We start from the raw sequence: 70,760 nt of genomic DNA, 5'->3' as shown, positions 1-70,760 counted from the left end.
TCGGCATGTCTGTGGGACGTCCTACCGTGGGCTTAGCCCGTAAAAAGGCGGCCCAACTCAAATCCTACCAAGCTCTTCACCGAGTGTCGAGTGGGCCGGTACGTTTATTTTGAACAAATTAGAGTGCTTAAAGCAGGCTCATTCGCCTGAATATTGTGTGCATGGAATAATGGAATAGGACCTCGGTTCTATTTTGTTGGTTTTCGGAATTCCGAGGTAATGATTAATAGGGACAACTGGGGGCATTCGTATTGCGACGTTAGAGGTGAAATTCTTGGATCGTCGCAAGACGGACAGAAGCGAAAGCATTTGCCAAATGTGTTTTCATCAAAGTTAGAGGTTCGAAGGCGATCAGATACCGCCCTAGTTCTAACCATAAACGATGCCAGCTAGCGATCCGCCGAAGTCCCTCCGATGACTCGGCGGGCAGCTTCCGGGAAACCAAAGCTTTTGGGTTCCGGCAGAAGTATGGTTGCAAAGCTGAAACTTAAAAGAATTGACGGAAGGGCACTACAAGAAGTGGAGCCTGCGGCTTAATTTGACTCAACACGGGAAACCTCACCAGGTCCAGACACCGGAAGGATTGACAGATTGAGAGCTCTTTCTTGATTCGGTGGGTGGTGGTGCATGGCCGTTCTTAGTTGGTAGAGTGATTTGTCTGGTTAATTCTGATAACGAACGAGACTCTAGTCTGCTAAATAGACGTACTTTCTGGTATCGCAAAGACCCTCCGCTTCGGCTTCGGTCGTTGTTGGTTGTGGTTCTCACTACCGACGTACAAATATATCTTCTTAGAGGGACAGGCGGCATTTAGTCGCACGAAATTGAGCAATAACAGGTCTGTGATGCCCTTAGATGTTCTGGGCCGCACGCGCGCTACACTGAAGAGATCAGCAGGTTTTCCTTGGCCAAAAGGTCCGGGTAATCCGTTGAAGCCTCTTCGTGCTAGGGATTGGGGTTTGCAATTCTTCCCCATGAACGAGGAATTCCTAGTAAGCGCGAGTCATAAGCTTGCGTTGATTATGTCCCTGCACTTTGTACACACCGCCCGTCGCTACTACCGATTGAATTATTTAGTGAGGTCTTCGGACCGGTGCGCGGCAGCGTTTCGACATTGCCGATGTTGCTGGGAAGATAACCAAACTTGATTATTTAGAGGAAGTAAAAGTCGTAACAAGGTTTCCGTAGGTGAACCTGCGGAAGGATCATTAACGTACATTTACTATTAAGTGAATGAAACGTGTGCTATATGTCGCAATATAATGTTGCAGACTACATGCTGTGCGCTCCCATAGTATAATATACTGTGGGCAAAAGCCTCTGGCAATGATCATTCGTTTCATTAATGTTTGACCGGAGCTAGTCGCAAAATATTGCGCAGTGTGCAAAAGCAGCGTGACGCGGTTTACAACCGCTTAGCGCTCTTATGCATTGTGTGAGAGCACTGCCATGTATATCTGCTCGGTATCGCCAGATGCCTGAGCGAATAACGAAGTTCGTTGTGAAAACGGCGTTCTTTTTGAATATTATACTTTAAACGCATAGCTCAATCAATTCTTTGGGCGCTAGATGAACGTCTGGTGTTTTATAATTGATTGTAGTAAATGCTTGCGTTAGTATTCTATATACTCTGCACATTTTACTCAAATTGTGCGAATTTGAACATTCGCTTCATTGCGTTGTTTTAAGAAAATGAAAGATCAGCGAAAGCAGATTTTTCAATTTCACACACAGTGAAATATTCATATTTCAATTTTGACACGAGATTTTGTATCTCGGACCGAAAAGCGAAAGCTTTACGGTGTACTAATTGTAACCATAATAATCATACTAGTTTCAGAATCGCCCGAGTTATCCTAAACGATTTCGAGGGAATCACGATCGAAACATATATAAATATATATAAAATCACCCTGAACGGTGGATCACTTGGCTCGTGGGTTGATGAAGAACGCAGCTAATTGCGCGTCGATATGTGAACTGCAGGATACATGAACATTGACATTTCGAACGCACATTGCGGTTCTCGGATACTGTTCCCGGACCACATCTGGCTGAGAGTCGTATAACATTACCAGACTGCCGCTTGCTTTAAACGGCTTGCCGGCGAATGATGGAGTTTCGCGTATATGCGTGCTCTTAAATAATTCACTAAACGTGTGAGCCAGTCCACTTTGCAACATCGGACATTTCCGTTCGTTGACGTTTTGTGGGATTACGGCGGGTTGTGTGTCCTAGAGATTTTATATTCTTGCGACCCTCCCGATAACCGGAAACCCGAACTCTTCGAAATGCGGTTTTGTTCCGGCAAATTTGGACGATTCAAAGGTTCCTCGTCGATTTTGTGTGCGCTTGCTTACTAACGTTTGCAAGCACATCATAATCATAATACGACCTCAGAGCAAATGAGATTACCCGCTGAATTTGAGCATATTACTAAGCGGTGGAAAAGAAACTAACTAGGATTCCCTTAGTAGCGGCAAGCGAACAGGGAAGAGCCCAGCACTAAATCCCGCGGTCGGAGACGGACGCTGGGAAATGTAGTGTTAGGGAGGATCCGATTATCTCGATGCGTTGCGGCGAGTTCAAGTCCATCTTGAATGGGGCCATTTACCCATAGAGGGTGCCAGGCCCGTAGCGACCGTTGCGCGTATCGAGAGGATTCTCCTCAGAGTCGAGTTGCTTGAGAGTGCAGCTCTAAGTAGGTGGTAAACTCCACCTAAGGCTAAATATGACCACAAGACCGATAGCGAACAAGTACCGCGAGGGAAAGTTGAAAAGAACTTTGAAGAGAGAGTTCAAGAGTACGTGAAACCGTTCAGGGGTAAACCTGAGAAACCCGAAAGATCGAAAGGAGAGATTCAATGTTATCGTTGTCTTCCATTTATTGGCGTGCGATTGACCGGGATTCGTCCCGCGATACGCCGTTGGTTTATGCGTTAGGCGGCGTTGGCATGCACTTCTCTCTCAGTAGGACGTCGCGACCCGTTTGGTGTCGATCTACGACCGCGGCGGTAGCCTGTCACGAATTTATTCGCGCCAGACCCCGCGTGCTCCGGCCTACTGCCAGACGGTATAAATGATATGGTATAGGGTCGCTTTTAAGCGTTCGGCCGGTTGCAAGCACGGACGGTTATTGGCCGTCGGACCTAGTCCGGCATCGATGCCGCCTCGAGCTGTTAGCTACCGTGTTCTTGAACGGACTCTATTACCGGTCAGCGATGCTATTGCTTTGGGTACTTTCAGGACCCGTCTTGAAACACGGACCAAGGAGTCTAGCATGTGCGCGAGTCATTGGGAAATACAAAACCTAAAGGCGCAATGAACGTAAAGGTTTGCTTAAGTAAACTGAGGGATGACAGACCGCATCTACGGATGCGTGCTTGCAATCCCGAGGCGTCTCACTCTCATTGCGAGAAGAGACGCACTCAGAGCGTACACGCTAGGACCCGAAAGCTGGTGAACTATGCCCGGTCAGGTCGAAGTCAGGGGAAACCCTGATGGAGGACCGTAGCGATTCTGACGTGCAAATCGATCGTCGGAACTGGGTATAGGGGCAAAAGACTAATCGAACCATCTAGTAGGTGGTTCCCTTCGAAGTTTCCCTCAGGATAGCCGGCATTCGATGAGCGAGTCTTATCCGGTAAAGCGAATGATTAGAGGCCTTGGGGCCGAAACGACCTCAACCTATTCTCAAACTTTAAATGGGTGAGATCTCTGGCTTGCTTGAATAGTGAAGCCAGAGATTTGGATCAGAGTGCCTAGTGGGCCATTTTTGGTAAGCAGAACTAGCGCTGTGGGATAAACCAAACGCCGAGTTAGGGCGCCTAAACGACGCTAATGGGATATCATGAAAGGCGTTGGTTGCTTAAGACAGCAGGACGGTGGCCATGGAAGTTGGAATCCGCTAAGGAGTGTGTAACAACTCACCTGCCGAAGCAACTAGCCCTGAAAATGGATGGCGCTGAAGCGTCGTGCCTATACTCGGTCGCCAGGGCATGAGAAACGTTCATAATAGTTCGTTTTGACGCCCTGGTGAGTAGGATGGTCGCGGTGGTGTGCGCAGAAGGGTTTGGGCGTAAGCCTGCCTGGAGCCGCCATCGGTGCAGATCTTGGTGGTAGTAGCAAATACTCCAGCGAGGCCCTGGAGGACTGACGTGGAGAAGGGTTTCGTGTGAACAGCCGTTGCACACGAGTCAGTCGATCCTAAGCCCCAGGAGAAATCCTATGTTGATGTTGGTGTATTTTATTTTGAATAAAATTTCACACCCATCGGGCGAAAGGGAATCCGGTTCCTATTCCGGAACCCGCGCAGCGGAACCGTTTACAAGTCGGGCCCTCGCAAGAGAGTTCGTCGGGGTAACCCAAAATGACCTGGAGATGCCGTCGGGAAATACGGGAAGAGTTTTCTTTTCTGTATGAGCGTTCGAGTTCTCTGGAATCCTCTAGAAGGGAGATAGGGTTTGGAACGCGAAGAGCACCGCTTTTGCGGCGGTGTCCGTATCTTCCCCTCGGACCTTGAAAATCCAGGATAGGGCTACGGTAGGTTTCGCGCCGGTTCGTACCCATATCCGCAGCAGGTATCCAAGGTGATGAGCCTCTAGTCGATAGATAAATGTAGGTAAGAGAAGTCGGCAAATTGGATCCGTAACTTCGGGATAAGGATTGGCTCTGAGGATCGGGGCGTGCCGGACTTGGTTGGGAAGCGGGCGTAGGCCGATGTGCCGGGCCTGGGCGAGGTGAAATTGTCCTTGTGACTTAGATCCGAGCTCGGTCCCGTGTCTAGGCCCCCCGCGGATCTTTCTTGCTGCGAGGTTTCTGTGCCGGCTTCGGTCGGTCAGTCGTACTCTTCGGCCGCCATTCAACGGTCAGCTCAGAACTGGCGCGGACTAGGGGAATCCAACTGTCTAATTAAAACAAAGCATTGCGATGGCCCTAGCGGGTGTTGACGCAATGTGATTTCTGCCCAGTGCTCTGAATGTCAAAGTGAAGAAATTCAAGCAAGCGCGGGTAAACGGCGGGAGTAACTATGACTCTCTTAATTCTCTATGACTATGACTCTCTTAATTCTATGCCATGCAGAAGCCGGACTACGAGAGGTCGCCGAGAAGATAGGTTTTGTAGAGCAGGATGCAACGCTCTAGAGACTCTAGATCACATATTACAAACGTGCCATCGAAGTCATAGACAAAGAATTGAGAGACATAATGCAGTCACCAAATACGTCAAAAGAGCTCTCGAGAAGAGACACTCTCGTGTCGAATGGGAGCCATTGTTCCAAACACCAGAGGGAACACGTAAACCTGATCTTATAGCGACGCAAGGTGATTCTGCTATTGTGATTGACACACAAATCGTTGGGAGCAACGTAGATATGGATCTGGCTCATAAACGTAAAATAGAACATTATAAGAGTTTGGACGCACAATAAAAGAAAGGTACAACGTATCTGATGTAATATTTAGTACTGTCACCTTAAATAACAGAGGAGTATGGCATATGGACTCTGCAAACTTTCTACTGTCAGGGAAAGATATCAAGAAAGACGAATTAAAGATAATTTCCACAAGAGTTTTGATCGGAGGACTCACCGGTTTCCGCGCTTGGACCAAAACAACGTCCATGAGACGCCAGGGGATAGGGTAGAGTGAAACCTGGAATACAGCGTGCTGCCTGCGCATAACATCCCGTCAGGCATAAAACTAGGAGTTAGGTTTAGTGGGTATTGCCCACATTGGCATTGTAAGGAGACTTGAAAGGTGTAGCATAAGTGGGAGATAGTAATATCGTCGGTGAAATACCACTACTTTCATCGTTTTTTTACTTACTCGATTGGGCGGAAAGCGTGCGTCGAAAACTTGCGTTCCGACTGTCACGGTTTTCTAGAGCCAAGCGCATAAGAGTGGTGTGAGGCATTGCGCCGATCGCCAACAATACTCTAGCGTGATCCGATTCGAGGAAACTGCTAGGCGGGGAGTTTGACTGGGGCGGTACATCTGTCAAATAATAACGCAGGTGTCCTAAGGCCAGCTCAGCGAGGACAGAAACCTCGCGTAGAGCAAAAGGGCAAATGCTGGCTTGATCCCGTTGTTCAGTGTGCACAGGGACTGCGAAAGCATGGCCTATCGATCCTTTTGGCTTGAAGAGTTTTCAGCAAGAGGTGTCAGAAAAGTTACCACAGGAATAACTGGCTTGTGGCAGCCAAGCGTTCATAGCGACGTTGCTTTTTGATCTTTCGATGTCAGCTCTTCCTATCATTGCGAAGCAGAATTCGCCAAGCGTTGGATTGTTGGATTAAAATAGGGAAGGTAAGCTGGGTTTAGACCGTCGTGAGACAGGTTAGTTTTACCCTACTGATGAATCGTCGTTGCGATAGTAATCCTGCTCAGTACGAGAAGAACCGCAGGTTCGGACATTGGTTCACGCACTCGGTCGAGCGGCCGGTGGTGCGAAGCTACCATCCGTGGGATTATGCCTGAACGCCTCTAAGGCCGTATCCTTTCTAGACAAAGTAAGCAACGATATCTCTAAGAGTCTCGTGAGTCGAAAGTCACACCTGGCGGGGTGTTGTACTCGGCGGAGCAGTTACCACGCTGCGATCCGTTGAGACTCAGCCCTTGGCTTGGGGATTCGTCATGTTGGCTTAACGTCACCCCACGCTATTAGAGCATAAGCCATAAGCCGTCGCATTGCAGCATGCCACAATCAGTAGGCTTGACAGTCGAAAACTTGTACATGCTGTACATGTGACACTTCTTCGATATCTACCTAGCTATTTTGTACAACGTGCGTGAGTCAGCACGTAAATCAAAACTTATCGACAAATTCCAATACTCGAAATATTCATTATTTCTTTCAATAACCATAATGTCAAGAGAATAGTTATAAATATTTTGTAAGTTTACGAAATATATGTTTTTAAGAGAAACTTTTCATAATTCTTTAATATAAATATATGATATAATTAATTAAATTCTAAATAGGGAGAATGTTTTTTGCTAAATTTCTTGGAAATGCAAAGTACGTATAAGTTATCTATAATGCAAAATGCGTGCAAGTTGTCAATGTGTAAAATACGTGCAAGTTGTCAATTTGCAGAATGCGTGCAAGTTGTCAATTTGCAGAATACGTGTAAGTTGTCAATGTGCAAAATACGTGCAAGTTGCTATTTTTATTTTATTTTTGTAATATATTCTAAATAATTAGTAACTTCCAACCTATAAATATTTCGATTCTTTTATAATAAAATATTCAGTATATTTATTTCTTTTTTAACAAAATATTCAGTATTTATATATAATTTCAAAACTACATCAAGTAAACTTTTAGGGGACATTAGCGAGTAAGCCTAACCTAGAATCTTGCATCAAAACAGGTTAAAAACATTTTCCGGCTTTTTGAAATCAGTAACTTACGGGTACCTCAGACTACATCAAGTAAACTTTTAGGGGACATTAGCTAGTAAGCCTAACCTAGAATCTTGCATCAAAACAGGTTAAAAACATTTTCCGGCTTTTTAAAATCAGTAACTTACGGGTACCTCAGACTACATCAAGTAAACTTTTAGGGGACATTAGCGAGTAAGCCTAACCTAGAATCTTGCATCGAAACAGGTTAAAAACATTTTCCGGCTTTTTGAAATTAGTAACTTACGTGTACCTCAGACTACATCAAGTAAACTTTTAGGGGACATTAGCGAGTAAGCCTAACCTAGAATCTTGCATCGAAACAGGTTAAAAACATTTTCCGGCTTTTTGAAATCAGTAACTTACGGGTACCTCAGACTACATCAAGTAAACTTTTAGGGGACATTAGCGAGTAAGCCTAACCTAGAATCTTGCATCGAAACAGGTTAAAAACATTTTCCGGCTTTTTGAAATCAGTAACTTACGGGTACCTCAGACTACATCAAGTAAACTTTTAGGGGACATTAGCGAGTAAGCCTAACCTAGAATCTTGCATCGAAACAGGTCAAACTACTTTTGTAGAAAAATATAGTTTTTGGGTTTTTAGGAATGACATATATTTATTCTATTATTTATTTACATGACATGGTTTAAATACAACATTTTTATTTCTTTAAGTTATATTTTTATTTAAAATAAAATTTCTTACATTTAGCTAATACAATTTAAATAAATTATTATCTGAAATCTTGCTTGCTTTCCAGTCGAGGATGCTTTTCACGAGATAATAGTGTCGCTGTCATAACACCTTCACGATTTTGCTCTAATACGCGTTTTGATACATTCGCCAGTAATTGAACATGTCTCTCAGTTCCCTGAATGTGGACCGGAATTTTAGGGTCACTCCATGGACACTCATTGCTTTGTAGATATTGTACTAGATGTTCATGAGGAATATTTAGCGTAAAGGCTGGTTCGGATATATTTGAATAATCATCCATATCTATCATATTAGTATAGTCGGTGCATTCGAAATTTATTTCGGGTGTTTTGTAATCTCTCAATTGCATCAGATCTTCCACATTATTACGGTAATATAAGATTTTTCTTATAGCTGAATCTCGTATTTCCCTTTTATTATCAAACAACATTGCTAATAAAATATTTTCCGAGTGAGCATAGTATGCGTTTTCTTTAGCAACAATGTTCACAATTTGTCTTAAATTCGAGTCTAAATATTGCGTCCAGCTAATAAATTTATAAAATAATATACTACCATACACCACAGAGTTGTAATATTTAATGTTAAAGTACATTGGAATATATACTTTCATTACGTAGTTTGCCAGAATTTTCAAATTTTTGAATGGCTTATTAGTAGTTATATATAACCGAAGTAACCTACTAGCCTTCGTGAGCCAACGGGAATGTGCTATTGGCCCTGGTTTCATGTTAGCTAAGTCTGTCGATACTTCTCCAGAAGCAACTGCTTTAGCTATTTTTATTAAATAACTTGAGTCAGTTGTCTATTCAGCAGGACTTATATCAGCCAAATTTTCAAGTGGGATTGTTTCGAAATCTTTTACCGGCTGGAAGTAAATAGGAAAAAATAAATTATATTGAATTTGAACATAGGGTATTAAAAATAGTAAATATATTATAACTCACCGGTATATTTTCGCATGTTTCAATTTGTTTGCTTAATATTCCAGTTTTTGTTCGTGGTCCAGTGGTCAATGATTTTTCCAAATAGTTAAATAAATGGCGAAGTGGAAGTTTGTTAAAGTGGAGAAGACACACAAACCAATGCAGTGGCCTGTTTAACTGAATTTCAAATCGACGTAAAATCCCATTTTTTACGCCTGTATTTGCTGGTTCACCATCGCAACATATGCCTATCAAAGAATCGAGAGCTATTCCTTTATCGGCGAAAAACTCGTTCAATTTGATTACTTTACTTTCCGAATCTTCATTTTCCAATTTTGTGTAACCCAACAATTGGCAATTTGGTTCCTTTAAAATAACTAAATGCGCTTCTTTAATCATTCGTGGGTGAAACTTCTTATCGATTCTTTTCGGCCGTCGAATGAAAATACTATTAATTCAGAAGAATCATATCGTTTGTGTAGAGCTTGCCTATTTTTCTGCCTCTCACGAACGCTTTTATTTTTATCCATAATGCCAGGATTGCCCCAATCATCCGTTACGCCCAGGTCACGCAGGATTGCCGTCACCACGCCAGAACCAACTCTATCAGAAATTGCAAATCTGTCGCACATTAAGGCATAGCTTGGAGCCTTATATCTTCGACTATATGGACCACGTTTTATATGAGAAGTATTTTGTGAACTTTCCGAACTGCTTTTAAAATCAAAATCAACATCTGGAGTATATGCCTCACCTGGAGTAATATTGCTAGTTATTGTAGATTCTGATACTTCATCTTCAATTTTTATAATATATTCTGGTATCGTAGATTTCCTCTCATTATGTTGATCCATCATAAACGCTTTTAAATGTTCTGGAATCAGTCCGCAGGAACACAGTATTCTTCGCAAATCGCATTTGCATTTTTCAATATAAAATAATTCTTTCGTGGATTCTACAAATTCCTGAAATGACGCTTGGGTAGACTTGCTTTTATTTGTACTTTTATATTTATCAATCAATCGGTTCAATTTTCTAGCGATACTTCATTTCCCCATAATTGGAATATCAATTTTTTCCCACGTCTGAATCAATTTCGTTACCACATTTGGAGCAAATGTTTTATATGAAAACATTTTATTTTGTTTTTTTTTTATTTTTCCGCCAAATAAAAATTATACCTGATAACTTCCATAATTGTCGGAAGATTCACTCCTGTAAATTCTTCTGCTGGTCCAAATGTAATTTGATCATGCGAGTGCATATGATTCAAATTACTGGCACTTGCGCCTGAATTTAAATAAGAACTCGCCATTGATACTTGACGCCCTAGTGACGAACTGAATGAACATTTATGCGGAATTGTCACATTAATATATTATTTCCGAAATTTCTAGAATTATAATAAAAAAATACTAGCGCACTCTGATGGAAATAAATAACAACAAACTAACCCGATTTAAAAACCCCAGTACAAACTCTTAATAAAAATAAAACTCACAATTTGAATTATTCACATGCCTAAATTAATACATTTACTTATTAAAAACAGTATTTTATTGAAAATTTCGCTGGCTAAAAAGTTATTTGCGATATATGGTTTTGCAGTCAAAATTCATTTAAATAACACATATATTTCATATAAAAAGGTGCCCATATCGCTTAATTTTACTTCTATAATGATTTGGCCCTCCCTAATATATATATATATATATATATATATATATATATATATATTAGGGTGGTCCTTAAAATGGTCATTTTCGAATTTCCTTGCTCCCAGGGGCTCAAATGGTTCCAAATTGATAAAAAACAATTCTCTGAAAATTTTAGCTCTTAATATTAACGTTTAGATAGAGCGCAATTCAATCAAAGTTTGTATGGAAAGAGCATGGAATTTTTTTTGAAAATTAAAAAAAAATGTTTTAGGTATAACTTAGCGACAAATGAATGAGTTTTATTCATTCATTTGTTCGCTAAATTACATTTAAAAACATTTTTTAAATTTTTGAAAATTTTTCCATGCTATTTCCATACAAAACTTTGATTGAATTGCGCTCTATCTAAACGTTAATATTAAGAGCTAAAATTTTCAGAGAATTGTTTTTTATCAATTTGGAACCATTTGAGCCCCTGGGAGCAAGGAAATTCGAAAATGACCATTTTAAGGACCACCCTAATATATATATATATATACATATATATATTTATTTAAAATATACGTTTAAATATACGTTGACACGGATTGTGTGTCATCATTCAGCAATTCTTTGTTAACAGTATCTAAAAAAAAATTTTTTTTACAAAGATTTAAAAAAAAAATATTTAATTTTATATTTAAAATAATTAAAAAATATACATACCACACATGAAAAAAAAACACACAACAAATACATTGTTTTATAAAATAATTACATATCATATTAAAAATAAAATAAATATATAAACTAACAATATTAACTGAAACATGTTTTTCTTTTGATTTTCAAAACTGAATTACATGTAATGTAGTTTTGTACGCAACGACTGCAACGCCAAACGCAAAACCCCATGAAACACAGAAGGAAAGAAAATTAATTTTCAGGGAATGTTAAACTGTGAGGACAAAAATTTGGATGGAAGATAGTTGATTTACAGAGAATGTTAAACCGTGAGGACAAAAATTTTGAAAAAAACCTATCGAATAAACAATGAAACAAAATAGTCATCAATTTGGGAAATTATTTATTTTTTGTAAAAAATGATAATATTATAATAAGATCCATGTACTAAAAAAGCAGAATTTTGTTTATTAACGCAAAGGGGGTTTAAAAAAATAAATACAGATTCAGCAAATTTTCTGAGGTCACCATTCTTTTCGTCATGTAAAATAAAAGGGTTTTTGGTATTGAAAGTATGGTTTAAACTAATCACATGTTCAGAAAACATTGTCTTAAACTGATTCTCATTTCTTGAGTTGCAAATGTGTTGGTTCATTCTCTTGTAAATATATTGCAAACTTTCACCAATGTAACAACAATTACAATCATTGCAATCCACTTTGCAAACAACATCAGTAACACGCTCAACTGGAGTTTTAGACTTTAAGGGAGTGAAAAGTGAATTTAAAGTATTTTCAAAAGAAAAAACCAACAAAAAAACTACTTAAATATGGCAATGAAAAAATACCTTTGTATTTATTTGTGAAATACGGATCTGAATTAGTCAAAAAAGAACTTTTTGAACTTTGTATTTATTTGTGAAATACGGATCTGAATTAGTCAAAAAAGAACTTTTTGAAAAATCATAAAAATAGTATTATCAGACTGTAAAATGAAAAAATTATTTTTTAGAAAATTTTACCTGTCATTTATCGCATTATTTATTAAATGTAAAGGGTAAGAATTATCACAAAGAACTGAACAAATTAAATTTAATTTTTTTCCCAAAAGATTTTATTGCTGAGTAAAATAGCTTTGTCAATTAAGAAAATAATAGTGGTAATTTTTTATTGAATGAACAGAAAAATAATTTATATATCTACCAGACCAGGTTGGTTTTTAATACCAATCAGTGAGTAAGCGGTTGTCTGAATTACTTTTGATGATTTTTAAATCTAAAAATCCAATTGAGCTATCACATTCAAGTTCAAAAGTAAACTGCAAAGAGCTATTGAAAGAATTGAAATAATTTAATGTTTAAAAAATGTGATCTATTTTTAAACATAAGAGAATATTATCAACATATCTGTAGTAAAAAAAACAGGTTGAACAGGTAATTTGGATAAGACCGATTTTTTTTTAAAGTTGTTAAGTTAAATCAGCTAATGGAGGACTGTTACTGGACCCCATTTGTAAACCAAAAATCTGAGAAAAGATCATCTTCGAAACAAAATAAAGTATTATTTAAAATAAAATTTAGAATGTATTTAAACCAATTCAAATCAATACTCATTTCACTCCAACCATCACAAACAGCATCAAGAGCTAAGTCCCACGGAACATTTGTAAAAAGCGAAACGACGTCAAAACTAACTAAAGAATAATCAGATGGAATAACCAAATTTTTTAAATTTTTAACTAAATTAAAAGAGTTAGAAACATTAAATTTGGACAAAATGGTGACCTTAGAAAGTATGTTTCTGATATATTTGGAAAGTTTGATGAATTTAAGTCTGAAACGATAGGTCTAAGAGGTAAATCCGGTTTATGAACTTTTTGGAGACAATAAAGTTTGGGAAAATTTGAATGGAAAACTTTCAAAGAAAAACCTAGTGATTTGGAAATCTGATTCTTTTTGACCAAATCGTCAATAAGTTATAAAGTTTTTCTATTTAAATGAACTGTAGGATCATTCACTAACTGTTTATAAAAAAATTTATCATTTAACAAATCTAAAGTTTTTGAGGAATAATCATCATTGTTTAAAATAACAGTAATATTACATTTATCACCTTTAGTGATAATAATATTTTGATTATCTCTCAAAAAATTTTTACATAAAATAATATCTCTTAAAATATTTGAAAGAAAAGGTGAAGAAGTATAATTAACCGATTTTTTAATGAAAGATAAAAACTTATTGCAACAAATTGTGTTCGCGCCAGAGTCTTCTTAGATGTCGCCAGTTAATATTGGTAATAATCAGACAACACCTTTTCTCTGGCAATCCGCAAAGATTTGGATGTAATAGTTGATCTGACGTGTGAACAAGGAAGCTCTCGCTGTCTGGCTTGTCCGTAGGCCATTTTCATTTGCGTTCCGTATGAGTTTTGTTAAATTTTCCGAGTGTTCGATGTAGTTTGTGTGAATAAATACGTTAATAATTTCATCCAGTGTTTCTTATTGTGCTTCTGTAGTCAAATCCTACCTCAGTATCAATTCCTTATAGCGATCTGAGAATTCCAGACTTGAAGCCACCATTCGACTGGACCGCCGAACAAGCAGAACACAACGAGTGAATTTTCCTTAATATATTCAATTATATCAAATCCTCGGAATAGCTATTAAATCAAATTCAATTAGCTATTCCGAAGGGGTCTAACTAACCCCCATCCGTAACAAATTGATCTAATTTTTGTATCCTTGTCAGAATCTTTAAATTAATTAATAACCATTTCTAAACCGCCAAGAATCTTTATAAAGTTAAAATTTGATTTATGAGGTGGGAGAGAAAATTTTGGACCCAGAGCAAAAATTTATTTTAAATTATGAGGGCTAAGAGTGTCAAATTTTTTTTAACCATTTATATATTAATTTATCATCAATCAACGGAACAGAATTTTTGTTGTGATTTTCTAAAAGTTTATTAAACTTCCTGACATGTGAATTTTTAAATTTAGAAAAGGTTTTTTCAAATTTTTGTTTTTCTAATTCAAAAAAATTATTGACTATAAAAGGTTCTACATTAAATAATAAGAAATTGGTTAAATAATCAATTTTTTCTTTGAGTGAAGATATAGAAGAGAAAATGTTTTTTTTTTCTACAGACATTGCTACACAACTTTTTATCTAAAGAATGAGAATTTAAATGTTTGAACCTATTTAAAAAATTATTTGTATCAAAAAATGTATTTAAAAATTTATTTGTATCAAATTTACGACTTTTAAATTTAAAGAAGAGTAAGAACTAAATTTTACTCTGGTATGGTATCCATAATGCAATTCTATAATGTTGAGAAAAGACATTGTAAAAAATCTTGAAAAGGTTGAAGTCCAACATAAGCCAACTGATCTTCAAAATTTTTAGGGATGAAATGACTATAAAAACTTGATCCTTTAGACTTTTAAATTCACACTTAAATTCAAACTTTCAAAATATATCAGCAACCTACTCTCTAAGGTCACCATTTTGTCTAAATTTAATGTTTCTAAATCTTTTAATTTAGTTAAAAATGTTATAACATTAGTTATTTCGTCTGATTATTTTTGACGAAACTTTAGATAGTTTTGACGTCGTTTCGCTTTTTACAAATGTTCCGTGGGACTTAGCTCTTGATGCTGTTTGTGATCGTTGGAGTGAAATCCAGCCTCATACTTCTATTGATTTGAATTGGTTTAAACATATTCTAAATTTTATTTTAAATAATACTTCTTTTTGTTTCAAAGATGGTTTCGTTTCTCAGATTTTTGGTTTACCAATGGGGTCCAGTATCGGTCCTCTATTAGCAGATTTAACTTTAAAACTTTTAGAAAAATCGGTCTTATCCAAATTATCTGTTCAACCTGTTTTTTACTACAGATATGTTGATGATATTCTCTTATGTTTAAAAAAAGATCACATTTTTGAAACATTAAATCATTTCAATTCTTTCAATAACTCTACTAAAAGTAATTCAGACAACCGCTTACTCACTGATTGGTATCAAAAACCAACCTGGTCTGGTAGATACATGAATTATTTTTCTTTTTATTCAATAAAAAATTGCCACTATTATTTCCTTAATTGACAGAGCTATTTTACTCAGCGATAAAATCTTTTGGAAAAAAAATTTAAATTTAACTCGATCAGTTCTTTGTGATAATTCTTACCCTTTACATTTAATAAATAATGTGATATATAATAGGTTAAATTTTCTAAAAAATAAATTTTTCACTTTACAGTCTGATAATTATATTTATGATGATTTTTCAAAAAGTTCTTTTTTGACTAATTCAGATCCGTCTTTCACAAATAAATACAAAGGTATTTTTTCATTGCCATATTTAGGTAGTTTTTAATATTTTCTAAAAAAATGTTTTTAAATTAAGGTTTCCTGTTAGTTTTTTCTTTTGAAAATACTTTAAATTCACTTTTCACTCCCTTAAAGTCTTAAACTCCAGTTGAGCGTGTTACTGATGTTGTTTACAAAGTGGATTGCAATGATTGTAATTGTTGTTATATTGGTGAAAGTTAGCAATATATTTACAAGAGAATGAACCAACACATTTGCAACTCAAGATTATTTCTTGAATCAGTTTAAGACAACGTTTTCTGAACATGTGATTAGTTTAAACCATACTTTCAATACCAAAAACCCTTTTATTTTTCTTAAAGAAAAGAATGTTGACCTCAGAAAATTTGCTGAATCTATATTTGTTTTTTTTAAACCCCCTTTGCGTTAATAAACAAAATTCTGTTTTTTTAGTACATGACTCTTATCATAATATTATCATTTTTTTCAAAAAATAAATAATTTCCCAAATTGTTGACTATTTTGTTTCATTGTTTATTTGATAAGTTTTTTTCAAAATTTTTGTCCTCACGGTTTAACATTCTCTGTAAATCAACTATCTTCTATCTTCCATCCAAATTTTTGTCTTCACAGTTTAACATTACTTGAAAGTTAACTTTCTTTCCTTCTGTATGTCACGTGGTTTCTCGTTTGGCGTTGTAGCCGTTGCGTACATCAAAAGAGATGGTATCAAAAGAGAAACATGTTTTTGTTATTATTGTTAGTTTATATATTTATTTTATTTTTAATGCATATATAATTATTTTATAAAACAATGTATTTTTTGTGTGTGTTTTTTTTTTGGTGTGGTATGTATATTTTTTAACTATCTTAAATATAAAATTATTTTTTTTTAAATCTTTGTAATCCGTGTCAAAACGTATATTTTAAATAAATATTTTGTATTTATTTGTTTCCTTTATTTCCACGACTGGCTGAAAATCATATCAAGACATGTCTCAACGTCGAACAAATAAACCTAATCATCTATATGTATATATATATATATATATATATATATATATATATATATATATGATAATAATAATGGGTGTACTGCCCTAGGGCAGGTCCGTGAGCTGAGTTAAAACTCCAACTCGATTAAGGGAAGAATAGTGTGAGAGATTTCCCATTGCCGTTTCACACCGCAGTGCCCGAGATGGGCTTATTTTCAATTGGAAACATATTTTGATATATATTTTCAATTGAAAATGGACATCGCCGCTTTCCGATGTCAGATTGCCAGAGCGGGGAATCGAACGCGCGACCCTGTCCATACAAAGTCAACGCGTTAACGACCTTCGCCACGACGATCCCATATATATATATATATATATATATATATATATATATATATATATTGTTGGACACTGCTGTCACCAAATAATGTTGGGCACCCCGTTGATAAACAGAAAGGGCTGTTGGCGCCGCTATATGCAAATCGGTGTTGATACTCTGGACCTTCCGGAGTTCCTGAAATCTTTCACTTGCTGAAAATACTCGAGATTGATAAATGAAAAGACTATTTCAAAAACTTTACTTTATTACACTTTAAGTACAAGGAACTCGGAGGTATTGGAAGCGAAATGTTTGCCCGGCGACCGACAGAATAAGACTAATTTATTTCATAATTATTAAAACTAAAATCCTTTGAAACGTAGTGGGGATTTGTCTCAAATATTCTATGCAAAGGAAAGGACAAAGTAATGAATTTAGCTGATTAAAAAAAATGTTATTCATACGAGCTTGGTGAGATTTGTTAACTAGGCGGAATGTCGATAATATGAGCTTGGTGAGATTTGTCGACGTAGATTCCCGACTTCGTGAGAGAATGTTAATGTCAGCTACTACGCAATAGTCTGAGAAAAGTTAATATGAACCGTTAATATCAGCTAAAACTCAGTGATTCTAAGATTTCAGTCTGGACTTGTTAGAAATCTAATATTATGACAGTGGTTAGCAACTTGTAATATCAGGGGTGTACAACACCTCCCTCGCCAATGTAGCGACTCCCGGCGCTACCGTAAAAAAACTGACAACAAAAGACAAAAAAAAACATTATTCAATTCAAGAAAAAGAAATAACAAAAATCGTAACAAATCATTAGATTTGATTAAAAAGTATTAAATATTTCTTATAAAAATCACGAAAAAAAAATAAAAATTTTTCAATCCCCAATACGTTTGAATCAATATATACAGTAATCTTGAATATTCTTAAATTAGCTTTTAGATTTAAATTGAAAATAAATGATATGAAAATTCACTTTTTCTTTAACTAATATTTCTATAAAATTCTAAATTTATATAAGATATTTTTTAAATTTACCTAAAACTTGAAATAATTACTCATTAAACATTAACTGAATCATTAACTTTTGCAATAAAATCTAAATTAGTACTTGAATTTGTTTAGGTAAATTTAAAATTACAATTATTATTTAATTCAAGGAATCATTATAAAAATTGTTTACTAAAAAAATCAATAAAATCAATTGATAATCAATAATCAATAATCAATAATTAATATTCAATAATCAATAGTCAATTAATAATTAATAATCAATATTCAATCAATTAATAATCGGTAACTAATGATCAATATGTCAACAATGAATTTTTTTTTAGAAATCAATAATTAATGATTGATTATCAATAATCTATTATGCTATATTTGATAATCATAAATCAACTATTTAAAATTAATAAGAATGTAATAAATTCAAAATTGTCCCTTAAAAATTGATAATAATTTGATAATTACGAAAGATTGTAAAATTTAACTTATAATTAATTTATGCTTGTAGTAGAAAATTAAAATTTTAATATCCATTTCATATATTATACAACTAAGATAAAACTATAAGATATATTTTTTCTAATTTATTGCAGGATTTGGACTTTCTCTTCTCAATTCTATATCATTGCTTACATTTCCTTCGATATTAGATTGGTTTCATTGATAGTTCTTTTAAAAATATTTTGTATGGTCGATTTGAATTTAAATATGATAAAAGCTAAAATTATTGATAAAATCCAATAAAATAATATGGTTTGATCTTAGTTGTACTTTCTCTAAATCAATATTTGAATTTTGTTTAAAATCTTCTATGTTTTTACTTAATTTATATAATTCTGGTATTGCGTCTTTATGTTCTAAATTCTTTATATACTTTGGTATTTGTAGTACAGTATTATTTTGTATTTCCATATTTATAATATTACTCATATCTACTTTTGAAATATAGTTAAGTTGGGTTGTAACTGAGCTTTTAAAATTTTCTTTTGTATGCAATTTTGTAAATCTATTCTGTGCATTACTACCTGGTTTTAATTTCAATTTTTCGATTTGTGACAAAAGTATTGATTTTCTTGTATTATTGCAAGTTATGTCAATAATGTCTTCACTTGGAAAAATATAGATCCATGAATTTGGTAAAGATAATTGCAAAAATAATGGATGAGTAATATTAAAAATTCTCTTATTGCATGTTGAAGGTACATTCAAATTTGGAAGAAATAATTCTATTTCACATTCACTATTGTGACCATTATAAATAGATATAGGTTTATTTTGTTCACAAATTAATTTTTCATCTAATTTTATACAACAATTTAAATATAATTCGTTACAAAAAAATACTCGTGTATATCTTAATCTATCACTATTATATGCTCTTTTGGAATTAAAACAGAATAAATATTTTGTGTATTAACTTTGGAATTTCTGAAATTTTATAAACATTGTAATTTTTTGGTGTAATAATCGTAATTATTAATAGAAAATTTAATTTATTATTAAAAAAATATATATGAGTTTCAATGGATTTATATAACTTTTGAATATTTAGTGATTGTACATCAAAAGGTAATCTAAGAGCTATAGGTAAATTTAAATTTATGTGCTCAGTGGCGGATTAAGCTTTTTGCCGCCCTAGGCCCTATCCGTTCAGGCGCCCTTTTTAATAGACAAAATTTTACTTTTTTAATCAAATAATTTATTTTAAATTATTTAGATATAATTTTTAACTTTGCGTTGGGTAAGTTATAGTAATTGCAAAAGAATCTAGAATGTTTTTTTACGTTTCAAGGCCCTCTGAACATTTTGGTATACTACAAAATATGTATGTGTGTATGTATGTATGTATGTATATTTGATTTCGATTGATACGAAGACGATCTAATTAAGTTTTCGCTAAGGCTGGTTTAGCCGTTTCGAAGATACGAAGCAAAAAGTGCAAATAGAAATCAGAACCTTACACCCTGAATCTTTTCCTTATGTCGTATTTTTGTAGAACGTAAGCCGACTGTTGATCCATCTATATTTCACTATTTCATTATTAGAAATTATCTAATCTACCAGGGCTGACTTATAACAAACTTTCCGAAGGAGCAGTTTGTTCGAAAATTTAGAATTTTTTTTGCAAAGCAATGTTAACAAAATTTGTGCTTATTCTTATAAAGTATCTGATAATTCGATGTGCGTATGTCCAATTATCATTTTTTACCACCAAGTGTTAGTTTCATAACTTTTTTCTGGATCCTTACAACCGTTGAACCTGCCTTCCCAAAAATTGGCTAATCGTTGATCGATTGCTCTCGAAATCGTAGACAAAAATTAGTATTCGTCCTAATTGCATACATACATAATACACACGCGCATCCAAAATTTAATCCAAACAAACGCACACACATCAATTTTTCTAATGCATACATGTTTAGGAACCTTTAAGACGTAAAAATATGCAAAACAGTACTTTAGTTTTTTTGCGACTACTTTAACTTACCCCGCAAGAAGTTTTTTTTTTATTTTATTTTCATTCTGCAATCTATAAAAATAATTATATTTAGTAGAGAATGCTGACAAGTGTTTACAATTGATTGTTTACAAATTAGTAGATACGCCCAGTGGTGTATCTACTATAGTTAATATATAAAAAAGAAAAAACTAAAGACAAATAAAGAGGAAAAAATATATATATATGTAAAAATAAACTATATTAAATCTCGAGGTATTTTCCTTTTGAGCCTGGTCGGCTGGCCTTCCTGGTATAAGTTGAATGCTAGTTGGTTTGGATGTGCGTCAATTCTATTCTTATAATTACAGGCAAACATTGATATATGTTCTTGAATTGTAGGTATACCCGTGTCTTTGTGGAGAATCCATGTTGGCGTGCAGTGAGGAGCGTTTAATATTTGCCGCAGGATTTTTTTTTGTGCTCGTTGTATTATGTTTAAATTGCTCTTTTTAGCAGTACCCCAAAGTTGTAATCCGTAGGTCCACACGGGTTTGATTACAGCCTTATATATAAGAAATTTGTTGTAAGTTGATAATTCTGATTTTCTGTTTAGGAGCCAATAATAATTTTTGAAGATTAGATCTATTTGTTGTTTTTTGTTCTTTATGTGTACTTTCCAGTTAAGTTTCCTATCTAAGTGAATGCCGAGATACTTTATTGATTCTTTGGACGGAATAATTTTATTGTTGAGTACAACTGCGGGGCAAGTTTGGGTGCGAAGCGTGAAAGTTATATGAACTGATTTTGTGCTATTTACTTCTATCCTCCACAACGAAAACCATTTCTCAGCTAAGCTGAGATGGTGCTGAAGACTGTTGGAAGCTGCAGTCGGATCTTTGTTTGTGGCGATGATGCACGTATCATCAGCAAATGTGGCTAAACTCGTGTAAGTTGAAGTTGGAAAATCTGCTGTAAAAATTAAAAATAGTGTTGGGGCGAGGATACACCCTTGAGGCACTCCAGAATTAATTTCGGTAATATTTGAATCCTTATCGGCGATGCTGACGAAAAATTTTCTATTTTGTAAATAGGATTTTATTAATAGGAATAAAGAATCTGGTAAACATCTTTTAACTTTATACATTAATCCGGTATGCCATACTTTGTCAAATGCCTGCTTGAGATCCAAAAAAGCCGCAGAACAGTACTCTTTATTATGTAGTGCATTGTTAATTACGTTTATTATTCTGTGAACTTGCTCAATTGTTGAATGTTTGTCTTGAAACCCAAATTGATGGTTCGGAATAAAACTAGGAAGGATTAGCTTTTCAAATATTTTCGATATGCAAGACAATAAACTTATCGACCGGTAGGAAGATAATAGATAAGGGTCTTTACCTGGTTTGACTATAAGGATTATTTTAGCTCTTTTCCAAGACTGCGGAAAAGTTTTCATTCTCAGTATAGAGTTGTATATTATTGTGAGCATTCTAATAGCTTTTCTTGGAAGTTCTTTGAGCATTTTAATAGAAATCCGGTCTGGTCCAGGTGATTTTCTAGAATTTGCTTTTGCAATTTCTTGAGTTACTTCAGCCGCAATAAAACGATCAACATCATGAGTTACTAACGACGGTGAATCCTGAAGAAAATCATAAATGAATTGTTCATCATTAGAGTTGCATTTACGTGAAAATGGCTGAAATGTGAGGCGCAGGTTTTCGGCAAATGCATTAGTTTTTTCTTCTTGACTTCTGCCCATGAACCGTCCGTTTTCTTAAAGGAGGAATTGGTACAATTGCTCTTTTTAATTTTTTGGTTGCTTTCCAAAGAAAATAATTTGTTTTACTACTTGCAGAAAGATTATGTAAGTAGTTTTCAAAAGAATCATTTTTATAATTTATTATTAATTTTTTTAGGTCTCTGCATGCACTGTTAAATTTTCTTTTATCTTCCGGTGATCTAGTTATTTGCCAAATTCTTCTTAATTTCCTTTCCTGTGCAATGATTTTTTTAATATCTATGGGCACAGAGTGACTGTGAATGTGATTTAAAATAGGAGTCGATATTTTAGCTGCTGCATTAATGTATTTGTGAAGTTGATACCGATATTCAAATCATTCTCACTTTTAAATGGAATATTACAGTTAATGGTGTCTTCGATATATTCTTGGAAAAGATGCCAATTGGTAAATTTGTTTGTAAGCGAACTCATGACTTTGGTTGGAGTATTAGTGGAGTATTTAAGAATTACTGGTGAATGATCAGAACTGAGATCTAGACTTGAATTTATTTCAACACTCTCGTTTTTAATATTTTTGGCTACAAAGAAATCGAGGAGGTCTGGAATTTTGTTCAAATCAGTTGGCCAGTATGTGGCCGTAGAAAATGTCCGAAGATTATTATTATTTATTGTATTATACAATTGACGGCCTCTAGGTGTTATTAGTCTAGATCCCCAAAATGTGTGCTTTGCGTTATAATCACCTCCCGCAATAAACAAATTTCCAAGGCTGGCAAAAAAAGTTGTAAACTGATTTTCAGTAATAATGTGCCTTGGCGGACAATAGATTGCCGATACTGTAACTTTGTGAGTCATTAGGTCAATTGAAACGTTTGTCGATTGAATGTAGTCAGTATAAAAAGGTTCTGTCTCGTAATGTCTTATGTTTGACTTGATGATAATGGCAGTGCCACCGTGAGGTCTGTCGTCCGGGTGATTTGTGGTATATGTGTGATAATTAGGAAAACGAATATTGTGATTTGTCTCAGTAAAATGCGTCTCGGAAATTAGCATAATGTCTACGTCATTGGTAGTTAAAAATTGTTTGAGCTCATGGACATGATTGCTCAAGCCGTTCGAGTTTCATATGCAAATTGTTAGTTGCATAGACATAATTATTTTTTATTAGATAAAATTGTTGTTAATAAACTAAGCATTATGCCCATTTGTTCTGTCAATAGTTTAATCATGTTTTTAAGTTCTGTTAAGTCATTAGATTTATTGATAGTATTGTTTTCAGAGTTACTATTGTTTATTGAGTTCGTTGAGTCAGTAGGTAAAGTTGTGTTGTTTCTAGTAATATTGGAGTAAGTTACACCCGGTCTTAAAGTAACATTTGGTTTTAAATTTTGCACATTACTTGTTTTCTGACGTAATGAGGTGTTTTTTTTTTCAATATATTCTTTATATACGTGACAGCCTTTATAGTTAGCAGGGTGATTTTCATTACAAAGGACACACTTCACTTGCTCGACCTTTTTTTCCCACTTCCATTTTTCTGTCAAGTGATTTTGAGCGCATTTAACGCATCTGGGGGTGCGGTGGCAATAATTTCTGGTATGACCATACCTTTGGCAGCGAGTGCACTGAACAATTTCTCTAGAAACCCCCTTTGCCTCTATTTCCACTTTAGTTTTATATAAAAAATCAATTTTATAAAAAAATTTCTTATTAGGTTGTTGTTCAAGCTCAATTAAAAACATGTTCAGAGGGAATTTTGAGATTCTGCTTTTTATGTTGTCAATACGAACGACTTTGTGACCTAACTGTTGGATTTCATTTTTGAGCATATTTGTATCCGTACTGAAATGTAGGTTTTTAACCACTACTTTAAACGTTCTTTTACATTTCTCCTGGGAAGAATGCATTTGAGTACCCCTCTCTTTTAGAAGTTTAAGAATTTTGTTGTAAAGTTTAGCATTATCAAGATTAACTCTAACTTTAGTTTCGTCAATAACTTTTATATGATAAAGATTTTTTGCTTCACATTCTAAAAGTTGAGCTAATGGTTTGATATCACGTACCTCATGTATAAAAATTGGCGGTGGTCTATTAACTGGGCTGCATTTATCACTTGAATCTTCGGTGTTAGGATTAGCTAAAACTTCATATATATTGCTGGTGGGAGTTGGGTTTAGCCAGTAATTCGAATTTGAAGATGTTTTCTTGCATGTTGATTCCTCATTTAAATTCCTTTTGAATTTTTTGTTTCTTACTTCAATCCATTCTGAATCCTTACTGGTGGTTGCTTCTTGATTAAATTCATTATGAGAAATTGAGTCATTTTCCTGATGTAAACAATCTTCTTCAACAATATCTGCATTAGACCTCTTATACTTGTTAGCACTCGTATAGACCTTTTTCGTTTTGACTGGGGAGCATTATAAATCCATCTGATCGGTATCCGTATTTAAAATTTTTGACATTTTCAAGTAAAGGTTATTAATTCCCCCGTAGGGGAATATTTCTCTATTACGTACTCACACAGGAATGTTTCTATTCGAATTTTTAGACAAAAATCATAAAATTTCTTGAAGTTATTTGCAAATTCAATAAATTTGAACTACGATAAAAAAAATAAATCAAAAATTGACAAGATGGCGGCGTTTTTAAAAAAAAGTCGAATTTTACCCAAAATTTTGGTCGTTTTTCGACTGCCAACCCGATCAAAAAATCGATAGTTCATTTTACGGAAAACTATATTACAGAACATGTAAAAAAATTTTGATAGTGATCGGATCATTCGTTTTTGAGTAATCACTGCAGCAAATTCGGAAAATGCTGTTTCGAGAAAAACGCGTTTAAAGATAAAATGATCGTTGTACTATATACTATATGTATACTATTTAAATGGCTGTAACTCAAAAACTATTTGAGATATCGATTTGAAATTTTAATATGTTATTTTTAAAGATGTAATCTACCGAATTAAGAAAAAAAAACAAAAATCGATTTTTTCAAAATTTCACACTAGTTGTGCCCCTAAAATGCTTATTTTAAATATGTATATATATATATATTTATATATATATATATATATATATATATATATATATATATATAATATTTGAAGATTTATTTAGGTAATAGGAAGTAACAGGTTATTAAATACATTTAATTTCGTTGAATTCTTTCAAATAAAAGAAATTGGATAATAAAATACGAGAAATATGATATCATACATTTTAAAATTACCTATAATCCAAGCACAATTGAAAAACATTGCAAAAATTTGTCATTCAATAGTAAATTAATAAATTAGTTTTATTACTCGCCGGATACTGTAGTTGATAAAATTACCTGTTGCCAGGTACGTAAATTAGACAAAGTAATTGCATTCTCCAATCATGTATAAAGTACCTATATCACTTATAATCATACTTTATTCAATCTAGAGTTTTACGTTGAAAATTCGATTGTTTTTAATATTGTACGAAATTAATTTTTATGGTGTATAAATTAGTGACAAACTTAATAGTTAATTACATAAATAATAATATGGTTTTATAAGCTACGTTCGATTGTTTGTAAAAATGTAATAGCTTATTTTTAACATTGTATTTGAAAATTAAATTATATGAATTATCGAAACGCAATAAATACAAAGATAATAGCAAAATATATAAATGATAATATAGTATTAAAAGAAATAATTTGATTACCAAAAATGCTGACGTAAAACATATCGTCTTTAATAAAATACCATATATTTATGTAATATATAAGTATTTACGCATCGAAAATAATTTTAAAGAATAAATTATAATTTTATTATAGTTTTATAATAAATATAAAACTACCGTTGCAACCGCTCATAGTAAGAAATTTCGTTCGCTCTTCGCATCTAGCGTGTCCGACCGAGTACCCGAAAATACCCGCACCCGCAGTTGAATGACAATCCTAAAATTGAGTACCAGTACCTGGCCCGCCGAAAGTGTGTTAATATTCTTATAAAGTATCTGATAATTTGATGTGCGTATGTCCAATGATCATTTTTTACCACTAAGTGTTATTTTCACAACTTTTTTCTGGATCCTTACAACCGTTGAACCTGCCTTTCCATAAATTGGCTAATCGTTGATCGATTGCTCTCGAAATCGTAGACAAAAATTAGTATTCGTCCTAATTACATACATACATATTACACACGCGCATCCAAAATTTAATCCAAACAAACGCACACACATCAATTTTTCTAAGGCATACATGTTTAGGAACCTTTTAGACGTAAAGATATGCAAGAAAGTACTTTAGTTTTTTTGCGACTACTTTAACTTACCCCACGAGAAGTTAACAATGAAAACAAAATTTGTAAATTTAATTTTGGTAATTTGATTTGCAAATCTACATTGATCATTTTTGACTGCCATCGCAAGAATTTAGTCAATTCTTTATTTCGTCGCACAAGTAAAATGTTTTGAATTTTTCAATCAGATAGAGAATGGGCCTCTAAAAAATGGAATAGTTATTTTTTATTATTTTGCCCCCTATTCCTAAATGGGCAAAACTGTATTTACCAAAAACTAATCAGCACATTTTCCCGACAATTTAATCATTCAATCGGTTGATTTGTCTCAAAAACGTCAACAAAAAAATATAACCGGAAATACATAATCACAATCATACATAATTTAATTTACGTTTCGTTTTTTACTATGACTCACCCGTAAAGGGAATGCCAATTGGTGGTCAAAAATGATCAATGAACATAAGCACACGAAATTGGCAGATATTTTAGTTTAGGTTCATTTTTATCTTATAGATGTCATTTTAATGAAAAAAATATACGAACAACGAGATAATTAAATGATCATAAAATAACAATTAAAATATTATTTTAATTTCCGAACTAAAATAAGAAACCATTTTAAAGCGTTTTGTATGTAAGATTCACCTTAACAAAGTTGCAAGAAATGAACAGAGCTTCAATAGTTCTCCCAAAAAACTTATAAATTTGATATTTAATTTTAAAAATTATCTAATTATTTATTTCTCTCAAAAATTTTATTTTATTTTATTTTATTTCTCCCAAAAAAGCTTATCAATTTGATAATTTTTATTTTAAACATGATACATCAATAAAAATATTAATGAGGCGCCATTTAATAAGTTTGATTAGAAAACGAATAACATTCTATTTCATAGAAAATTTTCTAGATCAGAATCAATCCTAAAAATAAAATGCAAATTGTGCCGCCCTAGGCCCGGGCCTCACGGGCCTATGGGGTAATCCAGCACTGTTGTGCTGTAATTCTTTATAAAAAATTTCATTTGAAAAAACATATGGATGTAATTTGCCTTCCATAGAGCTTATAATAATTTCAACGATTTTTGATTGTGTTAATTGGTATTCATTTATAATATTTGTGAACAATATAAAGACATTATTCAGAGTTGTTATGATATTATTGGTTTTAACATCTTTTTCCAATTCATAAAATTCATTAGTGTTTTCTGTTAATTGTTTTGAAACATAATGAATATTTTCTGTACTGTTTTTAAAATAAGCTAATTGAGACTCAAAAATAGATGATTGTTGCTTTGCAAGTTCTAGAATATGATTTTGATTATTTATATAATTTGATTACCTATTTTGTAAAGTTTTAATTTGAGCATCGTAATAATAGCATCATCTTCATTTAAAGTACCAAAAAGTGTTTTAGATATAGAACCAATAATATTCACTAAAGCTCTTTTTGATATTCTGTTATCTATTCCTAGCATTTTTTGAATCAATTTATTTTGAAGTTGAATGTTGTTACAATCTACTTCCATCTGTTTCATTATTGTATTGCATTCTAAAATTTTGGAGACATTGCAAAGTTCTTTTGTTTGATCGTAAATATTAATGATGTATTTAAATTGTGTTCTAAGTTCTGATAAATCTACACACGTTAATAGTTTCCATTTAGAATTATATAAATTAATTGTTGTAACATGTTCGTAATAAAATCCCGAGTAGTATGTCATTTGTTCTATTTCGTAGTCAGGTTCGAGTTGTCCATAGGCCAAAAATATCATACTGAGGATAATTATAATATTTATTCCTAAAATATATAGAGATAGTTTAAAATTGGTTGTTTTTGTGAAATTAATTCACACGGGGTGGAAAAAAAAGTATAGTAAAACAATAAAATGAAATATAGTTGTTCTATCCATGTGTAAGAGGGTTCGCATATTAAACAATATACTGGTTTCATGGAATTAGAACGTCGGCACTCCAAAACTATCTTAGAGTGACGACACCAATCGATTTGGTCAATAAGGGTTTCTGAAGTTCAATATAAAATATATAATTATGTATATATATAATTATGTATCATAATAACGTTTGAATTCTTTAATTCATAATATAAATATGACTTTAGGTATTTCAATAATTTTTAAAGTACCATATCATTAATAACACCATTAATATTGAATAATATGAAGCTTGAAAAATTGATATTATTCATAATATAATAATATTAAGAGGATAACTTTGATTAATTAAAAAATGATATTGGTTTGGTGTGAAGATTTTCAATTTATTATTATGTACTTGTACAGGTTTGTTATTAATAAGTATGGTACTACTATTTATATCATCTGTTTTTAATATTTTATACGGACCTTTAAATAGTGGCATTAAATTTTTGCATTTTCTGGGGTACGGTGTTTCATCTCTAAGTAATACTAGGTCTTCTATTTTGAATAATTTTGAATCCGAATTTCAATCATAATATTCTTTAGATTTTTCTTTATTTTTTATAAGATTTTCACGTGCCTTTAAATTCGCTTGTTGTAATCTAGATTTCAGTTCGTTTGTATATATGTCATAACTGTACAGTATGTCATTTTTCTTATTAATAAATAAAGGTAATTCAATTTTTCGTCCATATAGTAGTTCAAAGGGTGTGTAGTTTGTTGATTTGTGAATAGTTGTATCATGAATGAAAATTGCATATTTAACATATTTATCCCAATGGTTTGCGTACTATTGATATATGATCTAATATTTTGTATGTGATCCCTATGCATGCGTTTACAAGCGCCGTTAGATTCTGGTCTGTATGGTGATGTAGTAATTTTTTTGATTTTTAAAAGTTTACAAACGTCTTTAAATAGATTACTAGTAAAAGTTGTTCCTAAATCTGACAAAACTTCTTTGGGAATACCAAATTTAAAAATAATTTCTGATACAAAAGCTTCTGCAACTGTAGCGCTTTCTTGATTTGGAATAGTCAAATCACAAATAAAAGTAAAAGGTATTTATTTTGATTATCTGAAATGGGACATGGTCCGCACAAATCTATACAAACTTTTTCGAATGGTTCCTTAGCAGTAGTTGTGATTATCATGGATTCTTTAATTTTCCGGGATACTTTATTTTTTTGACATTCTACACATGTGCTTATGAAATTTTTGATCTGTCTTCTCATTTTTGGCCACTTGTAAAAATTTCTAATTTTGTTATAAGTTTTTCTAGTGCCTAAATGACCACCATTAATTTGAGAAATATGTAAATCATGCAAAACCTTTTCTATTTCATCTTTTGTTAAATTTTCAATTATTTTATCTAAATAAATTTCGATTTTAATATTTGTATCTTTAAAAACATATCATAGCATCATTCTAAAATCTTCGTAAGAAAGGTGACAAAAATTTGGAAACTGAATTGGATTAGGAATTGCCAAATAATTTATGTTTTTTTCTAGCAAATATTTCTTTAAATTACATAAACAAGAAAAAAATCAGCTAGTTTTGGCTGTGAAATTTTGTCATTAACAATAGAATATATTATGTGGTTAGTTGAAGATTGAATGTCTATAAAGTTTTGTTTATCTGGATTATTAATTTTTTCTAAAATGTTTTTATGTTCGAAAAGATCAAATAGACTTTGTACTTTTTCAGATACTTTTGAAGTCTTTGATACAAATATTAAAATATTTTGATTTTTAGTTATTGAAATAATGAAATTGTTATTATTCTCTATTATGTTCATATTAAAAATATTTTTTTTATTTATATTTGTTTTTCCCGCTTTATAAATAATTTCAACTTCAAATTCTCCTAGGGTTAGTCGCCAACGCATTTGTCTAGAATTCGGATTTTTACAATTATACAAATATATCAAAGGCATGTGATCGGTATATAATTTGAAAGGTTTTCCGTATAAGTAAGGCCTGAAATGATTAACGCTCCAAACTATTACTAATAATTCTTTATCTATTGTGGAATAATTTAATTCGTTTTTATTCAATGTTCTAGATGCGTATGAAATTGGAAGATCAGAACCGTTTATAATCTGAGATAAAACTGCTCCTATAGCTACGCCACTTGCGTCTGTTGTTTAGAAAAGTCTCTATTAAAATTTGTGTATTGTAAAATTGGAGGATTTATTAATTTTTCTTGTAATGTATTAAATGAAATTTCACATTGTTCGGACCAAATAAATTTTGAATTTTTCTTTAATAATTTTGTTAATGGGTTTGCTATTTTTGAATAATCTTTTATAAATTTCCTATAATAACCTGATAATCCTAAAAATGTTTTAATCTCTTTGGGGTTTGATGGCGTTTTAAATTCACTGACGGCTCTAATTTTTTCAGGGTCTGGTAATACACCGTTTGCGCTTATAACATGACCTAAACATGAAATTTCGTGCATTAAAAACTGACATTTATCTGGCTGCAATTTTAAATTATGTTCTCTTAATTTTTTAAATACTTCTACTAGATTAGCATTGTGTTCTATTAATGTTTTACCGTAAACGATTATGTCATCCATATAAACTAGTGTTCTTATACCTTGTAGACCCGATAAAACCGAATTTGTTAATCTTTGTAAAGTCGCTGGACCACCTTTTAAACCGAATGGTAATCGTTTGTATTCCAAATGACCTAAATCTGTTAAAAATGCAGTTTTTTCTCTATCTTCTTTATTTAAAAGTACTTGATGAAAACCCTGTGCTAAATCTAATGTTGTGAAAAATCTTGAATTACCTAATTGATCAATTATATCTGTAATATTTGGTAAAGGAAATGCGTCTGACTTTGTTACTGAGTATAATTTTCGAAAATCTACACAAATTCTCTATTTTTTATTACCTTGACTATCTGGTTTCTTAAAAACTACAATAAAAGGAAAATTCCAAGGACTTTGTGATTTTTGAATAATATCATTTTCTAACATTGTACTAATTTGATTTTTAATTTCTTGTTTGTGAACGTGAGGTAATCTATATGGTTTCATATAAATTGGTTTGACATCTTTCTCTACGGGTATGCTATGTGTTAAAGTTTCGGTATGTGTTAACTTATCATTTTCCAAAAAAATTAATCATTAAAGTTTCGACAAATACTTAAAATTTGTTTTTTTTCTAAATGAGTCATGTGTTCAGTTCTAATAAAATTTAAAACATTTTGAATTCTTTCGTTCTTATTTACAATTGGTTGAGAATTATTTGTATTATTAGAAGATTGTGTAAATAAACATGTTAAATCAATATCTAAATTAATATCGGGATCTTGTGTTTTTCTTTCTACAATTTCATAATTATCTAAATTTTCAAAGATTATGTCACTTTCACTTAAAATGTGTTCTGATTGTGTTGGATTAATAACATTTATATGTACAAAATTTTGATTCGGTTCGACTATGCCATTTCCAATAATTAAACCTGAACTTAAATGTTTTGATAAACATACTTTTGGTTCGCTAAAATTAGTTTTTACTTGTAAAATTTTTTCAACTCTGGGTGGTATGACATAATCTTTTGAATTAAATAATTTTGCACAAATACTTTCATTTTCAAAATTTAACATGACTGTTTTGGATTCTATATCGATATTCGCATTAAATTTTTTTAAAAAATCTTTTCCTATAATGCCTATTTCCCTAGTTGGTAGGTCTCTTACAACTTGGAATTGAAATTCGGTTTCTTGTCCATTAAAATTTAGTCCTAAAAATACCGCTCCTAAAGTTTTAATTATGTGGTTTGTTATACCGCCAATTTCTATACTCAATTTCGTGTAAATGGTCGAATCCAAATCTAATTGTTTTAAATCTAACAATGAAATATCGCTACCTGTGTCAACTAAAAATTTTGAAAAAGTATCATTCGTGTTAGTAGTGGATAATTGAATAATATCAAAAGTTTTTGAATTATTTAAAAGAAAACTATTTGTAACTTGAGTTTTTGTTTCGTTTTTTGAAGTTGTTGTCTGGGGTTGTAGTTCTTGGTTGTTTGGTTCTTGAATTTGTTCATTTGTGCTGACAGTAATATGCCTGTCTGTTTTTGTTTGTAGGAATAAAAGATTTTGGTGGATTATAACTATTATGTTTTGGATAAAAACTTTTTCGGCTTAGATTTCTACATTCTTGAATTAAATGTCCCGGTTTTTTACAGTAGCTACAAAATTTATCATTATTATTAGTACCATTATTTGTGTTCGTTGAATATTTACTATTATTTTGATTTAAATAGCATTGTGGAGCTATATGACCGCGTTTTTTTACAAATAAAGCAAATAACATTATTGGTATTAGAATTTCTGAAACAAAATTGATTGTTAGTAAATTTGGTCGCGTTTCTAATGTTTTCTTCTTCTACGGCGAAATTAATTGCATCAGAGATACTAGTGAATCTACAACATTTTACTAGAGTTCTTATGGGTTCTCTAAGGCCGTTTTCAAAAGCTTTTACGCCTACTTCAGTGTATGTTGTTTGCGTTCTGTAAGCTGAGTCTTGTCATAGTAATTTTAAGTTTGAGTAATAAATTTGTCATAATAATTCTTCTATTTTGTCTCCAAAACTTTTTACAGATTCATTATATGTTTGTTTTAAAATACTCATTTCAGATAATAAACTTGCAATAGGTCTTTTTACCGAATATTTTTTTGTTAAATAAGCTTTTAAGTTTTTCCATGATTCTATTTTCATAAATTGAATTTTTGCTAAAATTTTTGAATCTAATTTTAGTTTTATTATAGTGAGTAATTTTTCCGCTTCTGTAGGTGTTAAATCAGTATTTAATGAATCACATGCTATAACAAATGCAGGAAGCATTGAAGGTTCTCCGTTAAAAGTCAGAATTAGAGAAATTGCCGTTTGGAAACAAAATCTTGCATCAGAAATTGATTCAATTGTGCTATTCATCATTATTTATTTGATTGAAAAAGAACAAGGAAGAGAAAAAAAATTAAAAAAAATACAGTAAAACAGAAGCGCAAAAATTTACAATATACAAAATATTTAAATTTAGTTTACTAACTTGGAATCCTTTTGAATATTTCCTTTTGGCCTGGTACTTGTAGTAGTTCAAGGTGGGATTTGCAATTTTGCACTAACACTCGAATATGCTCTGAAATTTTCTAACACTTTTATTTTTTTGATTTTATAACTTTTCACTTTTCTTGATTTTTTAACAATTTTTCTTGATTTTTGAATCTTGATTTCTGCTATATACTAGAGTTTTCTTGATTTGTATTTTTGTTTCTTGATTTTTTTTTATTATTTTACTTCGGGTCTTGATTTATTTTTTACTTCGGGTCTTGATTTATTTTATTACTTCGGGTCTTGATTTATACCTTACTTCGGGTCTTGATTTATTTTATTACTTTGGGTCTTGATTTATATTTTACTTCGGGTCTTGATTTATTTTATTACTTCGGGTCTTGATTTTATTCAATATTTTGAGTCTTCGGTTTTCTTCTCATCAACGATGTCCACTTTTGGCAAGTCTATCCTTGGAGGCAAAGTTTTCCACGATGTACTGCCTATTTTAAAGTAGCACCCTTATTTTTTTTGTCACTCTTGGCAATTATTTTTCAAACGCCGTTCTTTCAAGCTCATAAAAAATTTTTGAATGTTACTTCAACAGTCAAACACCGCTGTCACCAAATACTGTTGGACACCGCTGTCAACAATTAATGTCGGGCACCCCCCGTTGATAAACATTTATTTAATTATAAAATTGTGAACTGTATATCTAATACATCTAAACAGAAAGGGCTGTTGGCGCCGCTATATGCAAATCGGTGTTGATGCTCTGGACCTTCCGGAGTTCCTGAAATCTTTCACTTGCTGAAAATACTTGAGATTGATAAATGAAAAGACTATTTCAAAAATTTCACTTTATTACACTTTAAGTACAAAGAACTCGGAGGTATTGGAAGAGAAATGTTTGCCCGGCGACCGACAGATTAAGACTGATTTACTTCATAATGATTAAAACTAATATCCTTTGAAACGTAGTGGGGATTTGTCTCGAATATTCTATGCAACGAAAAGGACAAAGTAATGAATTTAGCTGATTAAACAAAATGTTATTCATACGAGCTTGGTGAGAATTGTTAACTAGGCGGAATGTCGACAATATGAGCTTGGTGAAATTTTTTGACGTAGATTCCCGACTTCGTGAGAGAATGTTAATGTCAGCTACTACGCAATAGTCTGAAAAGGAGAACCCGCGCGTTGCTCGTCTCGGATTTTGATGAAACTTGGCACAATGGTAGATTTGATGCCCAAACTGACTGTGGTAAAATATTAGAGGCCTATGAAAAGCGGTTTAATTATAAAAATTAATTAAAGTTTGCATTGTAGCAGCGCGCGGCATGCATAGCTTGCGATGTTTTTTCTTATCAACAGCAGATTGGCCGAGTGGCTATCGTCGTGGAATTCTAATTTTTGCTCCGGGGTTCAATTCCCGATTCAAATATATTTTTTTTTATTTTTTTTTATTTGATATTTATAATTTCACGTGTAAATAATATCAAAATTTATTTGATTTTTCAATTAATTTTATATTTTTCGCTAAATATTCTATAATAAAGTCCTCCGTAATACCGGTAAATTTTTATTTTCATATAAATGTTAAGTGATTTCTGAAACATTATAATTTTGTATTAATATCAGCAATAATACGGAAAAAAAGATATAATTTATTTCCATGAAAATAATTATACATTGGATATTATAGTGCTCAAAATAATCTGTAAAATGTAATAAAGTACGAGATTATAAAAATTATGGACAACATTATTGAATCAATTATTTTGAGTGAAAAAATCCAAGGTGATAATGTATCTTTCCGCGGATACTATATATTAGAGATGTTTTAAAAAATCTTTACCTTATTTATATGTTTTACTTGATGTTATGCCCTCCAAGAAAATAATCATACATTTCAACATCAAATTCAAACACTTTCAACATATATATATTTATATATATATATATATATATATATATATATATAAATTTGGTATATTACCAATGAAATGCGTATGTTAATTTATAATAATAGTTTATTAACAGTTTATGTACAGAGATATCTTATTGCCGGGACCAACTCTCTGTTCTGCCATCCGTACGCACCATCCGGCACGACCCTTAACATAGCGACGTTGCCATACGCCTACAGTACTCCCCCTCTAGTGACGAAGATCACGAAAATCCGGCCTTCCAAAAATCCGGAAGTTCTCCTCTTGTTGAAGAGTTTGGTTGTGCAATTGGCTCAGGCTCTGTCGGGCTCAACGGCTGAGATCTGCTATTGTTATCAGATTCCTGGATTATTTGCGGAATCTCATTAGACTGCGACGGAACGGATTCAGCATTTTCTTCTGGCGCTAGTGTGTATGCTGGTTTCAAACGGTCGATAGATATGGTGACATTTTTGCCACGCATACATACCACAAAAGTCTTTGCAGATCTGGATTTCGCCTCAAAAAGAACCCTCATATGGATTCTGCAGAGGTCTCTTTGAGCCATCGTTTCGAACGAAAACGCTCTCTGCAGTCGCTAAATCTTTAAAGACAAACGTTCTCTTCTGGCCATGTCGCGTTCCATTGATGGGGCATATCTTTTGCATGTGGTCTCGCAGGTCATTCACAAAGTTTCTTCCGCCGTAATCACTCATCGGTGTTACGTGTAGCATTGGTCCAGGCAATCGTGAGTCTTCGCCATATACCATTTCCGCAACAGTAGCTTGCAGATCATCTTTCGATGCTGCACGAATTCCTAACATAACCGTCGGTAATATTTCTGTCCATCTTTCACTGCTATGGCATCTAATAGCTGCTTTGAGCTGGCGGTGGAATCTTTCAACCAACCCATTTGCTTCGGGATGGTACGCCGTAGTCTTGTAATGACTTGTTCCAAGCAGCTGATTTAGTTGACTGAATATTCGTGACTCGAACTGCCTTCCCTGGTCCGACGTTAACGGCAGCGGTATAACAAATCTTGCAATCCAATTAGAATAGAAGGCTCGCGCTACGGTGGATGCTTCTTGGTCTCTAATTGGAATTGCTTCCGGCCATCTAGAAAACCTGTCGACGCATGTCAGGCAATACCGATATCCATCTGACAATGGCATTATCACTATATCGATATGTACGTGCTGAAACCTACCCGATGGAAGTTCAAATTGTCCCGTTGGCGCCTGCACGTGCCTACTGACTTTTGCCCGCTGACATGCGACGCAACATCGTACCCACTCGCGGCAATCCCGTTTGATGTACGGCCACACATATCTCTGTGTAACTAGCTTGATCGTAGCATTCATACCAGGGTGTGACAATCCGTGTAAGCTATCAAATACCGACCGCCGTAACTTTGTTGAAACATACGGTCTAGCTGTTCTTGTAGAGATGTCGCACAAGACTGATACGTCTTGGTCCTCAAATCGAATAAGTTTCAGTTTGAGTGACGTGTTGTTTTCAGTGCGCAACTTAGCTATTTCTTCATCTATCCTCTGCTCTGCTGTTAATAACATCATATCTATTCCGGCACTTCTTAGAGACTCCACCCGCGATAATGCGTCGGCGACAACATTTTCTCTCCTGGCATATGACGTATATCGGTCGAAAATTGGGCGATAAAGTCCAAATATTGGAATTGACGAGGCGAGCACTGACTATCCTTCTTAACAAACGCGAACACTATTGGTTTATGGCCAATAAAAATTGTAAAAGTTCTTGCCTCAACCATGTGACGAAAGTATTTCACCGCTTCATACACTGCAAGTAGTTCACGATCGTAAGTTGCGTATTTTCGTTCCGTTGTGCTCAGTTTTCGCGAAAAGAATGCCAAGGGTTGCCAGCTGTTAGCGACCTGCTGCTGTAATGAGGCTCCAATAGAATGTTCTGAAGCGTCGCAGAAAATAGCTAAATGAGCATTAGCTTGTGGGTGGGTTAGTAGTGCTGCTTGAGCCAAACTCTCCTTACACGCTTCAAAAGCGGCTGACGTATGCGCTGTCCACTCTACCGGGGTTTTGCTCTTCGGATCTCCACTCAGAAACTCATTTAACGGTGCTTGAATTTGAGCGGCATTTGGTATGAACCTTCTATAAAAGTTTAGCATGCCCAAAAACCGCCTCAGATCGTGCGTTTTCCCTGGCTTTGTGAATGTCCTAATAGCTTCAACCTTGTCTGGCAAGGGGCGAGTACCCTCAGCCGATACCTCATACCCCAAAAACTTTACACTTGTTTGGCCGAACACACATTTAGCTGGGTTTATTACAACTCCAAATTCCAGAAGTTTACCAAACAGTGTTTCTAGGTGCGCCATATGTTGTTCCTCGGACGACGAAGCTACAAGAATATCGTCAATGTAGGCGTAATAAAAATCTAACCCTTGCAACACCTCATCGATAAATTTCTGGAATGTTTGCGCGGCGTTGCGCAATCCAAACGTCATGTACGGAAATTCATATAGTCCAAACGGCGTTGTAATAGCGGTTTTCGCAATATCTTTTTCCGCCACCAGAATTTGGTTGAACGCTTTCACCAAGTCTATAGTCGAGAATATAGTTTTCCCGTCCAAGGTTTGGGCGAAATCATGAATATGACGTACCGGATATTTGTCGGCCTTCGTTCGCGCATTCAAACCTCTATAATCGCCACATGGATGCCACTCATCACACCCTTTTGGAACCATATGTAGCGGGGCTGCCCAACAACTTTTCGATGGTCAAGCCGTTCCTAATTTCAGCGTAGATTCAAACTCCTTTCTAGCAGCAAGTAATCTGTCCGGAGCTAATATCCGCGGTTTTTGAACCACCGGCGGTCCAGGACTAGTTTCTATATGGTGCTGCGTCGCGTGCTTGCGTGACCTAACAGCGCCGTCTGGTCGTGTTAAACCAGGAAACTTTTCAAGCAACTTATGGTACGCCGTTGAACCCGTTAACACCTTTATAGTAGCTATTGATTCCGCTGCAATATCCGCCTGCGCCATTAATCATGTCATAGCATCCGTTATTTGACGATTTTTCACATCCACAATCAAACCGTAGTATGCGAGAAAATCTACACCAATTATTGGTTGTGTAACGTCTGCTATAATGAAGTTCCGTGACAGGTCGCGACGTAGCCCAAGATCAACCACCATTGCCACCGTACCATAGGTTGCAATCGTCGTATTATTTGCGGCGGCTAGCTGGTATGCAATCCTCTTCCTATTTGGATTGCATAATAATGAGCGCGGAAACGCTGAAACGTCCGACCCCGTATCAATCAGGTACGACACCTGACTCTTTCTGTCACTTAGGCAAACACGGCGGCTTATCTGTCTCTCTGGGCGTAAATCGTTTGCCGCTAATAACGATGGCCCACGGAGTTTTCCGAACGCATCTCGCACGGCAATCGGCATCTCGTTGCGTTTCGACCAAACCGTCGATGATCTTCGCACAGCGTTCGTACGCGCTCTTCCGAACCTGACCGAGCGCTCGCTGGCGTACGCGATCTGCGCGTACGACAAAGGGATAAACCGTCCCGTCGGCGCTCTATCTGCTTTCTCAGGTCAGAAATCTCGTTTCGCATGTTCCGCAATTCTGACGCGATGTTGCTGTAACAATGTGCTTGCAATCGCCATTGTTGTTGCACCCGATGCTGTCTCCAATTCCATAATTCTGTCGGCGGCTTTCGCATTCAAATCTATGTCACTGTTTTTTCGTACAGATATTAATGCTTGCACATGCGTAGGAAAGCGCGACGACCACATTAAGTTTAGCATTTCTTTTGAAACAGCTGAACCTGGTAATGAGCGTAGGTGCTGTAAAAACTGTGATGGGATTCTATCACCCATTTCCTGACCTACCAACAACTAGCGTAGCTTTGTTTCATCGGAAATGCCATACCGTTTCAACTGTTCCTTTTTCAACACACTATATGGATTATCTTTAGGGGGTTTCAGAATTATATCGCGAACTTCCGCATACCGCGGGTCCAACTTACTAATGACCGTATGAAATTTTGAACTTTCATCCTTCACATTAGGGTCTACAAACACACTTTCCGCTAAAGCAAACCACAATTCTGGGTCCTGTTCGTAAAAATGCGGCAAATTTACGTTATCGCGGGGCATTACTACTGGCGTACTCATGTTTTCCACTGCACTTAACTTTGTCGCGCGTGAATTCATTTAAAATTAACACACACACACTAAATCACGTCGGGGTCACCACTTTGGTATATTACCAATGAACTGCGTATGTTAATTTATAATAATAGTTTATTAACAGTTTATGTACAGAGATATCTTATTGCGACAACCCGATAAACGTTGTCCTGTAATCACATCTACGTTTTTTCAATATTCTATACTAATATTTACCGTTCAGTTAAAAATAATAATTATTGTTTTTGAATTACTATTTACACCAATATATGAGTGATGTTAAATAAAGACTACTTCAAATAAAATGATTCTCAATTCCCACAGTTAATACTTTAATTATCCCTTTAACAGATATTAAAATATGTTCAACAAAGCTGTATATAAAAAATTAAACACTGCAATATATAGAACAGATTTATTTCCAATCGCTCAATTTATTTTAATGCCAAAGGTTATACAAATTTTTAGTGATATCTGTAGATGTGGATGTATAAATTGAATGATTTTTTGTTTATTCACGACTAAAACATTAATTTTCCAAATTTATCACACAAAAAATCATCGTCAGCCTTTGTGATTTATGGTCATAGCATAAGATACACGTGTTGAAAATTGAAGTCATTTAAAAGGTAACAAATTTAGAAAAAATTAATATATAGCATTCGCGGTAAACGTGCAATAACACCTTGGACTTTTCTACGAAAAATAATTGCTTCAATAATGTTACCTATTATTTTTATAATTTTGTACCATTTTTTAACTGTCTTTCAGTAATTTTAATATCTAAATTACATTTTGCTCACAAATAATTCAATATACATTATCATTTATGTTCATATTTGAAATGAATTAATTTGTCAAATCCTGTTCACATGTGCTCTTTTCAACCTACGATCAACAAAATTATTGCAGTAAATGGAGAGGAAAAAAACTTGTGGCGGAAATAGGCTAATCTTTATCTTAAGTTCATAAACTCACAGGTAAACTATTTGACTTAAATGAAAAAAACATTGCAAGCGTATTTTATCTGCATGATGACTCACTCATTTTACACGCAGAAGTACTCATTTTAAAGCTTATTTTGAGCACTATAAAACCTCATTTTTATATCTAGCCTAATATTGTTCCTAATACACTTTATAAAACACCGATTTATTAAGATTTTAATAGATATGATTTCGTTTATTACATGATTTTCGTTAAAATGAATATTTTTAGAAATATTCGCAAAAAAACAATAAAAAACGCTAAAAAAAACAATTTTTTTGTAGCCAGTAACTTGAAAAGTTGTTTCTTTTTTGAAAAACATTATTAAATATTTTTCTGTTCTAATTAGTTCTTCTATCAATATCCGATATTATTTTGAAAAAAATACAATTGCACCACTGAAAAGGGATGTCATCCGCTCGGGAAGTGGCAAAGGAGTTTAAATTATTTTCACTTTTAATTATGAGAGTAAGATGAACCTAATTCCAAAATTTTATGCAAATTGGAGCACATTAAAAATATTCAGACTCAAAACGCTCTATTGACTTGACTAAATATTTCGTATCCAATGCCAAACATATGAATTTTTGACACAATGAAACTAAGCTAAGTTTGATGTGAAATCGCTGACAGACGCATGCGCAGACTGCATCACCTGTTAGACGCATGTTGACATACATCTTGTATTATTTTAATTTTTGGCACACCTCAGCTGCTTTTCGGCGATAATAGACATTACATTTTTCTCATTCATAATCATAAATATATTATATTTTAATATTGCCTTAGCCTATAAGTGAATAGAAATGTTTGGTAAATGACAGTCTTCACTTCTTTTTAATGTCAAACAATGCTTCAAATATTTTCAAGGTCAAACAATGATAAGCGTTTTTTGTGATTTTTTTCATTTATTTCTAAAATCTAACTATATTTCTATGAAACTAAAAATTTTAGACAATTTCCCGAACAAACTTCAGGAAGATTCATGAAAATCCGAATTATAGTTTAGGAGGATTAACCATTCATACATAGTTACAGAAGAATTTTATATATAAGATATACAAATGCATCTATTTCTTCTAATGTATGCAAAAAAATATTCAGAAACCTCTGAAACGTGAAAATATGCTAAAATTTTCATTTTCGTTTTTTTGCGATTGCTATAACTTACCCCACAGAAAAGAAACTAACTGGCATCGTGCCTCAAGACAAATTGCTGCAATTAATCGTACCTAACTGAAATACTCGACGAATTATAAATGTTTCTGAATAGATTCTTACAAAAACTATATCGTGCATTATTTGTATTTTTCAGATAAAATATAAGAGATAACTAGTGGGTCGTATGACATCGTGCCTTAAGGCAAATTGCTGGAAATTCCCGTACCGTTATTAAATATTCGAGGAATGAAAATAATCAATAATTGTAAATAGAATATTTATCATAAATACATACTCTAAATTTATGAGCGCTTTTTAAAGTGGGCGATGAGCGTATTTTATAAACAACTTATGTGTACGTTTACAAGAGTCCATTTTTTTGTTTAAATTTGATTTTTTTTTTAAATTCAGAAATTTTTTGATAATTTAGATTTTTTTTCAAAATTTTGAAATTTTTTGGAATTGAAGTTTAAAATTTTTTGGAATTAAAAAAAAACGTTTTTTTAATATTTTGAGAATATGGAAATTTTTGAAAATATTCGTTTTTTTTTAATTTTCGAAATATTCTCAAATTTTTGTAAGATTTTTTTTTAATTGTTCATAATTTAGTATTTTTTATTGAAAATGATGAAAAATTTCAAAAATTTGATTTGTTTTTGAGGATTTTTTTTTTAATATTCAAAATTACTAAATTTTCTCCTTTACGCTTCATACCTCCAAAACAGAAAAACGACTTGCGATCGAGTACCAACCGAATGATTTTTTAATCATACAAATTAAACGGCAGACAAACGGCGGTCAAAAATGATAATCAGACGTATGCACATCAAATTAATAGATATTTTATAGAGATTTTAATAATGTGTATGAATTTTATTTACATTTCCTTTTACTTTGAGTTCCGTACTAACGTTTATCCATTAGACTTCGACGCGGAACTTACGCGCTTCGATATTTCGTCTCTATGCAGTTAAAGCAGTACGATTGTTTTGGAAAAAGTTCAAAATTTCTAAAATATTTCAAAAAAAAGAAAACATTTTTTTTTCAAAAATAGTCTCTCAAAAATCTAATTTTTTCAAAGTAATTTTTTTCATAAATGTTAATCTTTTTAATAAAAAATAATTTTTGGTACGGGTAGTTCCAGCAATTTGCCTTAAGGCACGATGCCATGCGCCCCACTAATGACCTCTTCAGTCATCATGCCTCCTAAAAAACAACAAACTCCAAAAAAAGTGTTGAATTATGAAAAATTGATTATTGCTGTGGGGAAATCAAGCAGGCTAGTCAAGATGATTGTAAAAAAAAACAATTGGACTTGTCATTTTATATTTTTCATATCAGTAATATTTTATAATGAATAAAATTTATATATTTTTTATACGTTGGGAGTTTATTCTTTAATATTAATTACAACTCCCACATTGGTGACTCACGACGATGAAGATGAAGATAAAGGAGTTTTATTTTTCGAAAATTTAAGAAAATTTATTTTGACATAATCACTGGTCTTCAGAGACGACTTATAAGGTACGTCCAGTCCACGATCCATCATAGTTAACGCACTTACTATCTGGATCGGACTTCCGTGGTTACTCATTTGGTATACCCAGACCTCAGTGTTTTTTGCTGACAAAAAAATAATATAATTTGGAGCCTAAGCTTTTCATTTGAATGCAATGCAACCTCTCCTTGTCTGTTAACTCAACAAATCGTCTTTTGATGCTACCTCCCATTATCGGTGACAGCGACGAGTCAAAACAAAATTTGACATAAATTATTTATTGGATTCCACAATTCTGGACTCTTATGTTAAAGAAACCAATGATCCTGATTTGAATAAAGAGCCAACTTCTTTCTCTGATCAGAACCCATCAGATACAAATGCAACGCCTGCAGAAATGGAAACTGTATCCATAAATTATGCATTCCAAACATTAATCAGAACCTTATACAGAATATGGAGTTGATGAAAGGTCGAATTACCACATACGATAGATCTGCTGACAAAACATGGAAATTTGTAATTGACCAGTATCACAACACTGCTATAATCTGCTTTCCCACCACATTTTTATAACGTGTTTTCCCTGTATTTTCGTTTTAAACTGTGAGGTCAACACTGGGCAGGGAGTGTGTGGGGAAATCAAGCAGGCTAGTCAAGATGATTGTAAAATAAACAATTGGACTTGTCATTTTATATTTTTCATATCAGTAATATTTTATAATGAATAAAATTTATATATTTTTTATACGTTGGGAGTTTATTCTTTAATATTAATTACAACTCCCACATTGCTATGAAAAATCCCCTAAAAACAGAGAAGTCGCGGCAGAAGCAGCCAATACTTCACAATCAGCTGTGGCAAAAAATCAATTGATTCGATTTTTGCATTAAAACATCGAATTTTGGAATGATTTCCAAAAAAATGATGCTGACAAAGCTGACAAGAAAAAACTCCATCGAGTGCGAAAACTGCGACAGACCCTTCCATTTGAAATGTGTCGATATGACCAACTGCACCGACTTGACGTGCATTAATTACGCCTATAATCTGTACTTAAACGTTGCAAATGTTTTTTTGTCAACAGTTTTATCTTTCCAACTTTATTACTCCTTCTTTTCAGACATTAAATAAACATTTTTACTGAAGTCACTGTCTTTTCGATTTCTACCCTTCATTTCGTGTCAGCGATTTTGAATTTTGTAAATTTGACAACGGATTCTTAATCAGCGTATTTGAAAAACACCTAGGTAAGGATTTGAAGCATATAGCAGTATTTTTTTAGATAAAAATTTGGGTGGCCCACTTCTCCCTACATTTTCGGAAATCACGATAACAATACACTTTTTGCCATTCAACAATTGAAATACTTCCAAACATAATTTCAACCATCTGCTATGATAAAATATTTAATTTTGGAATACCCTTGCAACTGAAAAAAAATTAAGAATATATTTTCAGTTTTAACGATTTTACAACCGCAAATAAAAAACGTGACTCACTTCTGTTCAACGCATCCTACATAATCGAGCTTTAAAATTTTAACGAGTATTGATAAAAGATGGGTTTTATAGTGCTCAAAATACTATAGTACTGTTAAGGGTCTGTTTTTTTTTCATTTCAATCAAATTGTTTTATAAGTTACAAAAGTACAATTATTCCAAAATATAACGCAAAGTACGAACTCTCTTACAGGAGCACAGTAAGAGAGTTCACAGGTTACACCCTTTTTCCTCTCCATTTACTGCACTAATTTTGTTGATAGTAGATTGAATAGAGCACAGATGAACAGAATTTGATAAATTAATTCACCCGAAATATGAATTTAAGTAATAATTTATATCGAATTATTATTATGAAAAATGTAATTTAAATATTAATATTACTGAAAACAATTAATATTTAGTACAAAATTATAAAAATTATAGGCAACATTATTGAAGCAATTATTTCGGTCTTCCATATCATATTATATCTTAAGCGCGGATACTATATATTAATTCATTCTGAATTTGTTATACTGTTTAAGACTGCAATTTCCAATATGTATATCTTATGCAATAAATACAAAGGCAGACAAAGAATTTTTGTATTATAAATTTGGAAGATCGATGTTTTAGTCGATTTAGTCGAAAAAAAGCATTTATTCCTACATCTGCATCTACAGGTTTGACTTCAAATATTGCATAACCCTTGGCATTAATGGAAATAAAGTTCAATAAATTGTAGTGAATATTTCTAATATACTATTTTATTGAACAGTATTTCAATATTTGTTTGTTTGATAGTCCTACGTGGCTGATTTGAATTTCACAGTGTAATTAAAGAGTTAAATGTGGGTTCTGAGGCTCATCATTTTATTTAAAGCAGTTTTACATTCAAGATTACCCAAATAAATGTATATACATTTCGGTATAGACTGTAGTGTAAAAAATATAATAATAAAAGTAACTAATTGGTTAATAGAAATTGTAGACATGCGTACTTAATATGGACAAATTGCGCACTATTTAAAAGTTAATATTAAGAACTAAAACTTCCAGAGAATTGTTTTATATCAATTTGGAAGCATTTGAACCCTTGGAAGCAAGGAAATTCGAAAATAACCATATTAAAGACCACTCTAATATGTATATATATATATATATATATATATATATATATATATATATATATACAACACCTCATTTAATCCATAACAAAAAATAGAATCCTATATCTCCAAAATCGTCACAATAATTCAATTGAAAATCCAAACTATGAAAACTACGTCGAAACTATAAGTTTACCTTTCATTAAAGAATTACATTACCCTTGGAGAAAACAGTAAATAAAATATTAGACTTGTTTGTACTTCCAAAAACACTCTTTCAACTCTTAGTAATCTAGTTTATAAGCGTAATTGTCTAGATTGTAATTGCGTTTACATAGGTGAAACCAGTCAAAACTTACACAAAAAAACATCACAACATAAAAACAACTCTAAAAATAAAAACCAGTATAAAACACAACTAATAGATCACATTAATGAGCTGAAACATGACATAGATTTTTCCAATCCCACGATCCTATATTTCAAAAATAATTTGTTTAAAAGAAGATTTAGGGAAGGATGCCTAATATCTTTACACAATGAGGCGGCCATAAATAAGAGAACGGACAACAATTCGCTTTGCAATAACTATAAAATAATCCATGATCATTTTTCGAAACATCACCATATCCGAATGAACCGTGTATTTTATTATTTTATTATTTTACTAAAAACATATGTTTGCCAGTCTTTTTACACTTTCGCAAAATTTGTAAACACAATTCATTCAGTATTTAGACGTTAGTTAATTTGTACACACTAGAATGTAACCAAAAATTGTCAAAAATAATTAGTTTAAATGTTCCAGTTATTAATAGCTTGGTTTATTACAGTATAATAGTGTAGTGTATTTTTATATAATTAATTTTCTGTGAGTATTTGTATATAAGTTCTATAACTTTATATTATTTTCCTCCTACATTATATAAAATCTTTTAGGTTTTACACTGAATGACGGTCTCAACGAAGACCGAAACGTATGGAGAAATAAAGTATTTCAAAACTACTTTAGTTTTTTTTACTTGGTGTTACTGCCCGAATCTAAATAACTCATATATATTTATATATATATATATATATATATATATATATATATATATACAGTGCTGGATTTACAGTAGGGGCAATCGGGGCTACTGCCCAGGGCGGCAAATTTTGGGGGGCGGCAAAATTTGGATAGTGAGAAAAAATGTTTATACAATATAATCAACTTTTTTTAACAATTTTTATTTCAAAAAATATAATTAACAAAACATAATACGAGGCATAGAAATTTGGGTTGAAATAAACGATAACTAAAATTTATTTTTTTGCCTTGCCTCCCTCTCCTAATGTAAATTATCAAAATGGTTAATAAGTTATCAAATTTGGCAATTTGGCTAATATAAAGATTCATAAACAAGCTGAAAGTTTAAGAAAAATATGTTCTTCAGTTCTCGAGCTTTCTTAAACTGACATATTTGTGCACTTCCAAGCTTATAGCGTCGAAAAAAAATTTAAACTCATGGCAGTGCCTTAAGACAAATTACTAAAACATCCCGTACTGAAAATTACATTTTATAAAGGGCTTCAAATTTTATTGAAAAATGAAAAAAAGACTTCTGAAACGCATTTTATATCTTTTGAAAATTTTCGAAAATTATGAACTTTTTGCAAAGAAGAGAAAAAATATCGAAAATCAATTACCATTTTTCGTAATTGCCTGTACCAAAAGGTAATCAGCACGTCTCCCCATCAATACATAAATCTAATATTTTTTAATTATTCAAGTCGATTTCGAGAACACGGATCAACCGATTTAAATGATTCAATTCCTATTGATAAGGAGACGTGCTGATTAGTTATGGGCTAAGGCAGGTCCAATTGTTTTGAAGATACGGGCCAAAATGCCAAAAATGATAATCCAGTTTTTGAGAAAAAAAGCGTCCAATATCATTCAAAAAAATTTACAGAATAAGTAACTCCTTAAATTTGTGGGGGGAGGTTTAGCGGTTTCGATGATCCAAAAAAAAAAATTTGAAAAAGAAACATTTGGCGGACAAAAGTGATCATAAGATATGTGCACATTAAATTATCAGATATTTTAAAGATATTATAATAAAAAGTATAAATTTTGTTTACATTTATATAAGTTCTGTAACATTGTTTATCCGATAGACTGCGACGCGGCGCTTACGCGCTTCTATATTTTGTCCCTCGCAGCTAAAGCAGCGCGATTGCTTTAAAAAAAAGTTCGAAAATTTGTAAAATTTCAGGGATGGGGCGGCATTTTTGTCAGTGCCCCGGGGCGCCAAATTTCTAAATCCGGCCCTGTATATATATATACAACTTATATATATATATATATATATATATATATATATATATATATATGTAGCGACCTGTCAACACACGTCGCATTTCAACTTGACAGATGTACATTATTTGGAGCTCATCATAGTGTCAGCGAAAACAAAAAGTTCATATGTCAGTTCGGATCTCTCGATTGTTTCTCTCAATGTTCGAAATGCCAAAATTATAATTCCTAACTTTTTTCCTTTTTCATTATAAATACTCAAATAATATCTACGTTTTGTAAATGATAAATATAATCACACATAGTGTTGTTACTATTGTCATAATAAACAATATACGTAATATAAAGAACACGAGTTTCTTTAGTGGTGACCGCGAACGTGAATTAATAGCACGCATATAGCAAGAAAAAAGGTAAGAAAATTAAGACACATTTAGAAGTAACAAAAAATAAATTGAAGTTTCATGAATTATTAAGAAAAGAATTAAAAAAAAAATATAAATAATTAATATAAATGGCTCACAGCCGCCATAACTCGAAGAACATTCTAATCCTACATCTGAGACTCCGACCACGCACATCGAGAGCAACAACAACACGTGCTCAATAAATCACTCATTATCCTGGAAAATGAGTCGATTATAAGCACCACGGCAGAGGACAGGAAGCACCAGCGAAGGGCCACATACACTCAACCGCTAACTCACCAGCGAAGGGCCACATACACTCAACCGCTAACTCACCAGCGAAGGGCCACATACATTCAACCGCTAACTCACCAGCGAAGGGCCACATACACTCAACCGCTAACTCACCAGCGAAGGGCCACATACACTCAACCGCTCACTCACCAGCGAAGGTATACTCAGGCGCTAACTCGCCAGCGAAGAGCCACATCTACTCAACCGCTAACTCGCCAGCGAAGGGCCACGTAAGCAATCAACCAACTCACCAAGCTAACACGGCATTCAAAACGGCCACGGCCACAAACAAATAAAAATTAATCACACAATCTCAACCAAAAAAAATTACAAGAAAGTTCAAGATGGCAGTCAGAAATGCGAAACAATCTTTTCATTGGGGCGGAGTGATCTGTAGCAACCTGTCAACACACGTCGCATTTCAACTTGACAGATGTACATTATTTGGAGCTCATCATAGTGTCAGCGAAAACAAAAAGTTCATATGTCAGTTCGGAGCTCTCGATTGTTTCTCTCAATGTTCGAAATGCCAAAATTATAATTCTTAACTTTTTTCCTTTTTCATTATAAATACTCAAATAATATCTACGTTTTGTAAATGATAAATATAATCACACATAGTGTTGTTACTATTGTCATAATAAACATATTGTTTATTTACGTAATATAAAGAATACGAGTTTCTTTATATATATATATATATATATATATATATATATATATATACCTATATATATACCTATATATATATATACCTATATATATATATATATATATATGTCCAAAATTTCATACGAATTGGAGCACAGTATAAAAAATCAGATCCAAAACGCTCCATTGATTTTAGTAAATATTCCGTATTCACTGCCAAATACATGAATGTTTGACACAATGAAACTTCTTAATAGTTTTTTAATAAGTAAATTTGTTTTTGTATTTTGATTTATTAAAGTAAGGCAAAACTCGACTGCATTAGTTAAAATCTGTCAAACTAAATACGTTTGATCCGCAATCACTTACAGTCCACAACCGTCAGACGCATGCGCAGATTGTTAGCTACCGAACCATAATTTCTATTTTATATTATTTTATAAAATTTATTTTATCTTCGACATATCTCGGCTGCTTTTCGGCAATAATAATGTAGACGTTTTCTTATTCATAATCATAAATATAGTCTAGAATAATATACGCCGTATATGTTCGGATGTCGGTTTACGTCCGGGTTCTCGACCTTATTTATAAGTGTTCAACCATACTGTACAGCATATCCGCGGGCATGTGTCGTTGACGCAAAGACTCTTATGCGGAAAATAAAATATACAAATGCAATCAACTCAATACTCTCCGAGCGAGAATAAAAGTTAGTTATAACGATGAATTCTTATAATGAATTCGCCCCGACGTTTTCAATCTAACGAAGGGTAAAGAGACTGTTTGAAATTAACTGGGTCTGCGGACCGCAAATTTCATGTACGGACCGCCGTTTCGACGGTTGTTAAAGGTCTAGCCTCTGTGTAAGCGCAGAATATATAAAATATCAAGTCGCGATGTAAACTGTTCGTTATGTTCAGGGAATATCGTACGACTCAGATATATATATGTAAGAAAATTTGTTGTTTAGAAATATTCATCGAACTTTTCTATACAAAATGTGGTATCTCGGGTGACGCCGAGGGACATTTACGCACTATGCTATTATATATATATATATAGCACCCTGGTTGATCCTGCCAGTAGTATATGCTTGTCTCAAAGATTAAGCCATGCATGTCTCAGTGCAAGCCACATTAAGGTGAAACCGCGAATGGCTCATTACCTCAGTTATGGTTCCTTAGATCGTACCCACATTACTTGGATAACTGTGGTAATTCTAGAGCTAATACATGCAAATAGAGTTCCGACCAGAGATGGAAGGAATGCTTTTATTAGATCAAAACCAATCGGTGGCGGGCTTGCCTTGCTCACCGTTTGACTTGGTGACTCTGAATAACTTTGTGCCGATCGCACGGTCTAGTACCGGCGACGCATCTTTCAAATGTCTGCCTTATCAACTGTCGATGGTAGTTTCTGCGACTACCATGGTTGTTACGGGTAACGGGGAATCAGGGTTCGATTCCGGAGAGAAAGCCTGAGAAACGGCTACCACATCCAAGGAAGGCAGCAGGCGCGCAAATTACCCACTCCCGGCACGGGGAGGTAGTGACGAAAAATACCGATACGGGGCTCATCCGAGGCCCCGTAATCGGAATGAGTACACTTTAAATCCTTTAACGAGAATCTATTAGAGGGCCAGTCTGGTGCTAGCAGCCGCGGTAATTCCAGCTCTAATAGCGTATATTAAAGTTGTTGCGGTTAAAAAGCTCGTAGTTGAATCTGTGTCCCACAATGTCGGTTCACCGCTCGCGGTGTTCAACAGGCATGTCTGTGGGACGTCCTACCGGTGGGCTTAGCCCGTAAAAAGGCGGCCCAACTTAAAATCCTACCAAGGTGCTCTTCACCGAGTGTCGAGGTGGGCCGGTACGTTTACTTTGAACAAATTAGAGTGCTTAAAGCAGGCTCATTCGCATGAATATTGTGTGCATGAAATAATGGAATAGGACCTTGGTTCTATTTTGTTGGTTTTCGGAATTCCGAGGTAATGATTAATAGGGACAACTGGGGGCATTCGTATTGCGACGTTAGAGGTGAAATTCTTGGATCGTCGCAAGACGGACAGAAGCGAAAGCATTTGCCAAATGTGTTTTCATCAATCAAGAACGAAAGTTAGAGGTTCGAAGGCGATCAGATACCGCCCTAGTTCTAACCATAAACGATGCCAGCTAGCGATCCGCCGAAGTTCCTCCGATGACTCGGCGGGCAGCTTCCGGGAAACCAAAGCTTTTGGGTTCCGGGGGAAGTATGGTTGCAAAGCTGAAACTTAAAGAAATTGACGGAAGGGCACTACAAGGAGTGGAGCCTGCGGCTTAATTTGACTCAACACGGGAAACCTCACCAGGTCCAGACACCGGAAGGATTGACAGATTGAGATTTGATTCGGTGGGTGGTGGTGCATGGCCGTTCTTAGTTAGTGGAGTGATTTGTCTGGTTAATTATGATAACGAACGAGACTCGATCCTGCTAAATAGACGTACTTTCTGGTATCGCAAAGACCCTCCGCTTCGGCTTCGGTCGTTGTTGGTTGTGGTTCTCACTACCGGCGTACAAATATATCTTCTTAGAGGGACAGGCGGCATTTAGTCGCACGAAGTTGAGCAATAACAGGTCTGTGATGCCCTTAGATTTCTGGGCCGCACGCGCGCTACACTGAAGAGATCAGCAGGTTTTCCTTGGCCGAAAGGTCCGGGTAATCCGTTGAAGCCTCTTCGTGCTAGGGATTGGGGCTTGCAATTCTTCCCCATGAACGAGGAATTCCTAGTAAGCGCGAGTCATAAGCTTGCGTTGATTATGTCCCTGCCCTTTGTACACACCGCCCGTCGCTACTACCGATTGAATTATTTAGTGAGGTCTTCGGACCGGTGCGCGGCAGCGTTTCGACATTGCCAATGTTGCTGGGAAGATAACCAAACTTGACTATTTAGAGGAAGTAAAAGTCGTAACAAGGTTTCCGTAGGTGAACCTGCGGAAGAATCATTAACGTACATTTACTATTAAGTGAATGAAACGTGTGCTATATGTCGCAATATAATGTTGCAGACTAAATGTTGTGCGCTCCCATAGTATAATATACTGTGGGCAAAAGCCTCTGGCAATGATCATTCGTTTCATTAATGTTTGACCGGAGCTAGTCGCAAAATATTGCGCAGTGTGCAAAAGCAGCGTGACGCGGTTTACAACCGCTTAGCGCTCTTATGCATTGTGTGAGAGCACTGCCATGTATATCTGCTCGGTATCGCCAGATGCCTGAGCGAATGACGCAGTTCGTTGTGAAAACGGCGTTCTTTTGGAATATTATACTTTAAACGCATAGCTCAATCAATTCTTTGGGCGCTAGATAAAAGTCTAGTGTTTTAAAGTCGATTGTAGTAAACGCTTGCGTTAGTATTCTATATACTCTGCACATTTTATTCAAATTGTGCGAATTTGAAAATTCGCTTCATTGCGTTGTTTTAAGAAAATGAAAAATCAGCGAAAGCAGATTTTTCAATCTCACACACAGTGAAATATTCATATTTCAATTTTGAAACGAGATTTTGTATCTCGGACCGAAAAGCGAAAGCTTTACGGTGTACTAATTGTAACCATAATAATCATACTAGTTTCAGAATCGCCCGAGTTAGCTTAAACGATTTCAAGGGAATCACGATCGAAACATGTATAAATATATATAAAATCACCCTGAACGGTGGATCACTTGGCTCGTCGGTCGATGAAGAACGCAGCTAATTGCGCGTCGACATGTGAACTGCAGGATACATAAACATTGACATTTCGAACGCACATTGCGGTCCTCGGATACTGTTCCCGGACCACCTCTGGCTGAGAGTCGTATAACATTACCAGACTGCCGCTTGCTTTAAACGGCTTGCCGGCGAATGATGGAGTTTCGCGTATATGCGTGCTCTTAAATAATTCACTCAACGTGTGAGCCAGTCTACTTTGCAACATCGGACATTTCCGTTCGTTGACGTTCTGTGGGATTACGGCGGGTTGTGTGTCCTAGAGATTTTATATTCTTGCGACCCTCCCGATAACCGGAAACCCGAACTCTTCGAAATGCGGTTTCGTTCCGGCAAATTTGGACGATTCAAAGGTTCCTCGTCGATTTTGTGTGCGCTTGCTTACTAACGTTTGCAAGCACATCATAATCATAATACGACCTCAGAGCAGATGAGATTACCCGCTGAATTTAAGCATATTACTAAGCGGTGGAAAAGAAACTAACTAGGATTCCCTTAGTAGCGGCGAGCGAACAGGGAAGAGCTCAGCACTAAATCCCGCGGCCGGAGACGGACGCTGGTAAATGTAGTGTTAGGGAGGATCCGATTATCTCGGTGCGTTGCGGCGAGTTCAAGTCCATCTTGAATGGGGCCATTTACCCATAGAGGGTGCCAGGCCCGTAGCGACCGTTGCGCGTATCGAGAGGATCTCTGCTCAGAGTCGAGTTGCTTGAGAGTGCAGCTCTAAGTGGGTGGTAAACTCCATCTAAGGCTAAATATGACCACGAGACCGATAGCGAACAAGTACCGTGAGGGAAAGTTAAAAAGAACTTTGAAGAGAGAGTTCAAGAGTACGTGAAACCGTTCAGGGGTAAACTTGAGAAACCCGAAAGATCGAAAGGAGAGATTCAATGTTATCGTTGTTTTCCATTTATTGGCGTGCGATTGACCGGGATTCGTCCTGCGATACGCCGTCGGTTTATGCGTTAGGCGGCAATGGCATGCTCTTCTCTCTCAGTAGGACGTCGCGACCCGTTTGGTGTCGATCTACGACCGCGGCGGTAGCCTGTCACGAATTTATTCGCGTCAGACCCCGCGTGCTCCGGTCGACTGCCAGACGGTATAAACGATATGGTATAGGGTCGCTTTTAAGCGTTCGGCCGGTTGCAAGCACGGACGGTTATTGGCCGTCGGACCTGGTCCGGCATCGATGCCGCCTCGAGATGTTAGCTGCCGTGTCCTCGGACGGACTCTATTACCGGTCAGCGATGCTATTGCTTTGGGTACTTTCAGGACCCGTCTTGAAACACGGACCAAAGAGTCTAGCATGTGCGCGAGTCATTGGGAAATACAAAACCTAAAGGCGCAATGAAAGTAAAGGTTCGCTTAAGTGAACTGAGGGATGACGGACCGCATCTACGGATGCGTGCTCGCAATCCCGGGGCGTCTCACTCTTATTGCGAGGAGAGGCGCAACCAGAGCGTACACGCTGGGACCCGAAAGATGGTGAACTATGCCCGGTCAGGTCGAAGTCAGGGGAAACCCTGATGGAGGACCGTAGCGATTCTGACGTGCAAATCGATCGTCGGAACTGGGTATAGGGGCGAAAGACTAATCGAACAATCTAGTATCTGGTTCCCTCCGATGTTTCCCTCAGGATAGCTGGCATTCGATGAGCGAGTCTCATCCGGTAAAGCGAATGATTAGAGGCCTTGGGGCCGAAACGACCTCAACCTATTCTCAAACTTTAAATGGGTGAGATCTCTGGCTTGCTTGAATAGTGAAGCCAGAGATTTGGATCTGAGTGCCTAGTGGGCCATTTTTGGTAAGCAGAACTGGCGCTGTGGGATGAACCAAACGCCAAGTTAAGGCGCCTAAACGACGCTAATGGGATACCATGAAAGGCGTTGGTTGCTTAAGACAGCAGGACGGTGGCCATGGAAGTTGGAATCCGCTAAGGAGTGTGTAACAACTCACCTGCCGAAGCAACTAGCCCTGAAAATGGATGGCGCTAAAGCTTCGTGCCTATACTCGGCCGCCAGGGCATGAGAAACGTTCATAATAGTTTGTTTTGACGCCCTGGTGAGTAGGAGGGTCGCGGTGGTGTGCGCAGAGGGGTTTGGGCGTAAGCCTGCCTGGAGCCGCCATCGATGCAGATCTTGGTGGTAGTAGCAAATACTCCAGCGAGGCCCTGGAGGACTGACGTGGAGAAGGGTTTCGCGTGAACAGCCGTTGCACACGAGTCAGTCGATCCTAAGCCCCAGGAGAAATCCTATGTTGATGTTGGTGTATTTTATTTTGAATAAAATTTCACACCCATCGGGCGACAGGGAATCCGGTTCCTATTCCGGAACCCGGCAGCGGAACCGTTTACAAGTCGGGCCCTCGCAAGAGAGTTCGTCGGGGTAACCCAAAATGACCTGGAGACGCCGTCGGGAAATACGGGAAGAGTTTTCTTTTCTGTATGAGCGTTCGAGTTCCCTGGAATCCTCTAGAAGGGAGAAAGGGTTTAGAACGCGAAGAGCACCGCTGTTGCGGCGGTGTCTGTATCTTCCCCTCGGACCTTGAAAATCCAGGAGAGGGCCACGGTAGGTGTAGCGCCGGTTCGTACCCATATCCGCAGATATGGATAAGGATTCGGGATAAGGATTGGCTCTGAGGATCGGGGCGTGCCGGGCTTGGTTGGGAAGCGGGCGTAGGCCGATGTGCCGGGCCTGGGCGAGGTAAAATTGTCCTTGTGACTTAGATCCGAGCTCGGTCCCGTGTCTAGGCCCCCCGCGGATCTTTCTTGCTGCGAGGTTTCTGTGCCGGCTTCGGTCGGTCAGTCGTACTCTTCGGCCGCCATTCAACGGTCAGCTCAGAACTGGCACGGACTAGGGGAATCCGACTGTCTAATTAAAACAAAGCATTGCGATGGCTCTAGCGGGTGTTGACGCAATGTGATTTCTGCCCAGTGCTCTGAATGTCAACGTGAAGAAATTCAAGCAAGCGCGGGTAAACGGCGGGAGTAACTATGACTCTGTTTTTGGTGGGAGTGGTTGGGGTTCTTCGGGACCTCAGCTAGCAAGTGGCCTTCCTCCTCGTGGGTCCCACCGTGAGTACCCCTTCGGGGGGAAACTAAGCCACTTTTGTGCCTATGGACCTGTGGGCTGCCAACCCACTCGTTCCACTCTGTTATATCTGCCACTCAGTTAGCGCAATAACGCTTAGCGATCTAAAAGTAAGAGTTACTGACTATCTTAAGTCAATCTTTCCTCAGAAGAACAAATCACCACCAAATCACATCAAAAGCACAAAAAGAGGAAAGCACCCCAAAAGACAAAATAAGAGACAACTTAGGAGGCACCAATACAAAATTACTCAACTACATTGGGCGAGAAACCCAACGAAGTGTGTCCAATTTATTCTAGATAACAAAGTTGTCTCTAACAAACCTTCAGCAGACACAATGACACAATTCTGGACCAACGTTATGACCGGAGACTCTACGCTATCGCCCGGGTCGGAAAAAGCGAGAACCCAAGATCTCTCGCACATATGGAAGCCTATAGTCCCAAATGAAATAATTAAGAGCTACCCGGCCAAAAATTCAGCGCCAGGACCGGACGGGATATCAGCAAGCCTATTAAGATCGATGCCAACAAATACCTTGGTAAACCTGTATAACATATTCTTGTTCATGGGAAACATCCCCGAACAACTACTGGAATCATACACTACGTTGATTCCCAAAAATGATAATGCTGAGAATCCCGGCGACTTCAGACCGATTACGGTCTCATCAGTGATTACTAGGCATTTCCATAAGATACTAGCTAAACGAATGACAGAGTCGATTAAAATTGATAATAGACAAACAGCTTTCCAGCCGATCGATGGATGTGCACATAACATATTTGCACTTGATTATTTACTAAAGTATCACAGGCAAAAATTTAAACCTGTATTTATTGCTTCAATCGACGTCGCAAAAGCGTTTGATTCGGTATCACATAAGGCACTAATTGATACCTTAAAATTTTACAACCTACCTGATAGATGTGTGGATTATATTAATAATATCTATACGAACAGCTGGACAAGACTCCGGTATGAAAACTGGTACTCGGATCCCATTAGTTCGAGGAGCGGTGTGAAACAAGGAGACCCTTTGTCACCAGTCTTGTTCAATCTTATTATTAACAGACTTATTGAAAGTGCCCCACCTGAGATCGGGGTTATGATGGAGGGAATGACGCTAAATATCTTAGCCTTTGCGGTCGATATTGTCCTTGTGGCATCGTCTCAAAAAGGTCTTCAAGTACTGCTTGACCACGCTGACGACTTTCTATCAAAGTGTGGCCTTATAGTTAACAACGCCAAGTCATTCTCTATTACCATCAGAAATGTGCCACACGCAAAGAAATCGATTATTGATAAGAGTATTAAGTTCAGGTGTGGTGGTCGTGATTTACCTGCTCTCTCCAGGGTAGAAATATGGACCTATCTAGGTGTATCTTTTACTCCGGAAGGTGCCGTATTGTGCGACCTGAAAGAAAAGTTACAGGGCATTATTGAAAAGCTATCCAAAGCACCAATAAAACCCCAGCAACGGCTGTTCGCTTTAAGAACAGTCGGGATTCCTAGACTACTTCACCAATTGACGCTGGGTAACACCACACTTGGGCTTCTAAAAGGTCTTGACACAACTATAAGAAAAGCCGTAAGATCCTGGCTGAGGCTACCAACAGACACAACTAACGCGTACTTTTATGCAAGAGACAGAGACGGTGGGTTATCCCTTCCGTCTCTAAGATGGTTGGTGCCTCTTAGAAGAAGGGGAAGACTCCTAAATTTAGGAAGGACCGAATCAAGTTACCATCAACTTGAATTAGAAAAATGTGTCAAACGCCTTACTGATAATGGGAATATTATAACTTCGGTCAAATTATTAGATAATAGATGGGCCAAACTGCTTCATAACTCAGTAGATGGTCGAGCGCTCGCTAAATCATCGAAAGTTCCACAACAACACCGATGGATCACCGATGGCACCAAAATCCTATCTGATCGGGACTTCATTAACTGCACACGACTAAGAATTAACACTATGCCGTGCAGGAGTCGTACAACCAGAGGCCGCCATGAAGATAGGTTCTGCAGAGCAGGGTGCAACGCTCTCGAAATACTAGATCACATTTTGCAAACATGTCATCGGAGCCACAGCAAAGGATTGACAGACATAACGCCGTAACTAAATACCTGAAACGAGCCTTAGAAAAGACCCATTCCAGAGTGGACTGGGAACCATTGTTCCACACTCCAAACGGAACACGAAAACCGGACTTGATAGCGTCGCAGGGACAATTCTTCATGCTGCTTGATACCCAAATTGTGGGTAGCAATGTGGATTTGGAGTCGGCCCACAGACGAAAGATCAACTACTACAAGGGCCTGGACGCCTTAATCAAGGAAAGATATAATACAATAAACAACAGAGGCGTGTGGCACTACGAGTCAGCTAATTTTCTGCTATCAGGAAAGATCATTAAGAAAGAAGAAAGAAAGATAATATCTACGCGTGTATTGATTGGTGGACTGAACGGTTTTGGAGCATGGACAAAAACAACGTCCATAAAACGACAAGGAATAGGGTAGGATGTACCTGAGTTCAGCGTGCTGCCTACGCATAAGATCCCATCAGGCACAATACTAGGAGTTAGGTTTAGTAGGTATTGCCTTCGGGCCGAGTCCCACACTACCCGGTCAACCTGGCGACCGGTGTGCGTAAATGCATTCCCCTCCTAGCCAAAAAAAAAATAAAAAAAAATAGCCAAATGCCTCGTCATCTAACTAGTGACGCGCATAAATGGATTAACGAGATTTCCACTGTCCCTATCTACTAACTCCGCCTGCAGACGTATCCTTGCGCGCTGCTGCCGGTCCTAAGCCCGGGTAAAGGAGGAAGGTTGTGGGGCAAGAACATCTTTGATCCCCACATAAAAGCGGCACATACCGCAAGCTCTAGGTCATGTCTCTGGAGAACGGGGTCCTTGGCTTAATCGCCCGGGACACGAGGAAGGATTCTCTATAAAAAACACCCTCAACTCTAAGGTAGGGTACGCGCCGACGGAGTGAATGGCTGTGAGGAAATACAGCCCTGAGCGACCAACTCCGAGGCACCAGCCGACACCTCGGCAGTAACAGGCTTGCTCAGGCACTGGGAGCGCTACCTGGGTCGACTGTTAATCTCCTATACTCTAGTCAATAGATAAATGTAGGTAAGGGAAGTCGGCAAATTGGATCCGTAACTTTGGGATAAGGATTGGCTCTGAGGATCGGGGCGTGCCGGGCTTGGTTGGGAAGCGGGCGTAGGCCGATGTGCCGGGCCTGGGTGAGGTGAAATTGTCCTTGTGACTTAGATCCGAGCTCGGTCCCGTGTCTAGGCCCCCCGCGGATCTTTCTTGCTGCGAGGTTTCTGTGCCGGCTTCGGTCGGTCAGTCGTACTCTTCGGCCGCCATTCAACGGTCAGCTCAGAACTGGCACGGACCAGGGGAATCCGACTGTCTAATTAAAACAAAGCATTGCGATGGCCCTAGCGGGTGTTGACGCAATGTAAAAAGCCGTAAGATCCTGGCTGAGGCTACCAACAGACACAACTAACGCGTACTTTTATGAAAGAGACAGAGACGGTGGGTTATCCCTTCCGTCTCTAAGATGGTTGGTGCCTCTTAGAAGAAGGGAAAGACTCCTAAATTTAGGAAGGACCGAATCAAGTTACCATCAACTTGAATTAGAAAAATGTGTCAAACGCCTTACTGATAATGGGAATATTATAACTTCGGTCAAATTATTAGATAATAGATGGGCCAAACTGCTTCATAACTCAGTAGATGGTCGAGCGCTCGCTAAATCATGGAAAGTTCCACAACAACACCGATGGATCAACGATGGCACCAAAATCCTATCTGATCGGGACTTCATTAACTGCACACGACTCAGAATTAACACTATGCCGTGCAGGAGTCGTACAACCAGAGGCCGCCATGAAGATAGGTTCTGCAGAGCAGGGTGCAACGCTCTCGAAATACTAGATCACATTTTGCAAACATGTCATCGGAGCCACAGACAAAGGATTGACAGACATAACGCCGTAACTAAATACCTGAAACGAGCCTTAGAAAAGACCCATTCCAGAGTGGACTGGGAACCATTGTTCCACACTCCAGACGGAACACGAAAACCGGATTTGATAGCGTCGCAGGGACAATTCTTTATGCTGCTTGATACCCAAATTGTGCGTAGCAATGTGAATATGGAGTCGGCCCACAGACGAAAGATCAACTATTACAAGGGCCTGGACGCCTTAATCAAGGAAAGATATAATACATCGGAAGTAGTATACGGGACAGTCGCCTTAAACAACAGAGGCGTGTGGCACTACGAGTTAGCTAATTTTCTGCTATCAGGAAAGGTCATTAAGAAAGAAGAAAGAAAGATAATATCTACGCGTGTATTGATTGGTGGACTGAGCGGTTTTGGAGCATGGACAAAAACAACGTCCATAAAACGACAAGGAATAGGGTAGGATGTACCTGAGTTCAGCGTGCTGCCTGCGCATAAGATCCCATCAGGCACGATACTAGGAGTTAGGTTTAGTGGGTATTGCCTTCGGGCCGAGTCCCACACTACCTGGTCAACCTGGCGACCGGTGTGCGTAAATGCATTCCCCTCCTAGCCAAAAAAAAAAAAAAATAGCCAAATGCCTCGTCATCTAACTAGTGACGCGCATAAATGGATTAACGAGATTTCCACTGTCCCTATCTACTAACTCCGCCTGCAGACGTAACCTTACGCGCTGCTGCCGGTCCTAAGCCCGAGTAAAGGAGGAAGGTTGTGGGGCAAGAACATCTTTGATCCCCACATAAAAGCGGCACATACCGCAAGCTCTAGGTCATGTCTCTGGAGAACGGGGTCCTTGGCTTAATCGCCCGGGACACGAGGAAGGATCCTCTATAAAAAAACACCCTCAACTCTAAGGTAGGGTGCGCGCCGACGGAGTGAATGGCTGTGAGGAAATACAGCCCTGAGCGACCAACTCCGAGGCACCAGCCGACACCTCGGCAGTAACAGGCTTGCCCAGGCACTGGGAGCGCTACCTGGGTCGACTGTTAATCTCCTATACTCGTGGGAACAATAATGAGGTCCCAAAAACTTAAAACTAAAACGGACAACTTGTTGTCCAAAACGGCCGCTGCCCAAAAGGCAGAAGCCAAAAATCAAGAGAAAGTGCTGGAGAAGGGGGATACAACCCCTAAAGAGAAAGTGGCTAGAAAAGGGGATGCAACCCCTAAAGAGAAAATGGTGGAAAAGGGGGATAAAACCCCTAAAGAGAAAGTGGTGGAGAAGGGGGATACAATCCCTAAAGAGAGCACAAGCAATCTATCTGCGGATAGTTTGAGTAAAGTTAAAATTGAAAGAGAACAACTTGAAAGTTTTCTCTTTAATGATTCGAACAAAGTGTCCAAAGGCGTAATTAAGTTTATCCTTGAAAAATAGTCAAATTTGGAGCTTATGCTTCAAAAAGAAATTTTAGAGCGCGAAAAAACAGAGACCAAATATAAAAACAGAACCACAAACATGTCATATGCAAATGAGGCATCTAGAGCACCCAATAAAGTCCCAACGCAAATAGTGCAACAGAAACCAAAAAGCGAATTCATATACATTAAGCCTGAATGTGACAAAACAGACAGGACATCGAATGACGAAATAAAAGACCACGTAAAAACTGGTCTTAAAGATATTAGTAAGCAAATAAAAGTCAGAGGCATACGGCAACTCCGAAATAAAGGAGTTGTCTTAGAGGTTCAAACAAAGCGAGACATAGAAATAATTAAGAGAGCAAATTTGAGTGCGCAAAAATTAGTTGTGGAAGAGCCCAAAAAGCTACAACCACAAATAATTATGTATGATGTAGAAGAAGACTGCCAGGAAGAAAACTTCCTGGACTGTATAATTCTGAAAAACTTTAAACACTTAGAAGAAGCAGAGGCAGAGCTTCTAAGAAAGGAGTGCAAAGTGGTAACCAAATTCAGAACAAAATTTGGTAAAAACAACTGGGTAATTCAATTACCCGGAAAGCACGCCAGTAGACTACTCAACGAGGGCAGAGTCTAAATGGACTGGCGTACATACAGGCTCAGCGAGTATGTAAAAATTCCTCGTTGCTATAAGTGCCATGCATATGGACACATAGCGAGAGTATGCAGAATCGAGAAACCTGTTTGTGAGAATTGTGGCAGCAGTGAACACACCACGAGTGACTGCTCCAAAGACCAAGAAGCAAAATGCGTAAACTGCGTAAGAAATAAACGCAAGGAGACAGGCCACAAGGTGACTTGGAAGTTATGTCCTGAGTACGAGAAGCAGCTTCAAATTTACAAAAATAAAATATCATGGGACTAAAAGCAGCCCAAGTTAACGCACAAAGGTCTAAATCCGCAGCAGCCAACCTAGAACTTATTTTTCATCAGTTAGGACTTGACATACTGTGTATTCAAGAACCATATTCAATAAGGGGCATAATAAAAGGGTACACCTCAGCAGGACTGAGAGTACTACAACCGGAAACGACCAATCCTTGGGTTGCAATCGTAGTAAGAGAAGGAGAATACGATATTTTTCAAAGGTCAGAGCTGGAATGTGATCATATAATGTGCGTAGAGATATGCACTTATAAAGAAAGCTTGTATCTCGTAAACTGCTACATGCAGTTCTCAGTCGACATAAGTAGCTTCCTGCAAAAGCTGGACAGAATCCTCAGGAACCTGGCCGGCCGCCGCATCATAGTCACCACAGACGCAAATGCAAAATCTGGTTTGTGGTTTTCCAAGACTCTGGATAGCAGAGGTAAGGAACTAGAGGAGTGGATCGCCTCTAACAACCTAGTTGTTCTAAATGAGCCTAGTCACAACTACACATACCAAAGTGAAGCTGGGGACACAAATATAGATGTAACACTTACAACCCCGAATATGTCTTCAAAATTGATCAACTGGAATGTGAGTGATATAGCGACCACCAGTGATCACAGCCTTTTAACATTTGAAGTAGTGCTTGAAGCATCAGTCACAAGGCAAGTAAAGAACCAAACAGGCTATAACACAAGAAAGGCCAAATGGGATAGGTTCGGGGAACTGGTAGAGAGGGAATTCGACCAACAAAGTCTGGAGTCTCTGCAGAGGTTAGACCCAAATAGGGCTATTAAGATATTCAACAGAAAGCTAAAAGCAATCTGTGATAAATCCATGCCCAAAAGGAAAGCCGGAAGCAAGGTCATGCCATGGTGGTCGGAGGAGCTGACTTGTCTAAGGCGAGAAACTAATAGAACCAAAAAGTGTCTCTTGCGGGCCAAGAGACTATGTCTTGATGACGTACCAATCAAAATGCAGGCATACAAAAGGGCAAGAAATAACTATGTCAGAGAAATTAGAGAGCGTAAAACAACCTCATGAAGAGACTTTGTGACAAGCGTTGGTAACGAAGATCCCTGGAGTATAGTATACAAAATTGTATGCGATAAAATAAATAAGAAGGCTTCTCTATGCTCACTAGAACTCCCTTCCGGGAACTTCAGTGAATTATGGGAAGAAACTGTAAACGTACTTTTTAAAAAGTGCCTGCCTACAGATGACCAGCAAGAGAACGCTGATCACATTAAAATTAGAGAAAATATACGCCAATATCGAAACCAGAACCTCGAACCAATCATCGACTCTGTCGATGTAGAACGGGCATTACTAAAACTGAAAAATAAAAAAGCCCCAGGAGAAGACGGCTTCACAGGCGAAATAATTAAAAAATTATGGAGCCACAACAAACAAGCAATCCTTAGTACACTAAATAAATGCTTCCAAGATGGCAGTTTTCCTACCGATTGGAAACAGGCAAACCTATGTCTAATTCCCAAACGAGGGAGTGAAAACAGAAGGCTTGCCAAATCATACCGACCAATCGCCCTTCTGCCAGTGATGGTAAAGATCTACGAGAAAATACTCGTAGAGCGTATTAAGATAAATTACACAGAAATGAACATGTGCAATGCACGACAATTTGGCTTTAAGGCAGGCGTCTCCACGGAGGACGCACTGCTAACCTTTAGAAAATCATGGCAACGAATATGAAGTATGTACTTGCTATATTTGTGGATATTGAAGGTGCCTTCGATAACCTGTGGTGGCCCGCCATCACACATAGGCTGACGCAGGCAAACTGCAGCAGCCATGTGGTAAATATAATCAAGGACTACTTTAAAAGGCGAAGCGCCTATGTAAGAGGCAACACAAAGAACGTTGGAAGAAGCATGCAGAAGGGATGTCCACAAGGATCAATAATTGGTCCTGTTGCATGGAACTTCTGCATGGACGTTCTTCTAGACGGCCTAGTTCAGCTAGGAGAAACTGTGGAACCCTTTGCATACGCAGATGACTTGGCGTTAATGATTAAATGAAATTTTGTAGCGCACACTAAGTTTCTGAGGGAGAATCTAGTCAGCTTCATCTTGAAAATCAGGAGGGTTGCAAAGGAGGAATGGGGCCTTAAAAGAGGCACCCTTGACACTTTGTACAAAGCAGTGATAATACCTATAGCAACATACAGCGCTGCTGCGTGGTTCGACAAGTCGTCCCACACGCATAACCTTAGAAACTTGAACGCCGCGCAAAGAATAATTCTGCTGACACTCACCAAGGCGTGCCGTACCACCGCAACAAATGCATTACAAACAATAAGTGGCAAAATGCCACTAGAACTAGAGATTACACAACAAGGCATCATAAACCTTGTAAAAAGAAATGAAAAAATTAGCTGGGACAATTATAATTTCAATCCAATAGCGAACCCAAGCAGGGAAACCCTCAATCTAGAGGTTAAAATGATAAATGAAGCAATAAAGCTGGAATGGCAGAAAAGATGGGAATTGGCAAATACGGGTAGGATAACCTACGGTTTCATTGGCTATATTACATACGCTACAAGGAACAAGTGGTTTAAACCCAGTAGGGAGTGCGTGTATATTCTGACCGGATACGGTCCGTTTAGGCACACACTTTACACAAGGGGCGCCACAGAAGACAACAAATGTCCCTTCTGTGGAGAAAGCGAGACAAGCACGCACATGCTGGTCATGTGCGACAGATATGATGAATTAAGAAGGCAAAGCCTCTTTGAAATAGCAGGGAACACAAACCTTGATGTGTACCTGGAAACCAAAGCCAATTACCTGGGGCTTGTTGCTTTTGCAGCACGAGCCATTAAAACCAGAAATGCAGTGCAAAACCAAAGCTAAAACCTACAATCCAAACTAAAGCTAGAAATGCAGGACCGCCTCCACGTGGTTAGGGATGGAAACGTCAGACCACTGACGGCCAAAGGTCCTGCACAACACCCACAAATATAATATCTAAATTTGAGAAATAAACAATTATTAAGTAGACGCTACATAGCAATGAGTGAAAGCTCGAGCTATATGGAATAAGAATAAATAATGAAATAATGAATGAATGTCCCTATCTACTTTCTAGCAAAACCACTGCCAAGGGAACGGGCTTGGAAAAATTAGCGGGGAAAGAAGACCCTGTTGAGCTTGACTCTAGTCTGGCATTGTAAGGAGACATGAAAGTTGTGGCATAAGTGGGAGATAGTAATATCGTCGGTGAAATACCACTACTTTCATCGTTTCTTTACTTACTCGATTGGGCGGAAAGCGTGCGTCGAAAACTTGCGTTCCGACTGTCACGGTTTTCTAGAGCCAAGCGCATAAGAATGGTGTGAGGCATTGCGCCGATCGCCAACAATACTCTAGCGTGATCCGATTCGAGGAAACTGCTAGGCGGGGAGTTTGACTGGGGCGGTACATCTGTCAAATAATAACGCAGGTGTCCTAAGGCCAGCTCAGCGAGGACAGAAACCTCGCGTAGAGCAAAAGGGCAAATGCTGGCTTGATCCCGTTGTTCAGTGTGCACAGGGACTGCGAAAGCATGGCCTATCGATCCTTTTGGCTTGAAGAGTTTTCAGCAAGAGGTGTCAGAAAAGTTACCACAGGGATAACTGGCTTGTGGCAGCCAAGCGTTCATAGCGACGTTGCTTTTTGATCTTTCGATGTCGGCTCTTCCTATCATTGCGAAGCAGAATTCGCCAAGCGTTGGATTGTTCACCCACAAATAGGGAACGTGAGCTGGGTTTAGACCGTCGTGAGACAGGTTAGTTTTACCCTACTGATTGATGAATCGTCGTTGCGATAGTAATCCTGCTCAGTACGAGAGGAACCGCAGGTTCGGACATTTGGTTCACGCACTCGGTCGAGCGGCCGGTGGTGCGAAGCTACCATTCGTGGGATTATGCCTGAACGCCTCTAAGGCCGTATCCTTTCCAGACAAAGTTAGCAACGATATCTCTAAGAGTCTCGTGAGTCGAAAGGCTCAATACAATGTGATTTATTAGGTATTCGGCACACGCCGTTTATCGCACGAGCCATTTTTAGCCGAATGAGGCGCTGGACAGGGGCGATATCCGTCCGTTATATCTGTCTTGCCTATAGCGGTCGATCATGGGTCACTAGTTCGATGTAGAGACTCGGAATCGTTTGTAAACGACTTAGGTACCTGGCGGGGTGTTGTACTCGGCAGAGCAGTTACCATGCTGCGATCCGTTGAGACTCAGCCCTTGGCTTGGGGATTCGTCATGTTGGCTTGACGTCACCCCACGCTATTAGAGCATAAGCCTTAAGCCGTCGCATTGCAGCATGCCACAATCAGTAGGCTTGACAGTCGAAAACTTGTACATGCTGTACATGTGACACTTCTTCGGTATCTACCTAGCTATTTTGTACAACGTGCGTGAGTCAGCACGTAAATCAAAACTTATCAACAAATTCCAATACTAAAAATATTCATTATTTCTTTCAAAAACCATAATGTCAAGAGAATAGTTATAAATATTTTGTAAGTTTACGAAATATATGTTTTTAAGAGAAACTTTTCATAATTTTTTAATATAAATATATGATATAATTTATTAAATTCTAAATAGGGAGAATGTTTTTTGCTAAATTTCTTGGAAATGCGTACAAGTTGCTAATAAGCAAAGTACGTATAAGTTATCTATAATGCAGAATGCGTGCAAGTTGTCAATGTGCAAAATACGTGCAAGTTGCTATTTTTATTTAATTTTTGTAATATACTCTAAATAATTAGTAACTTCCAACCTATAAATATTTCGATTCTTTTATAATAAAATATTCAGTATATTTATTTCTTTTTTAAAAAAATATTCAGTATTTATATATAATTTCAAACTACATCAAGTAAACTTTTAGGGGACATTAGCGAGTAAGCCTAACCTAGAATCTTGCATCGAAACAGGTTAAAAACATTTTCCGGCTTTTTGAAGTCAGTAACTTACGGGTACCTAAGACTACATCAAGTAAACTTTTAGGGGACATTAGCGAGTAAGCCTAACCTAGAATCTTGCATCGAAACAGGTTAAAAACATTTTCCGACTTTTTGAAGTCAGTAACTTACGGGTACCTAAGACTACATCAAGTAAACTTTTAGGGGACATTAGCGAGTAAGCCTAACCTAGAATCTTGCCTCGAAACATGTTAAAAACATTTTTCGGCTTTTTGAAGTCAGTAACTTACGGGTACCTAAGACTACATCAAGTAAACTTTTAGGGGACATTAGCAAGTAGGCCTAACCTACAATCTTGCATCGAAACAGGTTATAAACATTTTCCGACTTTTTGAAGTCAGTAACTTACGGGTACCTAAGACTACATAAAGTAAACTTTTAGGGGACATTAGCAAGTAAGCCTAACCTAGAATCTTGCATCGAAACAGGTTAAAAACATTTTCCGGCTTTTTGAAGTCAGTAACTTACGGGTACCTAAGACTACATCAAGTAAACTTTTAGGGGACATTAGCGAGTAAACCTAACCTAGAATCTTGCATCCAAACAGGTCAAACTACTTTTGTAGAAAAATATTGTTTTTGGGTTTTTAGGAATGACATATATTTATTCTATTATTTATTTACATGACATGGTTTAAATACAACATTTTTATTTTTTTAAGTAATATTTTTATTTAAAATAAAATTTCTTACATTTAGCTAATACAATTTAAATAAATTAATACATGAAATCTTGCTTGATTTCCAGTCGAGGATGCTTTTCACGAGATAGTAGTGTCGCTGTCATAACACCTTCGCGATTTTGCTCTAATACGCGTTTTGATACATTAGCCAGTAATTGAACATGTCTCTCAGTTCCCTGAATGTGGACCGGAATTTTAGGGTCACTCCATGGACACTCATTGCTTTGTAGATATTGTACTAGATGTTCATGAGGAATATTTAGCGTAAAGGCTGGTTCGGATATATTTGAATAATCATCCATATCTATCATATTAGTATAGTCGGTGCATTCAAAATTTATTTCGGGTGTTTTGTAATTTCTCAATTGCGTCAGGTCTTCCACATTATTATGGTAATATAAGATTTTTCTTATAGCTGAATCTCGTATTTCCTTTTTATTATCAAACAACATTGCTAATAAAATATTTTCCGAGTGAGCATAGTATGCGTTTTCTTTAGCAACGTTGTTCACAATTTGTCTCAAATTCGAGTCTAAATATTGCGTCCAGCTAATAAATTTATAAAATAATATACTACCATACACCACAGAGTTGTTATATTTAATGTTAAAGTACATTGGAATATATACTTTCATTACGTAGTTTGCTAAAATTTTAAAATTTTTGGATGACTTATTAGTAGTTACATATAACCGAAGTAACCTACTAGCCTTCGTGAGCCAACGGGAATGTGCTATTGGCCCTGGTTTCATGTTAGCTAAGTCTGTCGATACTTCTCCAGAAGCAACTGCTTTAGCTATTTTTATTAAATAACTTGAGTCAGTTGTCGATTCAGCAGGACTTATATCAGCCAAATTTTCAACTGGGATTGTTTCAAAGTCTTTTACCGGCTGGAAGTATATAGGAAAAAATAAATTATATTGAATTTGAACATAGGGTATTAAAAAATAGTAAATATGTTATAACTCACCGGTATATTTTCGCATGTTTCAATTTGTTTGCTTAATATTCCAGTTTTTGTTCGTGGTCCAGTGGTCAATGATTTTTCCAAATAGTTAAATAAATGGCGAAGTGGAAGTTCGTTAAAGTGGAAAAGACACACAAACCAATGCAGTGGCCTGTTTAACTGAATTTCAAATCGACGTAAAATACCATTTTTTACGCCTGTATTTGCTGGTTCACCATCGCAACATATGCCTATCAAAGAATCGAGAGCTATTCCTTTATCGGCGAAAAACTCGTTCAATTTGATTACTTTACTTTCCGAATCTTCATTTTCCAATTTTGTGTAACCCAACAATTGGCCATTCGGTTCCTTTAAAATAACTAAATGCGCTTCTTTAATCATTCGTGGGTGAGACTTCTTATCAATTTTTTCCATGGTAATAGAATCATTTTTTCGGCCGTCGAATGAAAATGCTATTAATTCAGAAGAATCATATCGTTTGTGTAGAGCTTGCCTATTTTTCTGCCTCTCACGAACGCTTATATTTTTATCCATAATGACAGGATTGCCCCAATCATCCGTTATGCCCAGGTCACGCAGGATTGCCGTCACCACGCCAGAACCAACTCTATCAGAAATTGCAAATCTGTCGCACATTAAGGCATAGCTTGGAGCCTTATATCTTCGACTATATGGACCACGTTTTATATGAGAAGTATTTTGTGAACTTTCCGAACTGCTTTTAAAATCAAAATCAACATCTGGAGTATATGTCTCACCTGGAGTAATATTGCTAGTTATTGTAGATTCTGATACTTTATCTTCAATTTTTATAATATATTCTGGTATCGTAGATTACCTCTCATTATGTTGATCCATCATAAACGCTTGTAAATGTTCTGGGATCAGTCCGCAGGAACACAGTAATCTTCGCAAATCGCATTTGCATTTTCCAATATAAAATAATTCTTTCGTGGATTCTACAAACTCCTGAAATGATGCTTGGGTAGACTTGCTTTTATTTGTACTTTTATATTTATCAATCAATCGGTTCAATTTCCTAGCGATACTTCGCTATCGAATATCAATTTTTTCCCACGTCTGATTCAATTTCGTTACCACATTTAGAGTAAATGTTTTATATGAAAACATTTTATTTTGTTTTTTTTTTATTTTTCCGCCAAATAAAAATAATACCTGATAACTTCCATAATTGTCGGAAGATTCACTCCTGTAAATTCTTCTGCTGGTCCAAATGTAATTTGATCATGCGAGTGCATATGATTCAAATTGCTGGCACTTGCGCCTGAATTTAAATAAGAACTCGCCATTGATACTTGACGCCCTAGTGACGAACTGAATGAACATTTATGCGGAATTGTCACACTAATATATTATTTTCAAAATTTCTAGAATTACATTCT

General features: G+C 36.2%; 3 non-coding genes and 1 pseudogene across 3 annotated transcripts; all 4 read left to right on the top strand.

The window, feature by feature from the left end:
• Nucleotides 1-1,909: 1,909 nt before the first annotated feature.
• On the top strand, nt 1,910-2,064 carry LOC113379006. The gene has a single exon (XR_003367317.1). It is a non-coding gene; the product is annotated as a 5.8S ribosomal RNA (ribosomal RNA).
• A 327-nt stretch (nt 2,065-2,391) lies between these two features.
• On the top strand, nt 2,392-6,634 carry LOC113378965 (annotated as a pseudogene).
• Nucleotides 6,635-50,596: 43,962 nt separating this feature from the next.
• On the top strand, nt 50,597-52,515 carry LOC113378923. The gene has a single exon (XR_003367269.1). It is a non-coding gene; the product is annotated as a small subunit ribosomal RNA (ribosomal RNA).
• A 698-nt stretch (nt 52,516-53,213) lies between these two features.
• LOC113379004 lies at nt 53,214-53,368 on the top strand. Its single transcript, XR_003367315.1, has one exon. It is a non-coding gene; the product is annotated as a 5.8S ribosomal RNA (ribosomal RNA).
• Nucleotides 53,369-70,760: the final 17,392 nt, after the last annotated feature.

Source organism: Ctenocephalides felis, unplaced genomic scaffold (assembly GCF_003426905.1).
Source record: "Ctenocephalides felis isolate EL2017-DRISC unplaced genomic scaffold, ASM342690v1 CF-g0.4_SCAFFOLD_01886, whole genome shotgun sequence".
NCBI classification, from domain to species: domain Eukaryota; kingdom Metazoa; phylum Arthropoda; class Insecta; order Siphonaptera; family Pulicidae; genus Ctenocephalides; species Ctenocephalides felis.
The sequence above is the reverse complement of the archived record's forward strand: the minus strand, read 5'-3'. Positions and strand labels throughout refer to the sequence as shown.